Raw genomic sequence first — 70,634 nt, 5'->3', positions numbered from 1 at the left:
TTCAATGTGTAGAACACGCAGTATGAGCAAAGCACAATAAAGCAAAGGGCAATAGGACGAGGCCTACCTGTGCTATCATTACCTCTAGTTTGTGTCTGTGGAAACAGGGTTGGAAAGTCCACAAGCATGATAAGGGGTACAGGTGAGGCTGGAGCCTGAGTCCCCTCACCGCACACTGTGGGGACGGGCCACAGAGACCATCCGCAGGGATAGAAGTCCTCCTCCCAGAATGTCAGCCAATGCTAGTTCTCCCCTTTGCTCCTTCGTTAACTCCTCAAGCACTTCTTGAATGTCTACTATGTGCCAGGTTGACACCGGGGTTCCAGCAAGATCGTGACCTTGTCCCTGACCTTGCAGAGCTTACAGTCAAGTCGGGGAGACTGGCAGTAAGTAAGCACTGCGCATGTCATGTGAGTTGTAACACACACAAAGAAGGAAGAAATCTGGCTCCACAGTGGGGAATAGCGGAGGGGACCTGGTCCAGATTGGGAGACCTCAGCAAGGGAAGGGGAGCTGGGGGTCAGCCGGATGCACAGGGGGCAGTGGGGGGAGGGTCTCAAGAGAGAGACTCGCCTGGAAGAAAGTCCCCAAATGGGCACATACTTGGCTTTTTGGAGGATCTGGATGAATGGTCTGCTTGGACCTGGAAAGTTACAGAATGGGAAAAGCGAGCTGGGGCTGAAGAAGCAGACAGAGGCCAGGTTCTCAGAGTCTGAGGCGCTGAGATGAGGGATGGGGATTCTCTTCATTTCTGCAGAAAGGTCTGGCTTGAGACCTGAGTTGGAAAGATAAGCCTGAAGGAACTTGGAAGATGCCTGGAGGCAGCCCAGAGCACCTGAGTTCATCCTCCTAGAAGGGGCCACCTCCCCTGCTCCACCATGACCCCACGGGGAGGCTCAGGACAGGGCCCAGGAGAGAGAACCTTTATAACAGAGGTCTCCGTGGAAGAATAAGGAAAAGGAAAGGAGAGATGCAGAGGCCAAGACGTCATCATGGCAACTCCCCCTCGTTGGGACAGGAGGTATCACTAATGCGAATGAGGTCCAGAAGGAGGAACAGATTTGGGAGAAGAAATGAGAAGACCTCAGCGTGGGACATCCAGGCTCTGGGACATCAGTGAGACACGTGGTCCCACGGGCCACTGGGAACAGGAGTGAGAAAGATGTCAAGGAGGGCAGGCGAGTGAAGTCAGCAGCCCAGAGTGATGGCGAGGCTGTGGGGATGGAAGTAAGGGGGAAGAGAGAGTTCAGAGAGAGGAGGGAAAAGCTTTAAGATAGCGTTTTGGGGTGCACTGAGGCTTAGGTGCTAAAGGGAGAGAGGGGAGCTAGTTAAGCAAACAGAGGTAGCACATGAAGACAGGTGGGAAGAGGACCAGTCATTGGTGACCCAGCATCCAAAGGCAAAGGAGGTGACGTGCTCTCAGACATCGTCCAGGCATGAGGGGGGATGGGTCCAGAGAAAAGCAGTTAGACTTGCTCTGGGATATTGGAACACAAGCTGCAGAGATTAATTTTAGCACAGTGGTGTGGGTGGAACGGAGATCTCAAAGGGTCGAGGAGGAAATGGGACGAGATGAAGAGAAGGTAATAAGGGTAGAACACTCTGCAGGAGGGGAGTGTGGGTGGTTGACAAAGGATCCCTTTGGGATGGAGGAAATCTGAGTGTGATCGCTGAGAGGAGGCAGCTAGGGTGAGGGCGAGAGGAGGGGTGTGGGCGGGGTGAGGATAAGAAAGGGGAGAAGATGGTAAAGCAGGCACGAGGCCAGGGTACTGAGGAGGTCCCAGGTGTAGGGCTAGACACACCGTGGGCACTGGGGCACCTACTAGGAATGCCACCAGGCTCTGGCTAGGAGATGGACATGTTAGCGGGCGCAGTGAGAGGCCTACTTAGTCAGCAGGCTGGTAGGTTTGAGGACTGTCCCCAGCAATGCTGTGTCAGCCAGCTGTGGTCCAGCAGAGGCCGACAGCGGACTGTGGGGTTGCGAGTCATCAGCTGAAGGAGCCTGGCTTTGGGTATCTCCACTCCCCAGGGAGCAGCAGCAGAAGCAGGTCTTAGACCCTGGGATCCCAGACGCTCAACTCTCTGAAAAGCCAAGGATGGGAAACCCAGGGGGAAAAGAAAATGGGGAGGGTTAGAGGGAAACTGAGGTAGCGTGGCCCTTCATCCTTAAATCACGAGGCAGACTTCCTTGGAACACGCCCAGGCTGGCCATGCTGGCCGGAAGGTGGTCTCCATCTCTCCTGCCGCGAGTGCCTGATGGATCCAAGGAGACGAGGTGAAGCCTGATTTGCAGACGAGTCAGCAGAGGGCCCAGCCCCCTTCCGAGGGGATGTATGGCATTAAACAATGAGTGTCTCATCTTCTAGTCACATTACCTCACCCCAGGGGGTGTTTCCCGCCCATTATTGTCTGGCGTGGTTGGCTGGATCTCCATTTGTCACAGCAAACATCGGGCATATGGTAATGGTCCCGTAAAACATGCCCTGTTGGGTCTTAATGTCTATTTAATGACACCTGCTATGCTGCTATGAAGGCTCCCATAACTGAACTCGTAATGGGAGATGAGGGGATATTAGGTTTTGGAGAAGGAGAGTTCTCCGAGCGACAGGCTGCCTCTCCCCGGGAGGCGGACACCCTGCTAGGTTGCGTGGGGGTGGCTGGTGGGGAATCACGGGGTTTAACGCAGGAGGGATTCTGGGAGCTGAGCTGGCCAAACGTCCTCTTTGTCCTAATGGGAAGGGGCAGGGGGAGACTGAGGTCTTGAGGGAGGAGAGCAACAATGATTCCAATGGGGACACATGGAATATGAAGCTGGATTTATAGTTAAGATTTACCAACCGATGATCTAGGTTCAGAGTGAGTCCCAATCACTCCACGGCCTATTTGGGGAGGACAAGGAAAACGGAAGTTGGTGGGAATAGGAAATATCAAGAGAGGGGAGTTTATTTCTCGCTTACCCCAAGAGCTGGAAATCTCCCACCCCACCTCCTTCCTCCCCTCCACCTCCCCTCCTTCCCCGCCTCTGTTGCTCTTTCTACATCTCTCAGCTTCAATTCACACCCCCAGGGAGGGAGAGGCAGAGTGGGTCTTAGAGAAAAAAGGTTTGGAACAAGGAAGTAGAGAGAGATTTCACTTCCCTTCCATATGGAAATCTTGTCCTGGGAATGGAGGCAGTTCTCAGAACCTTTAGACCCTCATTCAGTTCATTCATTCATTCCCCATAGATCAGGCTCCATTCATTCATTCATTTCCCCATAGATCGGGCTGAGTGCGTGGCTGGACATGACGCTGCATGACTTGTGAGGCCCTGTGCATCTCTCTTCCTGCCCTATGGTCTCTCCTTGTCATCTCTTGGGATGCTTGCTCTGGGGGAAGCCAGCCACCTTAGGAAGTCTGCCTAGGGAGGCTACACACAGGCCCTCCAGTCAACAGCATCCTCTAAGCTCCCTGCTGATGGCTAGCCTGAGCCACCAGACACATGAGGGGGCCATTGTGGACTTTCCAGCCCAGGCAAGCCTTCAGATGACTGTGGCCCCAGCTGCTCTGTGACAGCAAACCGCCTGAGAGAGTCCAAGCAAGAACTGCCCAGCTGAGCCCTTCTGGAATTTTTGACCCATAAAATTGTGAGCAAAAGAAAAATTATTGTTTCAAGCTTCTAGGTTTTGGAATCATTTGTTACACAACAGTCAGTAGAAAACTTTCAATGATGAATAAAATTCAGCCTTTGCATATGGTAGATTCACGATTTAATTAGAGATTGAAGTTTCTTTGATCACTGCCCAAACTAGGACAGGGTGGGTGCTTAACACAGGAGCACACATCGGAGCTGGCCAGTGAGAAGGAACGACATTCATTCAGAGAGGGAGGAGTGGCATGTGGAAGACAAGGAGGTATCACAGGAGGTCAAGTAGGTGCCAGGACAGGCAGTGCCTCTTGGTGCCAGGACAGGTAGCTCCAGCATGACCTCTGAGACGTAGCATACGGGGGTACTCAGAACCACTGGTTAGAGATGGCACATCTTCCTAGAATATGCCTTCAGCCTATTAGGAAGTAAGTTAAAGCATTCTCATATGAACACCAACAAGAATATATTACAAAATAAAAATGGAAAAGCTACATGATTTTCTAGGATTGAATTAGAAAAGTTCAAATAAATTTGATATCTTTTCAGTTCTTGCTGAAGCCTCCAGGGAGTTTCAGGCTGCTTGCTTAGGGATCCTCTGATGGAAACTTGGAGAACCTCTGTACAGGGGAGGGGTTGCTCTCAGAAGGTTTTCACCTGGAGATGCATATAATAATTTTAGAAAGATTTCTCAGCACACAACTCTGGAAGACGGTCAGGGCAAGATTGAAAGCAGAGAGCCTGTTGGAATGTCCAAAGTAGAGGCTTCATGGAACAGGAAGACAGTGGGATGACCACATATTTATTCTTTTACATGTATTGCTCTAGGCCTGTCACTTGACATAGTGCCTTGTCACTGGTGGTTTGATGACTGATTGGATGCTTTATTGACAACCTAATAAAAGTCTGTACTCATTCCATAGCTGGCTTCCCTGGCTTCCATCTCCTGACACTGGAAAGAGAGATCAGAAAGAATCTCCATCCTGGCATGCCTTCCTCTTGCCCAAGGTCAGCTTGGATTTGGTATGAGGACTAAGTTCTGCTGACTGCCAGCCCATGCTTGGCTGAGCACACCAGGGCTTAACAAGGTCTGAATTGTTTCAAAGAGTGTTTTTAACAAGTTGTAAATGTATTTCACCAAGTCCCACTGCTGTATATAATTGATGCAGCTGATGGAAAGCAATCATGATCTTGTGAATCATTTCTGTCTGTTTACAAGTACTTTTCATTCCCTATCTTCCAGAAGGATGCACAAAGCAAACTTTAAAGGAAAACGTATTTGATATTGACATATGGTAAGACTGTCTTGCATTCCACTCCCTCACTGGCTCATATGATATGTGAAAAAAAGGCAAACTCATAATTACTATAGATTTTATTTTTTAAAATACCCACAGATAATTGCTTTTAAGTATAAACAAGGACATTTGCAAGAATGATTATTTTATCTCCACTTGGTTTGCTTTAGGATAAGAAACATGGCTGGAAACTTGGGATGTTATTATTTGCTTCTGCATCTGTCTCTCTAATTTAAAGAAATGAGATGGGTCCAGCTTATAGCCACCCCTTATTTTCCCCCCATTGCCCTTGCTAAGCCTTAGCACAAGTCTTCATTTATAGAGTGTATGAACAAAATGAATAAAGGGATAAACCTTCTGTAAGAAATACTGAAAACCCTGAGGGGAAAGTTTTTCTTGCTTATGGTGATTGAGGTTGTCTAACAATCTATACGGTAGTTGGACTTAAGGAGTGAGAGTTGAGGACTTGAACTAGTGAGTTTATATCAGTCAGCTAATGCTGCAGTCATGCTGCATAACAAACTACCCCCAAACTCAATGGCTTAAAACAGTAAGTCTTTATTTTCCCAATCTTGGATCTGCAGATTGATTATAGTATAGTTGATCTAGGGTGGGTTCAGCTTCAGCTACAGGGTAGACTCAGGTCTTTTTCACATATGTTTCTTCTGAGGCCCAGCATCTACCTGGTAAGAAATCTTCTCAGGCAGATCACTGGATTACAAAAAAGTGAACTTAAAAAAAAAAAAAGCAAACTCAAATGCACAAGAACATTTCAAACCTCTGATTGCATCACATCTACTAACATCTTATTGGCCCAAACAAACCATGTGGTTAACTCAAAAGTCAAAGAGTAGGGAAGAACATGAGGCCATGGAAAGGGTGTGCTAGTAAAATTTATTACAAAGTGATGAAGAGTTAAAACCAAAAATTCAGGCTACCACAAAGGAAGCCACAGGAGTAAAGAGGAGAGAACAGATAAATAAGAAGATAAGCAGGAAGAATAAACAGAAGTTGGGAGCAGATGGGCTGTAAGTGGAGAGAGAAGGGGAGAAATCTATGATCCTTCTAGGTTACCGAGTCCAGATTTTAGTCCCATGAAACAATGAAAACCACTACTAGAGACTGGGCATTCCCAAGCTCAGGACACTTCCTAAGGTATCTCATAGATCTTCCAATGTAAAAATGTCACAGTAGCCCATAACTTACACTGTTAAAAATCAATAATATGTTCTTGTCTAAGAGTTATTCGGTCTTTTGATGAGAGTAGAGACCTCAAAGCAAACTGGAAGTAAGATGGGGGACAGCTAACTGGTACCAGCTCTGTGACTCCTGCCCCACGCCAGGTGGCCCCTCCCCACCCTACTGCCACCTGGCCCCTGCTCCTCGGGCCCCACTTTTCTGATGTGAGTCTCATAGGTTCAGCAGTGATTTTCTCCATGTGACTCTTGCCAGCTCTCCTCTTACTTTAATTCTCAACACCGTGAGACACTGTCAACCACCCCCTTCCTGAAATTTCTATTCCCTGGGATTCTGCTTTGTGATTCTCCTTGGCGTAGCCCTCCTACCTCCCTGAACATTTCTTCTCAGTGTCTTTTCCTGGCTCATTCGTATTTTCAAGGAGGGAAGTGTTGGCGGAGGAGAGAAGAACGAAGTATTTGGCAGTCAATGGTCCAAAACTCTTTTTGCCTTGGAAACAGCTAGAGCCTTGTGCTGACAACACCTGCTGTGATACGGAATTGGATGGACGGTGAGCTCACCTGGGGCCCACTGCCTCATTTGAACAGTGACCCCCCTCCTCCTCCCGACTCCTATAATAAATGCAGGCATGAGCTCAGTCAGTTTTGGCCACCTCAACATTTCTATCTCCCTTCTGAGTTTCTGGGGTTAGGTAGGCCTTGTAGCTAAACCGTCTGAGTCTCCCCACGTAACCTAGCGGGGTCTGGCAAGTAGTAAATGCGCTCTTACTGATCGTATCAAGTTAATATTTACCACAGAGGCAGAGGGGAAGGGGCACAGCCTTGAGTTAAAAATAGGCTTCTGTTGCCAAAAAGCCCGTCCCTGTACCCAGAAGAGTGGATTCAGACTCGGAGACAGAGTTTTGGGATCAGAAAAAAAGAGCAGCTCTATTGGTTTGGCAGGCAGAGGGGAGTCACACAGACTAAGGCCTCGGAGACTGTTCACCCCCCTTGGGATTGGGGTCTTGGGGTTTTACAGAAAAACTAGATGGAACAGAAAGGAGCGGTTTGTGGGCGCGTCAGCTCGATAGGCTCCCTCTGGCGTCAGGGAAAACTCCTGAGGGTCAGCCCATTCTTCTGAGGTTATCAACCTGAGACTTTCTTCCAGGAACACAGTTTCTGGGTTAAAGGATAAGTTATTCTGGGTAAAGTTTGGGAGCTATTTCAGCAAAGCAGTTGAGCAAGTGAAGCAAGGAAAGAGAAAAACAAGATGTGTCAGAAGAATCAGCAAACAGCAGAGAACAGCCTTAGCATCAGGGAAGCCATTTTATTAGCTGGGTTTCTACTCTTGTACCTCTATTTCACAACAGCCTTCTGCCCAACTTTCCACTGCGTCTCTCCTCCCTGCCCCTGTCTGCACTCCCACTAAAACTGCTCCCTTGTTAGCCTGTCTGAGCCTTAGCTCCATGCCTTAGCTCTTCAGGATGGCCGTGCCCCTCCCCACCCTCTCCCACCTATTCATCATGCACACGTCAGCTCAAAGGCCACTTCCTCCAGGAATCCTTCACTGATTTTTCAGCAGGAAGCAACTCTTGCCTCTGAGCTCCAGTAGCCTTCTTTCTGCACCTCTTTTGGAGCTCTTTTTTTTTTCCCCCACTGTCCAAATGGGTGACTGTTAACTTCTGTCTGCTGCTAATGTATTTCCTTCCTTGATCGCCAGCTCCTTGTCATGGGGAATTTGTTTCAAGGTTTACTTTTCCCCTGGTATTTAGCTAACGATATGAAGAGAGTAGGTCCTCAAAACATCGTTCAATAATAAAAACGTGGGGGCGGGAGTGGCCATCGAGTGAGAAATCTGATATATTCTTGAAAACTCCTAGCTCAAGCTTGTGATTTTGGAAGAGAGAAGACTAAAATCAGTTTTTATTGAAGCTGTCGCCTCTTTGCAGAATTATCTTGTGGTCTCTTTCATTGGGCCAATTACGTTTATGAAGATGAATTACGACAGACGAGATCCCACTTGCCCGGATTACCGTGTGCTAACTGTGTAATTAGCGGCCGACGTCTAGGAGGGGAGTTTGTTGGATACTTCCATCAGAAAAAAAAAAAAACAAACACATTATGATCCATAAAAAACAATGAGCAGTGATAATTTCATTTTTATTGGTCATTTAAAACATTCACTGATAATTCACCCCCTGTTTAATAGGCATCTCTTTGGTTCCTTCGAAATATATACATAAAATTGTCACTCCTCTAAAAAAAAAAAAAAACCCTTACATAATCATTTCTCTTCCTTCCATCAGGAAACCTTAATGAAAGACTTTCAAAGACGGAAAGTGTGGAGTGCAGCGAGGGCTTCAAACCGGTGGTACAAGTCGTCCTGAATCAGCGGGTCTGTCCTGAGACTCCGGCCCGGACCAGGCCCCAGACTAACAACAGCATTGTCCTCGACGCAAGGGAGTGTTCATGCTTGGAAGGGTTCATCCACTGTTCTGCATTTGAATTAGAACTGGATGAGCCCTTGTGACTCGTATCTCTTTCTTTCTATAATCAAGAGGGGTTTCTGGGTCCTTTCAGGAGACCGAGACTCCAGGGCTAGGCCCAAGGTAGGCGTGCAACAGGTGTTGTGTTAATATTAACTACATGAATGAATGCCCTTAGGCTGGCTGGCTGCCTGGCTGAAGGCTATTTGGATGGACAGATGGATGGATGGATGGATGGGTGGATTCAGTTGAATCGGGATTCAGTTAAAAGCCCTTCCTTGCAGAGGCTGCGCATCCCACTGCCCCCGGCTCCCGGCTCTTACGGAAAGAGGACCAGATTCTTGAGCTCCTAGGCGGCAAGTTCTAGCCTCTGGACCCACCTCTCGAGTTCAGAAAGGATAATGCTTTCATGGGTTTCCAAAATGACCTTAGGAAATGACTTCCACCTTCCTAAGTGGAAATTCAGTCCTCCACAGGAAATGTGTTTTCTTTTCCTTGTTGTTCCTTTTGGCCGTGCAACTTCGTTTTCTGGCCCCTGTTGGATCACACCCTTGGCCTCTAAGTTCCCTATTCTGTCGTGGGCCAGGCCAGAGAGCCATCCGGGATGAAAATGGAGTGTGAAAAGCCAACTGGAGGCCTCTCAGAAGTAGGAGCCCAGCTTAGCAGCCTTCAGGACATGCTGGTTTCTTTCCAGAAACAAGATCCACCGATTGACTTGTGCTTTGAAGTGCTGGGGGCCTGATAAACCTCCTCAGCGTATGTGTGTGCGCGTGTGTGCGCGCGCACGTGTGACTGAATGCCTGTATGCTCCCGTGTCTCCTGAATTCTCCCTGTGTGGGGCAAGCGGGGAGAAGGGAGGGTGGGGAATGCTCCAAGGCTTGCCCGCCGCCTTCTGAGCATCAGGCAGGGCTGGGTGGCAGCCGGGCCAGGCCACAGTCTGAGTGCTCCTGGCTGAACCCCAGGTGACTGTGGCCCCTCCCTGAGCTAAGCTTGTCTGCCGGGTGCTCACCCAGCACCCACAGCTCTTCAGGGACCAACACACAGGTCATTCTTCCTACCTTCCTGCACCAGGGACCTCCGTCTGCCGGCACCTGTGGCTCCCCACAAGCAAAGCCCCAGCTGCATCCTGGCGTCTGCTCTGCCGTACGGCCCTCCATCTGCCCTTCCTCTCGTTCCCTGCATCCCACTCGGCTCTCTTGGGCTCTGCAAACATTTCCTGCCTGTACTGCTCTCTGACATTATGTAGCAGCCTTGGAACTAGTGCTTGTAGCTGGAGGATCATGAGAGGAGCTGTGAATGAGCCAGAGGCACCCACCCCTGCTGGCCTGGGGACAGCGCTAAGCTCCTGTCCTCCTGGGCTCATCAGAGCACTGTCCTGGAACCCAAATGATGAGACATTCTTCTCTTTTCACTTAGGACTGTATTTGGAATGACATCCATTGGTGTGGCTTCTATAGTAAGTGTGTCAATGGAATTTTCCCAAGTGGCAGGGGGACCACTATTGGGTGATGGAGAAAAATACTTATGATCACTGCTTTGATTCTAGGAAATGCCTTGCTTTCGTCAATGGAGTGGATAATTTTTCTATATTTGTGTGATTTTTTCCCCCTCATTACTCATTGGCTCATTGATGAGTTTGATTATTCGTTCAACAAACATTTCATGAGCACCTAATGAAGCCAACGGATCAGAGTAGTTAGCTTGGGAACTGGGCACCCTAGATTCAAATCCCAGCTCCCTCAATTCCTTATCTGTTAAATGGAGTAAATATAGTATCTGTGTCATGAGACTGTTCTGAGGGATTCAGTAAAATCATGTTTTACATCCTCCATAAATGTTAGCTACTATTACTGTCATCGATGTTGTCATTGTTACTTTTAGCCAAGTGTCAAGTGGGATGCTGGAGAAACAGATAAATAGCATGGCCCCTGCCCTAAAAAAGCTCACAGTCCAGCAGCAAAGGCAGAGATGAAAAGCACCAATGACGCTTAGTGGCAGAAGGATGGATGTGGACCCTGGGCATTCTGGAGGAGAGACCTATTGACTCTGCCTGGGGGAACAGATGGAAGGCTCCTTGGAGGAGGCAGGTCCATTCAAATTGGGCCTTGAAGGGTATTTAAGAGGCTAATAATCAGAGAGGGGAAAGAATGACATTCCAGGGAAATGGAAGACCAGGATCGTGGGCAAAGGACAGCTAACCATCTTGAGTGGCTGAGCATCAGCTGAAGATGACAGCAGTGAAGAGGATGGTTATACGGTCAGATTACAGAGGGCCTTGAATGCCAGGCCAAGGCGGGGCATTTGGGTTTTATTCTACCGGCCGCAGGAAATGATTTCAGGATCTTAAGCAAGGGAACAATGGGTTCTGATCGTTGCCAAGGGTACAACTTGCCATTATAAAAATAAATACGTTCACCCAAGACTCTGAGAAAATTGGCAGGAATAGGCAGCCAGATTTTCAGTGCTTTGCCTGTGTGAGTCTGCTTCCTGCCATAGGCAAAGGGGCCAAGAAGAATGATGTCACGGGGGCTGTGGGAGGCCGCATGTCCAGAGCAGGCAGCCAAATTGCACCTACCAGGGACCATGAAGCGGGGGAGGTAAGAAGAAAGCATTTAGCCCAACACCTAGCTTCCTCCAGTCCCCACGGTCCCCGTGGGCTCCTAGAGATCTGGGGAAATTAGAGATGAGACACGGAGGCATGGAGGGACCAGAACCAAAGCAAATTCGAGTCTGAATCCTTATTCTACCACTTAACTAGCAGTGGGAACATGGAGACCAACTGCTGAAATTTTCTGAGGTTCAGTTTCCTCATCTGTAGAATGGGAATAAAGGTGACTATTTCACAGGATCATGGTGAGGATTCAGGGGGAGAATATATGGGAAGTTTTAACGCCAGGTATGCAGGACGTGCTTTTCAAATGGTAGTTGTTAAAAGGGGCTTTGAGGACTTTGCACAAACTAGCACACCTCCCCCCCCCCCACCTCCCACCACCCCTTCCTCTGCCAGATCTTCCCAGTTAGACTCTGCGAGGCTGCGAAGTGCCCCAAGACTGGCTAGAGAGAAGCAGGAGCAAAAAGCACAGCTCCCCGGCCTTGGAGGGTTTATCATCAGAGAAAACAATAGCATATCATGCATTTTTCACCACTTTTCTCCTAAGAGGGTAAAACACGTATCATATACCTTTCTTTCCCCCCCAGGACCTTTCATGTTTTAGCCATAAATGGTAAAACACATCAATGAGTTTCTCCATGAATATTTATTGAAATTTCACTTTGAATGCAAAGCCATTTGGAAAGTGAAACTCCAAGGAAAATGCATTTTGTGCAGCCATTGATCTTAAAATATTTACTATGAATATGCTCAGCCTGGAAATATTACAGACTGCTTTTTATTATTTGCTCTGGATGAAATCGCAGGGATTTGGCCCAGGTGGTTTTTACAAGCTGCACATTCTTGGCAAGATGATCTTCTGGCCTGCATTCAGCTTGCGCTCTGTCTTTCTAGTCCTTGATTTGTCGGTTTCCAGCAACTGTCCCAGAGATGTCTCTGGGATTTATAAATGGTGAGTGAAAGGGAATGAGAGGCACACCTGGAGCAGGTACACTTTAAAAGCAGATAATTAGAGAATCATAGACACTTGAGCTGGAAAGAGCATAGAGGTCACCTTGTCCAAAGCCCTCACTTATACATGATGGTGCCCTCAAAGATTGGATGCCATTTCTCAGCCCACCGATTGGACGGCGAAAAATGGAAAAGAGTGATCCTTCCCAAGGTCTGTGAAGACGCAGGAAAATAAGCATTTTCTGCATTGCTGGTGGAAATGTGAATTGTTACAGATTTTTTTTTGAGAGCAGGCCACCAATGTCGATTAAAATGATAACCACATTCACCCTGTGAATCAGCAGTTTTACTTTTGGGAACCTGGCCTATAGCTCTAAAAGCGCCCGTAAATAAACGCGTAAGTAGGGGATGCTATTTGCAGCATCGTTTGCAGTGGCCCCGACTAGAAATAGCCTGGATATCCATCCAAAAAGAAATGTGTGCGTCGTGTTCCCTGAGTCTGTAGACTGGTGGTCTCTGAGTATTTCTGATTGCTCGTTTAACGACAGCATGCACCTCCCATAAAAATATGGGTATTTGTTTGCATGTATGAATATCGTAAGTGTAGGATAAACAAATACAAAACGAATTTTGAACAGGTGAGATAAAATTAGCGATTAAAACCTTCAATATGTTTTCCTTGTGCCAGTGAGGCATATGCACCCTGTTTCAGAGATCTTTACTAGAGAATATTATGCAAAAATATGATAAAGGAATTAAATTGAATTTGGGGGAGCCATCACCTGTTTTTGCAAAAGTGTGATCATACAACGCAGATTGCTCTGCATTTTTATCTTCCACTGAATGATGCACTATATTCGTGGATATCGCTTTTTAGACAGAGACACACACACGCGCTTTTATACACTCACAGGAGTACAGAGAACAGTGTGAATGGGTTCCCACTCTTGGGACTATATCAGAGGCAGGACAGAAAAGTTGGAAAAGGAGAGAAATTGGGGGGAAAGATATAAAAAAGGCTAAAGCAAAATGGGAAAATATTCATGATAGAATGCTAAATAAAAAGGTAGGTAAAATCTACGTTTTACATTAGTTCACATCGGTAAAAAGTAAATTAGCAACTGAGAAGGAACTAGGAAACAATATAAACAAATGAAAGTACTGGTTTGTTGAAGTGCACAACAGTTGTCTTGGCGGTCGGTTGTCATTTAACGTTGCTGTTAACAGCTTCCATCTCGGGCTCGCTCTGGAATAGTTACTACTCGGTTCTCCTCTTGGGACAACGCCATCCTCCATTGGTCTCTCTGCAGAGACCTCGTGTGTGCTGGTGTCCATGCTCCCTGGCCCCCATGCTCCTGTGCCTTCATTTCACACACGTAGCAGACAGGCTGGGGTGTCTCAGGACCAAATCCAAGTGACCGAAAGAGAAAATCCAGTCGCCCCAGCTCAGGTCGGGGGTCCTCATGAAACTGTCCAGGAACACAAGGTCATGAACTTAAACTCAGACGTCAGCTCCACCGCTGTGCTTGAGTGGGAGAGAAAGGAACGGAGTCTTCCACAGATGAATGGATGGGTAGGAGCAGAGACAGTTCTGGAGCCCAAGTCCTGCAGATCCTGGGTCTGGTGATCTTTCCCTCCCTCGGACTTGTCTCATTCTCCACATCCCAGCCTGGCGACCCTATGTAAGACTTGCTCAGTGATTTAGGGGGTTAGGACAGGCAAGAGGTGTCAGGGCATTGCCGTGGGAAAAAGGCAGAGTAATTCACAAAACAGAATGTGAGCCTTTAAAAGAATGAGACTAAATGAGGGTGTCTCTGGGTTATTTCCATCTGTTGTTCCTCTGAAATCAAAAATCTGCCTAACACAGTTCACAAGTGGAATCCACTGTCCAGTGCAGCCGTCAGATCTGAGGGTCTGCAGGCATCCTTTGCACCCAACCTTCTCTTCCTGGCCCCATGGCTTGGCCTGACCCTGAGCAGTAAAGCAAAGCTCAGGCCAGTGATGAGAGAGCGCGAGACGGACAGAGGGTCCTTGGATGGGGGAGCTATGGTTGAGATAAGCCGTGCCCAGTGCTCTGAGGGGCAGGAGACCAAGCCACATCCACGTCCTCAGTCAGAACTCAGTGGTGTCAGAGATGGTCCTACTGCCCTTGGCTACTGAGCCATTTGAAGGGAAAATTGAATTATAATCCTAACAACCTTTGTACATCTGGTAATTTGTCATAGCAATTAAATGCTAATAAGGCAAGAGAGATTAAATGGCTAGTTTCCTTAAAGATTACACTCCACCACCCAAGGTCAGGTGGAAATTATAAGTAATGTAGTGATGTAGTCAGATCACTCCGGCTGAATAAATGTCACGATGAAAGCAAGGAGTCGTTTCGTTGAGTTTTCTATATTTGAACATCTCATTAGAGTCTGTGTCATTCAAAGACGTATTGGGTGGCAGAAAGGTGACATTTAAGGTCTCTCATGGAAAGCCAAGCCCTTAATTATTTGGTGGAGGTTAATGTGGCTGTGGAACAGGGGATGCCTGGGCGGAACAGGGAATAATGGATTATGCGAAGAGCTGGTTTCATGGGTGAGCCCATGGATGGGCCATCCCACGAGGATGTCTGGCCAGAGTTTTCCTGCCTTGCTGGTTCCCTGCCAGTCTGAATGTGAGGACCAGGACAGTTCTCCTCAGTATCAAGAAGTGATGCCTGCAACTGTACGGGAGGAGACAGCAGGACACGAGCCCTCACCCTCAATAGTGATACAGGCAGGAACCCAGCCAGCCTGCAGGTCTGAGGAAGCGTGGCTGGGGACGCTGCGGGCTGTGATGTGACTGTGCTGGGGACAGGCCCAGCAGAAGCAGAAGCACGGTGGACTTCAGGGGGCTGACTCAGTGGTAAAATGTCCTCCACTGGAGCTGGTGGGCAGCTATGAAATGGCTCCCAAATGATCTCACCTTTTGGTATCCATGCCCCTATATCGCCCCCTCCCCTGGATGTGGGCTGAACCTACTGACTTGCCTCTAATAGATACAATGCAGTCAAAGTGATGGGATGTGACTTTCAAGATTAGGTGACAAAAAACTGTGACTTCTGTCTTGTTCACGCTCTCTGGAGCTCTTCTCACTTTCTCCCTCTGATGAATCAAGCTGCCGGGTTGTGGGATGCCTGACAGAGAAGCTCACGTGGCATGGAACTAAGCGTGGCCTCTGGCCACCAGCCAGCCAGAAACTGAGGTCCTCAGTCCCAACGCCTGCGGGGAGTGGAATCCTGCCAGTGACGACGTGAGTGAGCTCGGAGGCGAGTACCCTCCCAGCTGAACCCTCAGATGAGACTGCAGTCCAGCCCACTTCCTGGCTGTTTAAAGTTGTGGCTTTAAGCTGTGCCTAAGTTTGGGGGTAATGTGTCACACGGTGATAGGTGATGAATACAGTGCCCTTTAGGCTCCACGAGGCTGCCGGGGTGGGGAGCTCCAGGCTCCTAGGAGGCAGACCCTCACCTAACCTGGAGAATGGGACTGGGAGAGAAACTCACCTTTTCCTGCCTGAGCCAGGGTGTGGGAGCGGGTCCAGGAAGAGTATCCTCTGTCCTTTCCTCTCTCACCACCTGTCCAGACACACCCCCCTCTTCTGTTGCTCTCAGGAGAAAATGGTGGTGTCATGGGTGTGTTCTCCGTGTTATACTTTGGGGCCTCAATAGAAAGAGGTTTTTTATTTAGAAGAGCAATGTCTTGCTGAAGGTTTAATGATTAACTTTAGGGAAATGAGCTGCAGAACTGAAGAGGCGAGAACAGCTGCCGCTCCCCAACTGTCCCAAGGCAGACAAGAAGGGCGCTTGTTGGCAGTGGAGACCCCCATGGGGAGCAAAGATGGAAATGATGCCATTAGACCGTCTTCCTGAACGGCTCAGAAGGGCCTTTTGACACGAATCCTGCCAATTTGTCTCCTGTCCTTCTCCACAGGTCAGGAACAGAGGGCTGACTGAGAATGTGTGTCGTAGTCAGGACAAGTCTCCAGTGGAATTTGGGGGCTACCATATTTCTCCACCTTTTTTTTCTTTAAACCTGTAGCACTGAATAGTTATAGCCCAACCCAGTCCCCAAGCATCTCAGTGAACAGCTGATGGAAAAATTCAACAAGTGTCTTCAGCAACTTCCCCTCAACTCACAAACAGGAGGAGTATGGTTATTTTCCTCCAGGAACATGTTGTTTTCCCGGGCAAATTTTAAAGCCAGGTGATTTGGGATTTTCATGCCTCCTTCTTCCTTCAACTAATCTTTCCTGTGCCTCTTGCCTATCAGGACCTGTGCCAGGGTTGAGGTTACAAAGACAAACACAAAATACAATACTGTTTCCATCTCCACGGGTTGAAAAGCCAGTGGAACAAATATGTAGATACGGTTTTCCAAGGGAATGAGAAATGTTAGTAAATCATCTATCAAGCTAAAAATAAAGAATGGAAGGAATAAGTAAAAGTGATTTCAAGAGGATTTTATTTTTCCTCGGGCGCTATCCATTTTGGAGGAGACCTGACAAAGACTGGCTTCTCAAATGACCTGGCTCTTGTCACTTGTAGTGGTCAGGATGGCCGGCACATGATTTAAAGGGGCAGCTGGAGCCCACAGCTACGTGCACACATACACACACTGCTGGGCTCAGGTCCACCAAAGATGCTTCTCTATTAATATGTTGGAGAAGCAGGGCCTTTCTCTCGCCTAGGGTGTTTGTGACTTAGGATGAAAACTCTGGGCACTTATATTACAGCAATTACGGTCTCTCTCTAACCTCAGCCCCTTGGAACGGCCTGCTCCCTCCGAGTAGGTTTTCAAGTACTGGGGATGCTTGATACATGGCCCTGAAAATTGAACTCAGGTGCCCATCCCAAAGTATTTTGGCAAAGAATCAGCAGTGAAGTGAATGGGGTCGCTTCCAAATGAGCTGAATGTTCACACTTGCCTCATTCCCAGAAAATTCTTGAAGAGTTATAGGGAGGCAGTACAGGGGCAATCAGGTGGTCTCGGAGAACAAGCCCACACTCCCGCCCCAGCTCCCCCACCCGTGCTCATCGGCTGACCTTGTGGGAAACCCGCCCCACCCCACGCCCCCAACTCATTTTCCTCATTGGTAAAATACCTTTATTTTGCACTTTGGGCAAGTCAGTCTCAGAAACTAAATTTTTCTTCCTCCCCCAAATGGATGGAAAACTAAGGCCAGAGAGGAAAAGAGCTTTGTCCAAGATCACAGCAGAGCAGGGCTGGGACCACAACCCAGCCCTTCGATCTGCAGACCCTACACCATTTCCACTCCACTTCGACCTTGTTCAGGTCCACTCGCCCAGTATTGAGTGGTCGTCGGTGTGCGTTCAGATGAATCAATTTCTCCCCAAACCTTTATGAACTCCGTTGGAGGCATCACACTTTAAACACCTCCAATGGATTTCCGGTCAAAAGAAAACAAACCTCAGCGCCAAGAGTCCTTGCAGCCGCAAGGATCAACCCCAGTGCCTCCATCTCCCCTCTTGGGGCCCCCTAAGGACTGAGCAGCTCCTGCTACTTTTAAGGGGGGCGGAATGCATTCTGGTGTGCAAACATTATCACATATTCATGCACCGAAAATCTAATTTTAGCTGCAAGAGGCCTCATTATAAGATGCTCACATAATTAAGCAGCTTCCTTCCCAGGGTTTGGAAGCCTGTCTATTCTTCTCTCTCATTTATACATCACTGGGCCTATCAGAATGAGTTTTCATTTTTAAAAAAATTATATACTTCGGCTTTTCCAAATTGATCCACAATGGGGGTGAAATCCATGAAAATGAGATGTTTTAACACAGGTCTGGGTAACTCCACAAGCCTTGGTATTAAAGTTGGAATCTGTGGATAGTCACGGCTTCCCTGTTCTGATCTGACTGGCTCTGGATGCGTTTGTCACACTTCTGTCCTGAATACAGAGCCTTACTCCTTGGCCAGCTGGGATCCTCTCTGCAGAGAAACTGAGGGCTATAGATGAGACCTAACTTGAAGAGAGACAAATGGACCTTCCCCAAAGGACAGACATAGCCCCTTCCTGTGCTTCTCAGGGGCTGACTCCCAGGGCAGGGGGGTGATGGCTGCTGAGGACCATCAGCATCCAGGGCCTTAGAGCTTCCTCCCTCACTCAGGATCTGGGAGCACCTGCCAAGTGCTGGCCACACGAGTGGACTCCACTCGATCCAGATACACCCGACCCCATCATCCCACTCACCTGCATGCCTGGCTAAGGTGCACAGTAAACTACAAGGCCATTGAGCAGGTGGCACTCCACCTGGAAAGAGAGGAGGTCTGTGGGTACCCGGCAGCAGGGAACATACACACCCATCTACTGGGAGGAGCGGGCTGGTGCTGTTCTCCTGACTCTTGGGGTGGTGGGGGAAGCCCAGGAGGTCATACTCTGGCTGCAGTCTTGGCTGGTCCTCCAGCCACTCTTGTGGCCTCACAGCCCCCTTGGCATCTGAGCCTTCTCCTCGGAGATCGTCTGGGTGGTCAGGAGAGTGGGGGCCAGAGCCAGGGAGCCAGTCTCCAGAGGAGGCCAGCTTCCATCTTCCCCATCACTCAGAGCTGCTGTCTCCTTTGAGACTCTGCATTTGATTTGGGATGCAGATATCCCCTGGCCCCCACTTCCAAGGCAGTGTGGAAACTCCTGGTGGGTCTCCAAATGCTCTTACAACTTGGGAGGACCCGCCTCATGGGAGGGGGTCGTCACAGACTTAACCGTGGAGCTATGCTACATTGATAATCATTTATAAAGACCCCAGTGTTTCCAGCTTGGAGCTGAGTGGAGTGCAGCTCTGGGAAGATGGGAAACAGACTTGGCCTCAGTGTGGGTTTGGGGGAAACTCAGGGAGAACCTGGAGGCCACCAGAAAGAGATGCTCAAGGCCATTCACCAGTGAAATGGAAGGCTGAGGAGGCTTCCCTCTGAGGAAGGGCAGCTCCCCTGGCCCCTCCAGCCCACCTGCCCACTGGGGTGCCTCTCCCTCCCCATCACTGGCCAGGGAGCAGAGGACCAGACATCCCCACACTCAGCTCTCACAGAACCCTCATGCAGTTTTCTCCTCTTGATGCAGCTTGACTCAGGTGGGGGAAGTTCAGCCCAGCCAGCTCAGCCAGGGTGACCCCAGAGCTGGAGAAGTGGCAGGGGGGCTCAGGGGCTGCCCAAGTGCAAGATCACCTGCCGTCCTCCCCTTCACGGGTCAGTGCGCTCCTGGGCTCACCCCCACCCTCCAGGCCTGAGCCCCCTGGTCTTCAGAGCCTCATTTCTGAATCCAAGATGTGCAGTGAAGGGTGACCCAAGAAGGTGATCAGCACAGCACCCCTGCCTCTCCCAGACCGAGCACTAAGTGGCTGTAAGGACAGAGTCCCTTTCTGTGTTCCCTCTGTCCTCACCCACCCACTCCTGTGCTCCTGCTGCACAGACTCAGAGAGACACACACGCCCCACATCCATTCACCTGTTTTGCAAAACACTTGAGGGTCTTCCAAGCCTCTGAGCCTTTGCACATGCTGTTCTCCCTGCCTCAGTTACCCTTCCCCTCTGCTCTGCTGGAATCAGCCCTGCACATTCCTTAAGACCAGTTCAAAGCTGCTGTGATGCCTTCCCCGAAGACCTCAGGCTCACGGGCTGACACCGTCTGAGCCCGCACAGCACACACACGCCTCCGTTACTGGGCTTCTCACTCCCCTGTGTGACAGCCCCTCTCCCGTCCCCCGCTAGACTGCTGAGCGGGGCGGGGCCTTAAGATTCCATCTTCTCAGGAGGCCTGGAGGCCTGTACACAGCAGGCGCAGGGCTTGTGACTGGCCTTCCCCTTTTGTTGAGGGAATGGATGAATGAGTGGGAAAGATGTCAGCCCCACTGGAGCAGAGACAGAGGGTGTGACAAAAAGGCCCAGTGACAGGAAGTGGTGGGTGAGTAACAGAGGGACAGAGAGGGCAGGGCCAGCGAGGGTCAGGCAGAAGCTCAGCTAAGGCCTCTCCCCCAGCGTCCTGTGGATGGGCCTTGCGGCCCCCCTTCCTCACAACCCTGGTGTTGTGGGTGGCCCTGTGGAGAGCAGGTGCCTGTCAAGATGGGTGGGGCAGCCAGTCGCAGTGACCCCGACTCATCCCTCCTGGGTCTCCCCACGCCCCCAACCCGCCTTCTGCTGGCATTGCTGGTCTCCGGCCCCTGGGGTCTCGGGCTCCCCTGGAGGTGCAGCCCCACCCCTGCCCCACTGTCTCCTCACCCTCACACCCTGCTTCCGGGATATGACGCAAATCCCCAGCTTTATGGGGACAGTTGGAGAAAGAAGCCAGGCAACGAGGCACCAGTCCAAGGAGTGCTGATATTGGATGAGGTGGTGGGGGGTGCACAGAGCTTGCGGCCGGTCCTGAGGTTGGCGTGTGCGTGCGTGTGTGGCAGAGGGCTCCACTCTGCCCGTGGTGCAGACAGCCCATCCGCAGAGAAGAGAGAGACAGGGCTGCGGAGCCGGCGGTCAGTGCCTGGGCCTCACACCACACACGGTGGGATGCAGACGCCATCAGGCTGCCTGGCCCGGCAGCCACAGTCTGTAAGCCCACCTCAGAGAACTAGTACCCGCCCAGCCCAGCATCCCGCAGTCAAGGACCCCAGCCAGCAAGCCGGCACCGGGCTGCGAACAGGAAACCCAGGGCCTCCGACAGCCCAGGGTGCACCTGTGTGTCTATGTGTTAGAGAGACAGACAGGCAGCCTCTGGAACACATCACCTGGCGTGTGCATCGACGTCTGACTGCGTCTGCGTGCGGGAGTGTCGGGCACACCCAGCGTGGTGGCTTAGGTGCATCACTACGGCACTGTGAGCAGGGAGTCTAAGAGGGTCTAGCTAGGAATGTGTCCCCCTTTGCATCTGTCCTGTGACATCGGGTCTGCCTGGCCGGAACTCATGTTCGGGTCTCCCTGCGCAAGAGGGAGGCAGCCCCCGGGCGTCTGAGCATCCCAGGGAGGCACCGGGGACTGTCCGCACATGCGCGCAGCCCCGTTGGGGCGGCTGGCTCCCCGCAGGGTGGGCAGAGCGGGCCGGGGCTTATCATCTGGGCACATACTCCTGGGGGAGCCCGGCCCAGTTGTGGTCACGCAGGGCCTGGTCCACCGTCCGGATGTAGCCGTTGATCAGGTCCTTCATCTCCGGGGTGAAGAGCTCGGGGTCGTGGGGGCGCCGGCCGCGCCGCCGGAAGCTGCCCTCCTTGTTGTTCTCCACGCAGAGCAGCCGCTCCTCGCTCACCGACACATTGAGGAAGGCCACCATCTCCCGCAGCGTGGGCACCAGGCTGCGCTGCAGCTCCTCGTAGTGCACCACCAGCAGCCGCTTGCCGTACCTGAGCCAGTCCAGCACGTGCGAGGACCACCAGGACGCGTAGCTGTTGACGAAGTCCGGCCACTCTGGGGCGGGGAGACGGGGGCACCGCATCAGTCCCGTGCCTGCGGGGCGGCTGGCCTCCCGGGGGCTGGTATCCCCCACCGCCCACCGCCCAGGGCCAGCCTGTCCGAGCCCCGACGCAGGGAGACCCTCTTGGAGACCTCGTGCCAGGGAGAGTTGCTAGCAGGCTGGGCTCTGAGGCGTCCTAACCCCCCTGGGAGGTGTGACCTTAGGTCTGCCTTTCCCCAGCAGTTTCCTTGGAAACACACCAAGTTAAGACAAATGTGGACTGCGGGTTCCCAGGGCTGGTTCTCCATCTGGTGGACTGTGGCTTCCTTGAGCCTGGGGTCTCAGGCCTACTGGACGCAGTGGAGTTAAAGACCAATGGCCGGCATCTCTGCCGAGATGACCCTCATCCACCTTTTCTTGTCTGGAGACTCTGCACATCCAACCCTGGTGAGCCAGGCCAAGCTGGGCCTCCTGGGGAGGCGGAGATGCTGTGCGGGCTGGATCTCCCGTCCTGGGTCCTACTACACAGCTATGTGAAGGGGGTGTCTAACTGCTGTTTCTCATGCCCTGTGGGTGGGACTGCCAGTCTAACCTGGGACCCCGCTGGGCGGTGGGGCATACAGTGAAGCCATGAACAGGGGCAGCGGCCGACTTTGCAGATGAATCTACTCCATGAGACTTCTTTTCCAGCAAATTAAGAAGTTATGTAGGTTTGGGAGGGGCATGTGGGGAAGGGTGCAAATGTCATGAATCGCCCCAATAAAAACAGTTGCCACCTCAGATGCTGTGGGAAGCACTTGCTTTCTCTAATCTTCACGATGACCCTATGAGATTCAGACCACCCTTCTTTTTAAGGCGAGAAAACCGAGGCTCGGAAGATAAGGTCTGCAGTTTGCCCTGGGTCACTGGGCTGGGAAGAGGGCCAGGAGGGATCAGAGCTCAGCCTGCCTGCATCCTCAAGGGAAGTCAGCAAGAGAGGGCAAGGATAGCTGGAGTCGGGAGGTCTAGGGGGAGGGCGATGGGGAAAGGGGAGGACAGCAGCCAGCCTCAGCTGACCCGGAGTCACGCAGGGACAGAACAAGGCTGCCTGGCCTCAGGCCCCCCCATCTTATCATGCCATCCACACTGCTGGACACAGTTGTATTTCTGATGGCTTAATTTTACATCACTCACTACCCTGACTTGTGTCTCTTTAATTCATTGCCCAAAGGCTAGACTGAGCATGCCGTGAGGACAGAGATCATGGCCCCCTTTAGCTTGGGCCCCCAGTATCTTGCCCAGGGCCTGGCACCCAGTAGGACTTCAGTAAGTGTCAGCAGACTGACTCCGTGAATAAAGTTGCAGTGGGTCCCCCCGGCCCCTTCTGCTCACCTTTGCTCTTCCAGTTACGATCAGCTGCGTAGCCCAGGTGCCCGGCGCATTTACGATTGAACTCGGCTACCAGGGACCTGTACGGGTTCCGGATCAGCAGGATGGCGGAGTCGAACATCTCAATCTCCCTCCTTCCGCTCTCGTGGGTCTTCACGCAGATGGTGCGCCGGCTCCGCCAGTGGTCCTTCTCGCCCTTGAACCCTGCCCGGGAGAAAGAAGACGGCCCTTGGGAGGAAGGCATTGTGGGGCCCCCACTACCAAAGCAGCGGACAGGTCTGAACGCTAACCTGCACCCCTGAGAGAGAGCTGAGATTGGGGGCACAGCTGAGGGTGCTGGGGGTGCCTGTGAATGGCTGATAGGGCCTGACCCTGCCCAAGAGACAGTGAGAGCAGGAGGCATCCAAGACTGGGGAAGGATGGTGTCTCCAAGAGCAAGGAGATAAGGCACTTCCTGTAGACTGCAGAAGTCAGGAGGCAGAGGCCCAACCGTGCCCCTTCTCTGGATGCTGGAGATGCATATGTCCCGGCAGCGTCATGGCACTCTCACCTGAGCATTGCAGGCAACCCTGTGAACTGACCATGGCTGCAGGCGCAGCCAGATGAAGAGACTGAGGCTCACTGTGGGTATGTGACTTGCTCAGGATCACACAGCACCCCAGCAACAGAGCCAGGGCTCTCTCCACACTGCTTTATGTCCCTTTGAGGTCTGGCTTCTACCCACCTCCCCACAGAAGGGGCAGGCTCCCTTTCAACAGACTCAAGGGCTGTCAGCAGCTGCAGCCCCACCTTCTGGCTTTATGCCATGGTCCTGTAGCAGGGCCTCAGCCTTACATCTCCGGAGACTCTCACTCATCCCTACAGAGTAACCCACTTATCAACAAAGATTATTGTGTTGGACTCTATGTCGGGGGTAAAGGGTTAGGACCCAGACCCTGTCTTTAAGCTTACAGTCTGGCAGGGGACTAGCCCACACGTACTACAGCGCACAGGGGCTTAACGGAACAAAGAATAAGGGGAACTGGTCAGGGGGTGGAGCGAGATGTCGTAGAAGGCTCCTGGAAGGATACCCCTGAACCTAGTCCCCTGGCCACATCCCAACATAGCCCATGCCATCCAGCTCTGGGGACATGCTCCATAAATGTGCATAAGCTTGTCTTGGGCTCTTAGAAACATACATGAGTCCCCCCCACCCCCCAAACACACACCCCTTCATGAATGGCCGGGAAGCATCTGTATCTACAGTGAGCAGCGAGGGAGTCTCTAAAGCCTGGAAAATGCAAGTCTCTTCTGAATCCGGAAATCTGGGGTCACCTATTGAAACTCAGCACCTGTTTCAGACTCATCTCTGCCACGGGCCAAACACGAAAAGTCTTTGCTTTGATTCATTCTGTTAAACAGCTGGGAAGTTCCGGGAAAGAATGAGTCAAACCATGGGCTGAGTAAATAGGAGATCAGGTCTTTGACACCCTATGGCCCAGGGTGCCGTTTTTACTGCCTCAGCCTATTTCGACAGCCACCACTTTTCCTTGTAACTCACACCACGCTCACCCATGACAGGTTTGGCATTTTGGCACTGGAGCTGCCTTGCAAAGTTCACGTGTGTGTGTCATTGCTCTGTCAGTGCTCTGAGGTCAGTGGCTACATCTAACCAGTCCCTTGAGGCTCAGAGATACGCTGGGTATCTCTAAAGCCATTTTGAGGCAGTGTGACCCCAACCCTTCCACCTGGCTATCGAGCCAGCGGGCCATTTAGCCATTTGTAGACGAAGACAGCCAGCTGTCTGAATAAGGAAGGTGGTGGCCTCCTAGGTGGGCATGGTGGGTAGTTGGAGCCTGTCCGCAGTAGGTGGTGCCCAGGGGACTGGCCCAGAGCAGGCAGGACCACATGCTTCATCTGGCTACTTCACCCGTAGGTACCGTAACGCTCAAGACTCCCAAGGATGATGAACTGGGTTATGTGAACACCGCTGGTTTTTTCCCAAGCAGACCAAGACGGCTGTGGGCGATTTCAGAACCCTCTGCCAACCACAGCAAGTCTCTGTTTTCTCTAGGACGTTACTGATAGTATGTCCTCTTTTCCTAAACCAAGCTCTAAGCTGAGAACCCAGGAGAAACTGTTGTAACAATCGTCAGCAGAGAAATATATTTCACCAAATATAGATCCCACTTGGCTTATCTGAGGTTCTGAGTCTTAAACAGTGCAGAGATTTGAGCCATTTTAAAGTTCATTTACTTGACATAATGAGGCGTCTTATTTCTACAAGGGAAAGATTAGAAATCATTAAACTCTTGAAGATCTTTGGACCTATTTTTTAAAAGTAGTATTTTGATCGGCTACCCTTGCCTCAAGAAAAAAAAGGAATGAGCAGATAAAGTCAGTTTCCCATAATTACCGAGGGTTCGGAAAATTAAGGAAAATTTGAGAGATGTTCATAGAGAGGGAACCTGAGCTACTGGGCGTTCCCTTTGACTGCAGCACAGATCTTGTGAGTTTTCCCTCCAGGTGTGTTCCTCGGGCTGGCCTCATCAGCATCCCCTGGGGGCTGGCAGAAATGCCAGCTCCTAGGCCCCGTCTCAGATCAACTGAGTCATACTCCCTGCAGGTGCAAACCAGGAATCTGTTGAATTTAATAAGCCCTCAGGATGATTCTTAAGCCCATTCAAGTTTAGGAAGGGTGATTCAGGTGCTCCAAGGAGGAGCCGGGCGGGAGAGGCCACGGGTCTGGGCGCTGGGAGCTGCCTCCCTCCCTCCCCTGCAGCCTGCGCTCACCTTTGTTGTACAGAGTTCCATCAAAGTAGTAGCTCCCTGTGTAGAAGCCAGTGGCGTGCTCGATGAGGTGCCGCGCCCACGTGTTCCCGGCTCCTGGGAAACTGGACAGAGCCACGAACACTTTGGATTTGGTGGGCAGGAACCTCCGGTCAGTACACCGGGTGTCTGAAAGTCCAGAAGGCATCTCAGGTTGCCCGCCTCCACCATGGCTCGCAGACTCGCTATCAGACTCCCCTAGATGGGAAGTGCTGATGCAAGACTCCCACTTAATTGATGGGAAAACTGAGGTCCGAAGAGGGGAAGGTGTTTGCCACCTTGACCTTGGTGGCACAGGTCTGGGGCTGGCCAGAGAAAGCCCCAGTGATGGCAAGGCCTCTCAGGGTAGGAATTGGGTGGGAACTGGCACCCTGTGGACCCCCAGCCCCCACTGCGTCTCCAAAGGGGTCACAGCCAAACCCTTCTGGCACAGCACGGATGATGCCAGATTCTGCAGGGGAGGTGGGTGGGGATCGTGGCCGGACAGAACAATGCCACACAACAGGCAGAGCAGCAACGAAGCAGGGCTGGACTAATTTCAGGCCAGTAAGCTCTCTGTGCCTCCTCTTCCTCCCCCAGGGCTGCTGCAGGGAGCCCAGGAAATCACCAGGTGAACGCCCCCAAGACCCCAGGGCTTGTCCCACCCCACCTGCTCTCCTTCTTATCTGCTCCTCTGACACTCTCGTGAGGAGGATGCTGGGGTCTGGGCACAGCCAGGGGCACTCACTGGTCTCCAGGTCCCGGGCTGGCCCAGGGAGGTCCCTGTGACCACTGGGCTGCCCTGCCACCCAACCCCACCACCTTGCCATTGCTATCTCTCAGGGCCTTGCCTCCCTGCTCTCCCTCAAACCACCTTCATCCCCAGAGAGACTCAGAAAAAGGTCAGATGCTCTTCAAACTGAGCCCTGCATGCTGGGTCCATCCTCCAGCGATGGCAGAGGTCTCCCCGTTCCCATTAGCCCAAGAAGGGACCACCCACCAAGATCTCCCCCTGCCCCAGGCTATACACTCAGCCATGGCGGGCCTCTCCAAACCCCAAGGCCAAGTGTCACAACCAGTGGGAGACACAGGAGGAGGAGGACCCTGCCAACCTGCCCACCTGCCCACCTCTGAGGCAGAACCCACCTTGCACGGGTGTCTGGTAGACCTCGCAGTACTCGGCCAGCCTCTGTGCCTCAGGCTCCTGGCCACACAGCGAGGCGTCCACAGCATCCCGCAGGTTGAACTGGGGGGTGGGGTAAGCACAGTAACACTCCCAGCCCCTGAGGATGGCCAGGGGGAACTCCTGCCAGGGAAGGAAGAGAGAGGAAAGAGGAGCGTCTTGGGTGAATGCAGGGGCCAAGCTCCCGCAGCTCAGGCACTGGGGGAGCACGTGGGATGTCCTGCCAGCTGCCTGGGATGAACAGAGGTGTCCATCCATCCTTCCAGTATTGGGCTCTGGGCCCTAACCCAGGGGGGACAAAGCTCAGTGAGAAGGGACCTCTGCCCTCCAGTAGCTCATCACTGGCTGGCGACAAATCAACCGTTACCCCACAGTATGAGCGGAGCTCCTATGGAGGGGCCAGTCCAGCGGGTGGACTGGGACTGGACTTTGGAGATGCCTAGGGGGTCAGGAAGGGGCTAGACACTGTAGTTGGGGAATCATCTGAACGAACGTGTGTGGGGGTCAGGATGGGATGCAGAAGCCCCCTAGGGCAGCTCCGCACTCAACATCTTTAACCAACAGACTGTGAGCCCCGAGTGAGGTCTGGAATTCCCTCCCACCAGCCCTCTCTGGGAAGAGACCGGCCTAAACCCTGTTTCTGAGGTCCTGCTGTGGGATGGGGCACAGGGCTGGCGAGGGAACCCCACACAGCATCTCTCCAGGACGGGAGGGGTGGGCACCAGCAGACCTTGATTCCTTGGAGTTGCTCAGCCTGGGGGGGCTTCCCGAAAACAGAGGGGCCCTGCCAGGGTTAGGAAAGGGCCACGCCAGCCCCTGGCAGGCTTTCACACGTTTTCTCCTTCCCTCTGGGGAAGCTGCACCCACCACACAGTGGAGAGAGCGGGGGCGCTGGCCTCCGGAAAGCCTGGATGTGAATTCAGGTCAGGGCAGGGTCACCTTGAACCTCTCTGAATTTCACAGTGAAACAAAGGGGATAAAGCCCACCCTGCACATTCGTTGCGAAGGCTAGCTGAGAAAGATCCAGATGGCCCCCGCTGGGCCCAGCACACAGTAGGCGCTTTCCCCGAGGAACTGGCCGTCCTCAGCCTGCTTATCCCTGTGGGCATCAGCCGCGCTCGCTCAACGATTCCTCCACCTCCGCTCCCACACTTATGACTTGAGGCCCTACTATGTGCCAGGCGCTAGGCAGAACACTTGGCCCCATTTCAACTCTGCCTCTCCGTGCATCTTGCAAACAGGAGATGCGAGGTCCCCCCGGAGCACAGAGAGAGGAGAGGAGTCTCTTGAGTGCGTGTGAAGGAGGAAGGGAGGGAGGCAGTGGGCGGAGAAAACGTCTCATGGCTGAGGGAAACGCTGAACAAACCTTTTTATTTTTTGCCCACAGCAAAATCGCATAAATAAATAAATAAAAGAAAATCAATAGCGTTTTCTGAGCGTGGCTTGGCAGAGCCGAGGATCTCAGCCCTCAGAAAAGACAAGAGGTGGTGTCCTAGCCAAGGGAGGGCAGTGCAGAGCCTGGGGTCCAGGAGGGGTCCTAGGAGGGAAGGGGATGGAAGGCTGTCCCCAGGGGAGGGCTGTTCTCAAGTGCAGGCGGGATGCTCTCCCAGATGCCTCGCAGCTCCTATGAAGGCCTCTCCCTGCCTCCCTTGTCTTGCGCCAAGGCTTCGGGGCAGCTTCACCTCTGCCAGGAATTTCAGCAGGGTCCAGGCCCATGGTCCCCTCTCAGGACCGAGCTGCCACGTGGGGACATTAGAGAGGATGCGTTCACTGTTCCTACACTACATACCCCTACACACACACCCACACCCACACACTCCTACATACACACACACACATATACACATCTCTACACACACATACCCCAAATCTGTTTCCAGAACTCAGCGCTCCCTTTTGGATTAGAAAAACGCTATACAGTCCTTGGTTCCAGGAGCAAATCACTTCCTCTTTTGGAACCTCAGTTCCTCTATCTGTAAAATGGACATAGCCCTTAATTTGGCCTGTCTGCAAGAGTCAGAGGACCTCATTTCTCTCCCTCTGGTCCACTGACAGGGCCAGTGAGACCTGGACATCTCTCCTCATGCCTTTTCTGGATGAGGTTTGAGTTGGGGATTTCTCCCAGGAATGGGGAAAGGGGGGAGGTAGTCATTCTGGGTGTCCATGGGTTTGTGTCCAGAGGTGCCAGGGAGAAGCACCGGGCAGCAGAGAAAGCACCAGGTTTACAATCCAACAGACCTGGACTCAAATCCTAGGACCACAGTTTAATATCTGTGTGACTTTGGGCCAGTAACTGACCACCCCTCCACCCCCTCCTTGCTGAGCCTCGGCCGTCTCATCTGTCGCATGGGCACAATAATATTCGCACTGAAGAGTGCTGGGTGAATGAAGGGAGGATGATGCAGGGAAAGGGCCCAGGCCAGGCCCAGCACGTAGTAGAGTCTCCTACTCTCATCTCTGAAGGTCTCTCATTGTACGGGAGGTGGGCCCCAGACCACCTTCCTGACACTCAGAGGACCTGAGAGCTTGGCTCCTAAAATTCCTCACTTTGGCTCCCCCTCCAAGGCCCCCAAAGCTCAGGATCAAGCAACAGTGGGAAGCCCCTCCCCCAAGGAGCACGTGGGGCCCTTAGTCTTGATCCGACACGTAAAGAAAAGAATTGCTTTGTGTACTCAGTGGCCACCATGAGGCCCTAACGCCGCAACCTGCACAGCCTGGGCCACAGCTGCCGTCATTGTCACTTATTTACCTGGCTTACTGTCTGCCTCGATCCAGGAGAATGTAAGCGGGGATTTTGGTGTGTCTGGTGGGCTTTGCTGCATTCTCAGTACTTAGAACAGTATCTAGAACAGGGTGGATGCTTACTGAACGTTTGATGGATGAACCAGTGAATGAATGAATACCCTTTCCAGATCCCAACTACGCCCCCAGAGTTGTTGGCGATGGGCTTGGACGTAAGCCTTCTGTTGGTCATCTGCTCGCCGGGCTTGAACAAAGAGAAGAAAACCTGTCACATCCGAGCAAACCCCTCCCCGACAACAGGAACCCCAGGGGGCTGTGCTGTCCTGGGATTCCTGTTCAGACAAGAACATTTCATCAACAGAGTGAAAAAAAAGTGTGTTCAGGGCGGGTTGGTTCTGTCTCCCTCTCCGACAGTGAGGGTGCTGCTGACGCTGACACCTCACAATCCTATCTCCTGGGGCTGGGTCCCGGCTGCCCCCGACCGTGACCCGAACCTTTTTGCTTCCTTGAGTGGATTAAACTGTCAAGTTTCCGGGTGTTTGCCGAGCGACGGGAGAGCCACAGACAGTAATGTGGTTTTATTTACAACATAACCTCTTCAGCAACATCACTGGATTCTGAAAACACAGAACAATTTTCAGCCTCTGGGGGATTTCTAAGACATGATTTCCATAAAAATTAAATATTGATGAATCTTATCTCTCTGCCAACCTCCCTGCTCCCCGCACTTCCACCCTAAGCCCAAGTGAGAGGCAGAGAGAAGGGGAGAAAATGAACTGAAAAAGCAAAGCAGCAGAAGAAAGCGGGGACAGAGATGTGCGACTGTTTCAATTAAACAGACGCGGCGTTAGAGAGGGAGCTGGCGCAGCTGAGTCCGCAGGCGGGGTAGGGGCAGGCGCATCCTAACCCCGCACTTCCTCCACAGCCTGAGAGTGGGTGTCCAGGATGCAGCCTCCGGCAGGGGCTGCGGGGTGGGCGGGCACAGTCTGGAGCCAGGTCATGATACGGCCAGGCCTGGGCCCTCTGGGTCCACGTGCAAAGGCCTGGGCATGGCCAAGGGGTCACGGAGTAGATCCTGGTAGTAGAGCCTTGATTTTGTCATCTGTGAAGGGGGTATCGCTTAATGATGAAGCGCTCTTAAGTCAGCAGGTGTGAGTTTAAATTTAGATGGACTGAGTCTTGAATTCTCCAGATGTAAAGGGGATTCAAGGATGGAATGATATACGGTCATCCCTTGTTATCTGCAGGGATCAGTCTCAGGACCTGCTGCGGATACCGGAACCCGCGAATCCGCAAGTCTGCGGTTCTGCATCCGCAGATTCAACCAGCGGCAGAGGACGTAGTACTGCAGCACGATTTATTGAAGAAGATCCGCGTGTAAGTGGACAAGCACAGTTCACACTCCTGTTGTTCAAGGGACAGCTGTACTATTAAGGTGCCTTTCAGAGAGTAGATTCTCAGCAGCGTGGTTAGTTTGAGTCCGGGGAAGGCTAAATGCCCGTGGTGGGGACAGAGGCACTGGCCTTCCCTCTGAATCCATTCTCCACACGAAGAGCTGACCCACCAGCCCCCTTCCATGTGTCCAGCCTCAAAGGTGCTGCCTCAAGATGGTGTGGGGCAAATGTCAGAGTGTCTCCAGGGGCCCCTAGGGGATGTCCCCTTGGGCAATGGTTCTCCGCAGACTGGACCCCAGATAGCAGACAGAGCTGGTAACTCACAAACCCAGACCCTTACAGACCCAACCCTTGGCAGAGATGTGAAATTTCGTGCCACGTGGAGGGAAAGGGGCCACGCGGGATGGACCGCATCTGTTGGGATCCAAGCAGATTTGGCCAGAGCCACCGCCCAGCAGAGAACAAGCGGGCTCCACGTTGGTGACTGCCTTTCCATCCCATAGGCAGTTGGGTTAGCGCTGCCATGAAGGGGACAAAGGAAAACCCTCAGAAGAAATGTCAATGGGAAAACATCCAGGGACGACGATTCTGCACGAAGAACTTAGACACCCAAAATAGGCCAAACAAGGGCAAGCAGAATGGGTAACACCTCTCTCCCTCCGAAGCTTTTCTCAGTAGAACCACTAGACATTGCAGGGAGAACCAACCTCAGATCACAAGGCGTAATAGCTGGTGAGGCTTCACACGTTAGTAACCTATTTGCAGATGGTGTTAGATTTCAGGCATCCGCCCCACCCTGGGAACACGCACTCCTGCAAACGGTCTACCCACCTGCGCACAAAATGGGGCTTGGAAATGAATTACCCTGGACCCAGACTGGTACCAATGCAAATACCTAAGCTCATTCTCACCTTCTGTCCAAATGAGGGAGGTGACAGGATCATGAGCACTGAGAATGAGCAGGTTTTCTTCCCTCTCCAACGCAATTGCCGAAAATTAGACAAGATCATTTTACTGAGTTTAAAAACACATCGCATTGGTCAAGTGCCTCTCGCTGGCAGTGTCAGATCATTAAGGTGCTGATACTGCCCCAAATGTTCTGTCCCTGTCAAACTACACTCTGGGAGCTCCTCAAATCCATTTTAACCAACTAGCAAAAAAAAAAAAAAAAAAAAAAACCAAAACAGTAGAGATTTCTAATCGGAACCACAAATAAACCTCAGATAGTGCTCAAAATTGGGGCACAGCATGAGGAGGGTGCCCCCTTTTCCCACTTCCATGCTCCACCTCTGGCATCTGCTGCTCCCAGCCCCCCTGCCCAGCCAGCCCTAATTAAGCCTGCAGCCCACACCCCCAGATTTAGCTCTGCCCCATTTAACCTTCTGCTGTGAGCCTTTTCCATCATAAAAGTCTTTGAAAACATTTTCAATGGCTGCATTATAGTCCACCGTATGGCTGTGGCATAATGTAACCGCTCCCACATCGCAGGACATTTGAGCTTGTCTTGCAGCCAAATTAGGAGGCAATGAAGCTGCCATGGGACATCTCTGCAGCCTCAGTGCCGCTGGCCTTTCCGGAGAGAAAGTGCTTGGCACTTCGGTCAGAAAAGTACAGCCAGATATCCTCAAATTCACCTCTCTCCACGTCCAGGAGAGGACGGAGAAAACCGTTCCTGCCAACAGGTCCCTGACCTCCACAGGCCGGGGTTGGCTGAAACGCCATCTGATCTCACATCCACCAGATCTCAACACTGGAGGCGGAATTCACTTCTTTTACTCACTAAACAGTTGGAAAAGACGATTGATCACCAGGATGCAGATGTGTGAAGAACGTGGACCAGGCCTGGGCATGGCCGAGCCAATGCCTCCAAGCTGGCCCTCTAGGAGAGTGGTTCTCGATGGAGGGCTCCGCAGGGGACCCCAGCGATGTCTGGAGACAGTCACAGCTAAGTGGGGGGCTCTACTGGCACGCAGCGGGCAGAGCCCAGAGATGCTGCTAAGCATCCTATGATGTACCAACAAATTTCCAAACAACTACCCGACCTGCAATGTCGACAGTGGCAAGGGTGAGAAGTCCTGCCCTAGAGTGAGGTCAGGGTCCCAGGCCAAGCTTCCACTGGGACCACCCAAAAGGCTTGAGTCCAAGTCATACCAATAACCACAGGGCAGGACGAGGGAGAAGGGATGAAAGACATTGTGGGAATCAAAGGCTCACTCTGCTGGGTAGATGGTGGTTTTACTTGGAAGCATCCTTGCCCTTCCTGGAATCCCCCAATTCCAGAACCAGGACACAGGTCGACTTCGGTCGCAGTTTTGCCAAGGCATCTCTGGGGATGGCCCTGAGGACTGCCGCCTCCCAAAGAGATCCACAGAGACCACCCTCCACCCCAGAGCATCCTACCCACAGCCATGAAGCCCCACCCCAGTCGTAGCGTCCCTGTCCCCTGCCACACAGTCAGTAGCTCCCTCTTATCCACCGAAAAACATCTGGACTTTTGAGGCAGGCATCCAAGGCTCATTGCAGTCCCTTCCCTACTTTCACAGGGGACCACAGAGCTCTGCACTCCCGACAAGCTGGCTGCCTCCCCGTCACCTCGCCCCTACTCAACCATTGCCCAGTTTTGGGACGCACTCCTCACATCCCTCATCCTCCAGATCTAACCCTTCCAAAAAGTTGCAGCCCTCCTCCTTCAACCTCCCTCCAAGTCTCCTTCATCCCCACCAGGCACTGACCTTCCTCTGCCATGGGTCACAGTCACCCAGTTCCTGTCCTGGCCCCAGGAGTGAGCTCCACCTCACGAGGAGGGTGACACTCCCCATAAGTGTCAGCATATGTGTTTGGCCCTGTTCCACTGAGTGTGTCCTGCCAAGACCCGCTTTCAACCTGAAAGTTGGAAATAGTGACTCTGCTCCTCACAGCTGCAAAACTCTGTGGATCTAAACAATGAGACTCAAGGAAGCAGCCGCCGTCCCAGCCCCATCCGACAATACAGGGGAGGCCGGGATAGGGGCCAGGCTGACAGCACAGACTCCTATGCCTGTAGGGCAAAGGCCACTCGCTGAGAACCCTGGATGCCCCGGCATCCTTGTTCTGACCTGAACAACTCGCAGCATCACTGGCCAGAGCCGAACAAGTAACGGGTCCTTGAAGTGCATCTCGAGGGGAGACGTACAAAGCTCTAAGATGTACAGGGGCATAAGATACTAAGAGCAAGCAGGCATCTTTGCTCACATGCTCCAATGTGAGACTGCAGGAGCCTGGATTTGTGCCTGTAAATATGAAGAAAGGCTGGAAATAGGAGTTGAAGAGCTTAAAATCTTCAGGTTTTGTATCTATAACCACAAGGCAGAATTCTCTAGGCCCTGATGGGCTGCCCCAGGGGAGGTGCCCCCCTACCCCAGGCCAAAATACTGAGGCATCGACCAGGGATGCTGTTTTGAAGCCAACCTCCCTTAAAGAGGAGTCACAGGAGTCCCTGGTTTCCCTCTTACTTGTAGCCAGCAGGGGCATAAAATTAACTCCACCTTTGCCAAGGGCAGCCTGGCAAAGTTTACTCTCATGACAAGGACATACAGCCTTTGACCCCAGCACCTCCTATAAGTTTTATCTGGCAGATCCGCCAAGACAAAACGACCCACCTACAAGGATAGTCATTGCAGCCTTGTTTGTAAAAGCAAAAGACTGGAAACAACCTAAATGCTTAACAGCAGGGGATTGGTTAAATAAATTATAGGACATCCGTGTAAGGGAATAAAAGAGTGGGAAAGCGCTTTCTGTGCCAGTCTGGAGCAACCTCCGAGATAGACTGTTGCAGGAAAGGCGTGAGGGGCAGGGTAGTGTGTGTGGCTCGTTACCATCTGTGGGGTTTGAAAGGCATCATGACTCTGTAAAGGAATAACCGCTTGAATATTCATAGACTCTCTGAGAGTGGACTCGGGAGGTCTGGCCCATCAGCTGCGTCCAAGGAGGGACACCGAGCGGACGACACACAGGGGAGAAAGGAAGGCTTGCCTTTCGACACCCTTTGGGTATCTCTTTACTGTGTTCCGTGTGAGGCTATTATCCATTGAAAATAACTTAAAGGACCAAAGTCGCACTCCCTTTCCTCTTGTTTCTTCTGTCTCCTGTCTCCCCCTCGGCCACTCAGCCGGCTGTCCCCTTCCCCATCCCCGCTGATGTCACACAGAGAGGCAGCAGCATAAAAAGCACGGGTGTGTGGTGTCAAGAGTGGCATGGAAAGCCAGCGGCTCCGTGCCCGAGCGTGAGAGCTCTCACTCCCGCAAACCTGCACCGGCCCTGCTGCAGGAAGGGGCCCGACCATCCCCCCTCACGGAGCGCTGGGAGGATCAGAGCCCACCACGGGAGGGACGGCAGCCGCTGCCCAGCGTCCAGCACGCAGGCGGACACCTCCACGTCATGGCCCGAGGAGACCAGCCTTCAGCAGGTCCAGACCAGCTGAGTTCCTCTGACTGCAGCGGGAGGCTCTCCAGGGAGCCGCCCTGAACTGCAGGTGTAAAGGAAGCCCAGACAGGGCGGCTTGCTTCCCTGCATGTGTGAGCAGGTGTCCCAGCCGCCTCTACCGGGCTCTGCCCCCACTAGGGGGAGAGGGGAGGAAGGGGTCCTGGGGCCGGATGTCCGTGAATCAACAGTCTTCTCGGCTTCCAGCATTGTGTCTTGTAAGCCCTGACGCCCAAAACATCCTTGGCAGTGGCTTCGGAAGTGCTGGAGATGTAAGAGCCACTTCAAAGGCTGCGCTTGCAAGAGGAAAGCACGTATGAAAAAGGCTTTGTCTGCTCCCTCCTCCAAGGGAAGCATCTCAGGGGGGTCAAGAACACAGAGTAGACGGAGGGCAGGGGCGGTGAGACAGAGGGTGGGCTCCTTCGTGTCCAAACACACCTGCTTTCACTGAAGCCCACGTCCTGCACCCTTCAAACCACCAGCAGGCTACAGAGCGAGGCAGAGTTCAAATCCTGGCTCTCCCCATTCCTGGCTGTGTGATCTCAGGCAGAACTCTCAAGTTCTCTCTGCCTGTTTCCTCACCTGCAAAATGCAGTCAAATCATAACACCCACCCCATACGATTGTCAAGAGGATTAAGTGGGATTAACACCTGTGAAGTTGGACTAGAATCTGGCGTGGAATAAACGATCGGTACCTGTTAGCAGCTGTTGATAACCAAACCACCACCGCCACCATCATCATCATCACCGCCAAAGCCCTTCTCTCTCCTAGCCCCACTCTGTTATGCTGCCAGTATCACAGTCCCATCAAGGCTACTGAACCCCAGCACGTAGCAGCAGCCCCAAACCCCAGCCTACTGCCACCCAGGGCCATTCCTAGGGCCATAGCATCCAGCCCAATCTGGAGATGGCAGGACTCCAGCCCCAGTCCTCGATGCTCTTCAGCAGCCTGCTGGTCCCGCCAGCCTCCCTTCACACCCTGCCTGGGTCCTGCCTGGATCCTGCCTTTGACAAGCCTTGTCTGGCCTTGACCAACTTTTCCCACCCTAAAGCCGACAGGCGATGCAGGGACAATGGCCTTTGGTGCCCAGCCTGGACTCCGCACAGTCACACTCCACTCCTCGGCCCAGGCTGAACCAAAGGTACATGTGTGACTTCAGCCCCCAGAGTCGGATTCACAGCCCAGTGCTGTTGCACAAAGAACAGAAAATCCATCAGCATGCCCCAAGTCCCCAGCCAGCATCTTCTTGCTTCCAAACCAAGTCAATTTAATATCTGACACTTGCGCCCAGAGCTCACATCAGGAAAGGCACAATTCTTTCAGCTTTACCACCTTCGCTGACAATTCCTGACCCAGCCTTGGATCACCGAGTTAGTGGGCTCCGTGCCGGCACCCTCTGAGACTCGGCTGCATCTCCTGCGGCGCTCCCACCCCGCCCTCCTCACCTCCCACCCAGGCTCGGAGAACAGATACCTGCAGCCCCCTCTCTGAGACCGCCACGCACGCTGGAAGGTTAAAGGACATGGCTATGATGCCACAATCGCTCTTACTTTCTGGGAACAGAATCCCGAGCACGTCTCCACCGTCATGTTGGCCTGTACCAGGGAGTCACGGAAGGCGTGCGTGACATTCTCCGGCAGCCGGAAGCAGCCCCGGTATGTGACGGTCCTCCCTGTGGGGAAGGAAACAGGGTTTTGGTTGAGAAACAGTGTCCACCATTCTCTGCGCCTGTCCCGAGGGGAGACGGTGGCTTCAGGTCCTGAAATAGATGGAAATAGACTCAAGAGGGGGCGGATTTCCAATCAGAGAGAGCAAACTGCCTGGAGAGGCTGTGGTCAAGCCAAGCTCCTGAGAGAAATCAGGCACCAGGCCCTTGGTCACCCAGGGGCACTGACAAGGGGCCGCTTGGCTGGGACTGAGCTCATGCCTTGCTTCTCCCGTCAGCCCTCAGGGAACAGTGTCCATCCTCCTTTCCATCCCTTCCTTCCACGAATCCAGATTGTGTATCCATCATGTGCTGCACTAGGGGACCCGAGAGACCATGATATTCTGGAAAGTTCTGCCCAAGCATGCTGGAAAAGAGACGTGGATTCTGAAATCTGAAATCCCGCCACCTTCCCTCTTGCTGTGCCGTCGAGTCACACCGCAACTGCTCTCTCTCTGATCTTGAACTCTCACCAATTTCTAGGAATACTCCTCACCCTTGTGGTACCAAGGAAGCCTCCTGCCAAACTGTTCTTCAGCCTTATGGTGGAAAAGTCCAGCCCTCTAGTTGGCTTCCTTGGTGCTGAACAAACCTTCTGGAATGTTCTGACACCAACTGCTCCTATCTCTTCCAGACTCATCCAAGTTTCTCTAGCTGGCATCCTGATTCACATCCCATTCTCCTTCTAACACATGTCCCGGGATTCTTGGCCTGCCACACGTCTGGGCCAGCAGCAGAAACCCGCTCGCCAGTCAGCACCATGGCAGGAGGGCTCTCTGCCTGCAAAACTGCCAAGCAGGAGCAACCTCCGGGTCTGGAAACCCATCCAATCGACCATGGCACCAGTGGTCTGGGTGTCAGGGAATGGACCTATTAGGACAGATAAAGGAAAGCAGCCTGGTGCTGGGAAAACAGTCCAGGCCGGGTATCCTAATGGCCCAGCACAGAGTATCTGTTCTGTTAAAGGTCTCATTAGTGAATCCATAAAGAGTGTGTTGTCAGAGTCTCTACCCCTGTCCCCATTCCCCCATGTGGAGCCCTTGTTCCCAAACACATCTTGTCTGAATACAGGAAGCACTTAGGCAGCCTAGCTGCTCGGGTCTGAGCACCAAGACACCTTACTCATCACCCTGACCCTATAGACAGTGGCCAGGGTTGGCTTTGAAACTCACCCCTGCTTCTCACAGCTGGGCTTCCGTTCTGCTTGGCAAACTCATTCATCCCTAGGAAAGCTCTCCCAGAAACCCCTCTGCAGTCTTAGCTTCTGACCTGACACCTCTTTCTCTGAGCTCTGCCCAGTTCTCAAACTAAGCCATCAGCTCTCCTGAAGCCCTGGTCCATGGCCAGAGGCAGCTGAGTTCATGAGCTGATGGACCTGGGTGCTGGGCTGTCCCTCCATCATCTGCCATCCTACCCTTGCCAGTGGTGGGGAGCGGTCTCCCACATCCTGACTTCTTCCCAGCCTGGCCCCTCTCAGTCAGGAAGAGGGTGGTCCCCAATGTGTGCAAATGTACACAGCCATATTATTCTATAAAGGGAGAATTTCATAATTACATAAAGTGGATCTGGGTCTTGTTATCTTGCAAGAGGACAAATCTGAGTTTCCCATGCATTGAGCTGGGCCCCCTCAGTTGTCATCTCAATTTGATAGCATGCTCAGCTGAAATTCTGGGAGGTTCCATCTTGCTGTCTGACACATCAGCTGACTCTCCCTCATGGTTGATTATTTCCTTCTGAGTTCTGTAATTGTGAATTACAAACTCATCTTCAGTGAAAATTTATCTGTGGGAACTCTTTATACCTGGGTTGGCGGCTGAGAGAGATTTTGTATTTGCCTCTATTAGTACTCCAGACGGCCCAGAGCCTATTTTCTCTTCCTTTCTTCCTTTCTTCCTTCCTTCCTTCCTTCCTTTGTTTTCTTTCTTTCTTTCTTTTTCTTTCTTTCTTTCTTTCCTCCTTTCTTTCTTTCTCTTTCTTTCCTTCCTTCCTTCCTCTCTTTCTCTCTCTCTCTCTTTCTTTCTTTTTTTAAATGGAGATCCTGGGGCTAGAACCCAGGATTGAACCTAGTGCTCTATCACTGAGCTATTACCCTCCTCCCCAGAGCAGATTTTCATCTTGGCACTTTCAGGATTGGGCACGTAGCATAAATCTGAACCTCAACACTCATATAAATGCAGGCCTGCAATGATAAATTCTCAGGTTATAAATTCTTAGGAAATCTTTTTTTCACCTGAAGTTCAGGTCAGAACAGACAAGTTTTTCTATCTCCCTGAACTGGTAGGTGGTATTTTTTTTTAATTCTAAAATTTCACTGATTTATACTTCAGTGAAACTGGATTCATCTTTGCGTAGAGGTTGCCATCCAACTTCCCAGCCTGACAGGCTCAAAGCCTCCTTTTCTGTCCTGCTTGGACACTGAAACCTAAGCCATGTGGCCAGCAAGAGCAGCAGCTTCCCCCTGAGGAGACCCTGAGCTGTAGAGCATCTTCTCTGACCCTCATCTCTTCATTTATTGCTTCCTTCCTGGAGCCAGAGATTTCCTTACTTTCTTGTTAGTTCAGCTCTGCATTTAAAACAACATTTGTTCAACTTGACCCAGCATTTCTGGCTGCTTTATGGCTAGGAAACTTTCAGACTAGCTGGTCTGTCCCATTGCCAGAAATTATAGTCTGCCTCTGTACTTTACAAAATAGACTGGAACCCAGAGAGGGGAAGCAAGCTGCCAGAGGCCACACAGCATGTCTGACACACACTGAGACCTAGACCCTGGGCCCCCGATTAGTTTCTCTCTCCTGCAGAGGACAAAGAAAGATGTGCCTCAGCTGTGAACTCAAGCAACCTTTAGTGGATCCTAACCCTCCTCCTGCCTTGCCACGAGCCTGCCCGGTGAATGTGATGAGAAAGGGAGGGCACAAGGTCTGTCCTGCGTAGGCTGGATGAGGGGATGCAGATGTGGGGACAGACAGAGCTCAGGGAGAGGCTGGCACACTCACGCTTCCTGGAGCCGGGCTGCAGCTCCTCCACACGGTACACAGAGAGCCGGCCGGCACCCCCGCACACCGAGCGCTTCTCTCCTTTGCACTCATGGTTACACTCCTCTGGCCCGACACTCACTGCTGGGAGCCGGTTCCCGCAGTAGCACTCGGCCCCTGCCTCCAAGCCCGCGTAGATGTAGGACCTGCAGGAAGAGCGGGGCCTGGGGTGAGTCCCGACCTTGGCCCAGAGTGCTGAGGTCTGGATCAATGAATGGCAGCTGGGCCCAGGGCCAGGATAAGTCTGAATCCCTAGGAGAAGTAGAACCCCAGGTCTTCTAACACTGAGCCCAGGGCTCTTCCCATAAGCCCCTGCTGGATCATCAATAAACTTTATTCTTTCCAGACAACTGGGATCTGACCCACTGAGCTCTAATGAAACTACGACAGCAATCTGTCAGCCCAAGAATCACCCCGGGGGGTATCACTCCCACTTCCTGGGGCTGTATCTTCACCTTATTTCCAGTGGAGTCGCTGTTCAGGGCCCCAGACTTACCGCTCAGCGCATGCATCCTGGCAGTGGGAGATGGTCATCTTTCTCAAGTCAAAAAATACAGCCCCTTTCAGAGTTCTCTCCTGGCCATCGTCACTGAAGCATCCCATGTATGTGCCTGCCGGCAGGGAAACACAGCAGACACTTAGAGGTCCTGGAGAGAGGGAGGGCCCAAATCGTGGGTCCACTCTCAGCACTGCCCCTCCTGGCTAAGGCACTTGTCGGAGGAGCCCTGGGGATGAGGCTGTGGTCTAACCGTCCCTGTGGTGCTTCTGGACACTTCCACCTTGTTCTCTTCCTGCCCCTTTTCTTAATGGCCCACTGTCCCCCTAGACACACAGCTGGGAGCCTGGCCTGAGCCAAAATCCCACTTTCTTCCACCAACCTCAATGCATCAAGTCTGCCTGGTTTAATTGCTTCCCTTGGACACCCTCCTCTCCATCCCCTCTCTTTCTCGGCTCTGCCTCCACAAATGTCCCGATAGGCAGGTTCTGTTACCTCCTTGTGATCCAGAGGGAATAAATTCGTTATGGGAAGTCTGATCTTACCCAATCCAAAGATCTGGCAAACAGAGAGATTATTTTTTTCCAGAAAAAAATCTACCATCCCAGGAGGGAGGAAGCCCCCCCTCGCTGGCGGTGTATAAGCGGCATCTGTTAACATGTAGGAGAGCTGTCCCACGTGGGAATCATTAGGACCAAGGGACCGCTGAGTGCTTGCCTGTTCGGGTATCTCTGGCTCATCCCTGGAAGGGGGCCCTGGGGGACAAGATTCCACAAAGCAGTGGTGGTGCTGATGCAACTGTGCGCACGCCAGTGGGATTCGGCAATGTCCCTGCCCTATCACCCCAAGAGAGGGAGGTGCCTCCCTGAGATGCCGGAGAAGCCTGGAGAACTCACATACTAAGCAAGGGCGGTAGGTGTGTAAATGTCACACGCACCATGGCGTGTTAGAGGAACCGCGCATCGGGAGTTTGCAAACACGCCGTCACGTGGTCCTGAGCTGTGAATGCACGCCCACGCTAGCTGTGCCGAGATCCGGATCTGGCACCCGTGATGAAGATGCTGCCCGTCTCCAGGGGAGCGTCTGTGCCCAGCCCCAGGGATCTCCAGCGGCCCCTGGGCAGCACACCGCCGCCTCCGGAGGTTAGGCTGTCTCTGGGAAGCAGCACACCCAAGGCGTCCCAGCAGCCTGCCAGCTCTCAAACAGCTTTGCGGTGAGGAGTAATGATCTTGCCTGCAGGTCCAGGAGCTCACTGATCTGGTGAGACTGGCTTTTTATTCCTGCCAAGAACCTGGCCCAAAGCAGCAGCTCAGGGCCACCCGCTGGGCGGTTTGGAGGGGAGGGTCCTCCAGCTTTCATTACTGGGCCCCAACCAGGAAGCGATGTTCCTGAGTGTGAACACCATGCTTAAATCTGTCTCTGACCTTGACTAAATCGGCTCGACATTCTGTGCCTCGGTTGCCCCTACTGTCAAATGGATAAATGCACCCCTCCCCCTCCACTTGTCCCAGGTCACTTCTCCTGCCCATGTTCGAACATGTCCCTGCTCCCTCCCTCACGTCCATGCTTTGCTTCCTACCTGATCTTGAAGGCTTAGAGCCCTGGCCACTCCAGCCCATTATGGCCTCTCCTGTCTCTGGATTCTTAGATTGAATGTCTGAAAAACTTGCTGACACCCAAATCCTTATCACTAACTATTGTTGTTGAAAATCTTTTATACCCGCGTGTCCTGTCTCTGCAACAGGATTTAAGGCTCGTTAAGAGCCAGGACCACAACTTCAACTTAGCTGGTGACTCCCCAGGTCAGGCAAGATGTCAACAATCAGCATCTACTTGCCAGCAGGGGGTCAGAGCTCCTAAAATGCTGGCATCCTTTGAAAATGCAAAAGCAGGAGCAGAGAGCCCAAGTGCAAGGAGGGGCTGGTCCTTGGCTACACCAATGTGCAATTCCCAGGGCCCCGGGTTGAGAAAGGCAAGGCAGAGGAAGATGGCTAAGATGGCGGGAGACTGGACTCTCCGTCATGCCAAGAATGGCTGAAGACCCGGAGACCTCAGGTTAGACAACACCAGGGCGGCAGAGAGAGCAACAGTCACCTTCTCAGCATCTGCCAGGGGGTCTCACCCCCTTCTAGGCAATGAACCTCTTGAGGTCACCTTCACTGGCGATGCCCATCAGCACACACGTGGTCCACACCCAGTGTCCCAGTGTCCCCCCACAGACACAGGCTCCATCCCTCATTGTGGGACCCCAGACACCCGTGTCCCACAAGCTTCTCTCTCTTTATCTAAGTCTCAGGACTATCGGCACCAGAAAGCTTTCACTCAGGTTGGTGAGAATCAGTTGCTCCCCTCAGCTTGCCCACTTAGTGAAAGAAGACAAATATTTGAGAAATTTCTGATGTGTGTTGCTCAGCAAAGAGGAAGTTCTGTTACAGCTTTCAGGTAAACATCAGGAGCACAAATTCAGGGGTTGTTAAACATGTATCACTGGTGACGGGAAATTAACCAGAAGGGTCTAAAGGTGCCTGGGCTCGAGACCCCTGAAGGCTGAGACTGGCACATAGCGTTCTGGGGGCTCCACTTCGAGCTGGCTGTGTGACCTGGCATGTGCAGCCTCGCTTTCCCAAGCCTCCACTTCCCCATCTGTAAAATGGGGTTAGGGTCCCACGGAATTCATGGAGTGGTCGTGAGAATTCCATGAGGTCCCACGCCGGCAGTGTGTCTAATGCAGTCGTGGCATGGAGGACGGGGCTCAGTGGTAACTGTTTTTATTGTTACTATATCCTCATTAATAATCAACATTTCTAGATTACTTCCCTGAAATGCAAGCCTTTCATCATGAAAATGGTGATGGCACGGCTGACATCATAAGGCTGTCTGAACCTCTGTCTGAAGATTAAATTACGTGCGATAACAGATGTACATCTAGGCAGAACAGTGCCTGGCACAAAACAGATGCTCAGATAAGTAACAGCTATTATTATTCTGATCTGACACACTAACCCGGGGCCGAGGGTGACTATGGCTCTGTAAATATTAGCTGAATAATGAACGCATGAGTAAGAGAGAAAGAAATGGTTCCGAGCAGGCAGGCTCGCAAAACGAGCAGCAGCTCGCTGGCTACCAGCTGGCCATCGGATGGAACTGACCGGTCTGGAGGGGACGCCCACGCCTGGCTGGCCCCGTCTCAGTTTGTAGCGAGGGCCTGAGCCGCAGATGCCTCCCTCTCTGTGAGGAGGCGGTGAGCCCTTTTTTTCCTGGAAAAATAATGAATGGCTTTTCTAACTCCCTGACAGAGGCGAGAATGTGCAGAAAAGAAAGGACTTCCCAGGGATGTGCTGGGACACATTCCGAGGCGGATTTATTACTTTCGGCTGAAACGGAGGCGATGCATTATTGTCTGTGACTCCACATCTGTTCATTTGCACATCAAAATGGACATGCCGTGAGGCTATTAACGATGGCTTTGGAGATATTGGAATGTCTTTGGAAATTACTATCAATAAAAAACAAACTGGCTATGGAGAAGTTACTATTTTTCCCCCAGTAAACTTACTGACATTTTATTCCATTATGGATGTTGTCCAAGGTATAATGAAATGCTCTGTGATTGATGGGGCCTCCTGCAGCTTCCGAGGCTCACAGGATCCCCTTGCAGGAGGATGGCGGGCTGCCCGGGCCGCAAAGAGACGCTGTCTTTGTCTGCGGCCCCAGCAGCTGTCCCGAGGGCCAGCCTGCGGTCTCCTCTCCACCAGGGAGGCCCACCTGGCTGTGCAGGGCCCACGGAAAGAGGGGAAGGGGGCTCCCAGAGGGTTTTCAGGTCACTGCCACTTCTCCCTGCTTTCTCTGAAGATCCCCAGCCACGTGACACCACGGCCTCTCCCAGAGTGCAAGTTCTACCTCCAGTCCTGGGAGATGTTCAATATATCCAGTGACCTATGGGGTAGGGGACAGTGACCCATCAGAACTGTCACCATTTTATACCAGAACTTGGTTTTCCTGCGGGACCAGGCATTAACCCTTCACTGACTAGGTCTGGGGATCACCGGAGAGGGTCAGCCAGAGTGAAGAATTCAGCTCGGGGGCTCAGGGCAGGAGCTGTTTCATTATTTTAATGAGAAAGAACACACTGGTGTTGAATGGGTGACTTATCTGTCCTGTTCACATCTCACTGTCATCTCTTCAGTTTTCATCATAGCTCCTTCCATAGATTCTGTAAGTGATGACTCAAGTAAAGGGGTGCCCACTGGTTTCTCTGGATGTACAGACTCTACATCTACAGCTAAAACCAGGTCACCCTGAATCCTCACATCTGCTGGCCAGTCACCCCAAAGCCAGATTACAAAGAACCTGTCACCTCTAATGGTCCCAAAGCTCCCTGCACATGTCTCTAATACGCCTCAGTCACACTGTGCGGGAATCATCTGGGTGCACATCTGATTCTGCCACCAGACTGAACTCCTCTAGTGCACAGTGAAGAGCACACATGGAGACTCATCCGTGGGGCCTCAATAGGTGTGGATTGAGAGCAATAAAGAGAAAATCGCAGCTAATTTGCCCATGGTCACAGAACCAATAATTGGCAATAGCAAGAGAGAAACCTAGGTCAGTTTTCAAAACTTGTGCTCTTTCCATGCCTTCTTTTCAAGAAATCCATGACAACTTTGGTCAGTCATTTACACTTTAGTCTAAATGAGTTCCACTGGCATTGCCTGCATAGAGACCCAACTTCTTGGTGTGCAGTCTACAGCGATCATACCTATGTGAAATGAGCTGTAGAACCAGTTCCTGAATTCTCTCTCATTCTTATATGGAAGCCTTGCTGAGGAATCCCATATAGGGCTCTGACCTAGAGGATTTCAGATGAAACTTCCTTCCATGGAAGTTTCTTTCTTGTTGAAGGCACAGTCCTCCAGTCTTCATTGTACTGGGCTTCCAGAGTTATTCTCCTAAGGCTCTTGCCTCTTCTGCTCCTATATCCTGCCACTGAGGACTCTCAGCTCCAACCACACTTCTTACAGTCAAGAGAGCAGTTTCCCTGTTATTGGTGATACAGAACCAAATGGGGTGGTGACAGGGATGTTGAGACACTGACTGAGATCAGTCAGCACCCCACAGTGGCCATGACACTCCCTGGATGCTCAGCAGATCCAGGCTAGGTTACTGGGCCCTGCACAGTCTGGATAACTCTGTGTAAGGAGCCAGGTTCTCCCCATGATGGAGCCCCAGCAGCGTGACTCTGGCAATCCTGGTTAGTGCCCTGCCCACATCTCCCAGGCCTTGCTGCCTCTAGGCTGCGCCCTGAGATGCATGCTCCACACTTGCTCCATGTCCCCACCAGCTCCGTCATGTACCCTCTCCTGACCACCTTCTCTTCCTTGTCTCACCTCCCACTTCCTACCTGTGTTCCTGGGATCACATCCTAAACAAACCACGTCCATCTGAATCCTGGTTTCAGGGTTTGCTTCCAGGGAACCCCAACTAAGAGAATGACCTTGGGAGAATTTACTTAACACCTCCACGCCTCGGCTTCTTCACCTGTAAAACTGAGCTACAGTAATAACAGCACGTGTAAATACTGCACTGACATGCACGAGGTCACTGCTGTACCAGTTAGCTGTTGCTATTACACAGTAACAGCTGCCGGTTCCTGAGTGCCAACGAACACACGAGGCCTTCCAGCCCAGTGGTCCTCAGCTTGGGCACGCATCAGAGCCACCTGGAGACCTCTGGCCCCTGCTCCAGAGCTGGGGACTTGGTAACTGTGAGAGGACCCGAGAATGTGCACTTGTAACGAGCTCCCAGGTGGTGCTAGGTGGCTGGTCTGGGTCCCCACTTTTTGAAACACCACTCTATATTATCGCACTGAATCTTCACCCCAACCTTGGGGAAGGAATCTCTATCTCCGTTTCCAAGGGACCCAGAGAAGTTCAGCAACATGTCCAAGGTCACCCAAGAAGCTTGGGAATGAGCCAGGATCCAGCCGAGGTCCATCTCAGCTCTAAGATGCTCGCACATCTCAGCCTCAAGCCATGCGCATGTCCAGCTGGCAAGTGAGCAAAACTCCAAAGGGCGACCCCTCCCAGGCCCTTCCTGTCTGCAGCAGAGCAGCGGGATGAAACAGTGAATGAAGGCGACGGGCCTGCAGTGCCTACTTCTCAGGCTGCTGCCAGGGCTAGGGAGAGGGGACACCAGTCCTGTGTCTCCAAACGGGGCTCCTAGGAGTAGCTCCCATACATGCAAGGAGACCCAGGGCTGAGCACCTACCTCGGCTGCTGGCGGCTGGCCTGGGGGCCTCAGGGCCCAGGGCGGGCGGCCCCTGGGGGTCCCCCATGAAGTGATGGAACCAGTGGCGCCGCAGCTGGCGCAGCTCCGAGTTGCGGCTGCGGAGCCAGCGGGGGCCGGGCCGGGGCCGGTCCAGGGGGCCCTGCAGCACGTCCACGCTGAGCAGCAGCTCCGGGCTGACCCGGGGGTCATGCAGGGCTCGGCTGTCCAGCAGGCCCACGCCCAGCGCCACGGCGGCCACAGGCAAGGCCTGCAGGGGGCCAGGCGCCCGGGGGCCTGGCGGCGGGAGGCCCACGCGGGCCCGCTGCAGAAGCAACAGGCTGCCAGTCATCAGGTAGGCGGCCGTGAGGAAGAAGAGCAGGAACTGCGTTCGGCGGAGAAACTTCTGGAGCCGAAAGAAAGGTTTGGCCATGCCCCTGGGCAGCGGGGCTCCCGGCTGGAGCCCGGGACGGCTCCTAGTACCCAGGCGGGAGGGAGGCCGGGGCCTCCAGAGGCGTCATCCCCGCATCCTGGCACCGGCTGGCACTCCCCTGGGGCTACTGTTCCTCCTGCCCTGTTTCCAGCAGGTGCTCAAATGGCATCACCACTCATCTCCGCCCCTGGACCTGGCAGCTGCAGCTTTTGCCCAGGGGTCAAGAACCTCGCCATCCCTGAGCTCTAGCGGCCCTCATCTCCTGGCTCAGAAATCTGGAAAAGAAGAGAAAAAGCACTTAGATGCAATAGGAGGGTCCACCACTCCCACTGCTCCAGGGTCAGGAGCCCTGCACTCCTGTGCTCTGTTTAACAAAAGGGCCAGCTGTGTTGCCGGAGCACTGGACAGAGAGCTGCGTTCAAATCCCAGCTCTGCCACTGGACAGCTGTGTGACATCAGGTGGGTTACTTAACCTTTCTGGGCCTCAGTTTCCTCACCTATAAAATGAGATTAACACTATCCTGGAGCAGGAGTGAAGATCCAATAATGACAGCAGTAAGGGGGAGGAACAACAGTGGCTTTGTACTGAATCCTAGCTACGTGTCAGGCGCTGAGCTAAACACTTTCTGTATCGTCCAGTTCAATCCTCACACCAATCCAGCAAGGTAGATACTCTGTTCTCCCCCTTTTACAGATGAGGAAACTGTGGCAAAAGGAGCCAAAGTCACATTTCCAAAGTCACACAGCTGGCGAGCAGAGGAGCCAAAGGTTGGCACAGTCTGCCTCCAGAGCCTGTACTCTGGACCCCTACACGGCCTAGCCTATAATAAGACCCCTACCACCTACGAGGGCGCCCAGCCCAGGGCCTGAGTCTACCGCAGGTGCTTGATACATGCGTGCCAACTGCTGACTCCCGGGGTGCATCAGGACTGCTAGCTGTCTTTTGGAAATGGTTCTGCAGGGATGGGTGGGTTTTGACACAGGAGAGGGCACAGGGGAGGGGGTGGGCTTGCACAGCCACCCAGGCTTCCTGAAGGTGGCAGGTCAGAGCCAAAGGAACAGGAGACCACCTGGCCGTGCACATGCCAAAGGAGGCGGGGCCCCCGCTGTGGCCAAGGTGGGGGCAGGGGAAGCTCTCGGAGCAGCTTTGCAGGGGCGCCTCGGCTCCCCAGGACTCAGCTCTCACACTGGGCTTTGGTTTCCACTGGCGGCGCCTCTGAAGCGCACTGTTGGGGGTTGGCAGAGGGGTCTGCAGCTGCCCTGAGCCGGGCAGCTGGGCGAGGACAGCCTTTAACACAAGGACAGGCTTGTCCCAGGAAGAAAGGCTCCGAGGAGCGTGACTAAGCCCCTGCCTGTGACTACCGTGGCCCGGGACCCCCGCCAGGCCCGCACAGTTCCTCAATGGCTGCTCTGTGCCCTGGGGACAGCGGCCGGGTGTGAGAGGAAAGACAACGTTTGGGCTCTTGTGGCCTGGCATTCCAGGCTCAGTGTCGGGGGGCCAGATCAGCCTGACCCTCTCAGACGGAACACCGAGAGCGGCCAGGTCCTGGGGCTTCCGGGCAGGATCTGGGAACGTGGGGTCAGCGGGTCCTTGAGGCTGGGGGTGGGGTGGCAGGCTTGGGCATTAGCAAAGGAAGGTGGAGTTAAACTCAGAGTCCGGGAGCCATTTCAGACGGGTCTCCAGAGCTTTTATTTTCTAAGCTGCTGCGTGCCAGGCCCACCCCCGCCAGCCTCGTCAGATTTGTAAAACTGCAGAGAAAATCCTAAGAAATCCTGACTGATCTCCCTGCCTCTTGCTTTGACCCCTCCAATCCATCCTCCACGGGGCTGCCAGGGTGATCCTCCTAACATGCAAATCTGATCACGGCGCTCCCCTGCTTAAAACCCCTTTCAATAGCTCCCTGTGGCTTTGGGGATAAAACGCCAAGCTCCTTAGCGTGACATACGAGGCCCCCTTCCTGATCCAGCCTGTCCAACTCATCTCTTGCCAGGCCCTTTCCTTCCGCTGTCCCATCCCATGTGCGCATGTGCGTACACGTACGTACCCCCCCCCAACACACACACACGCACGCACCCCACGGTCCAGCGGAGCTATTACAGCACATCTGCCCTGGTGCTTTTGGACACACTGCATTCGATGTATGTTCCTCCCTCTCCACCTGGTGAATCGCCTGTGTATCCTCCAAGGCTCAGCCCAGGTGTCACTTCCTCCGAGAAGCTTTCCCTGACCATCATCCACCCCGCCATCCCGGCATTCACTATCCTGGGGCAATTTTAATTGTTCCTGTACTTGTCAGTCATCCTCACAGGACTGTGACTGACTCAAGGCTAGAGGCCATAATACCCTATTCATTTTGCTAACCCCAGCCCCCTGCGTGAGCCCCAGCAGCTTAGATGCTCAGCCACTCTGTTTCTGAATAAATTTTTTTTAATGAATGGGAAGATAAATTGACAGGCGAATCCTGATATCAGAAACCTGCTTCTGTAGGGGTCTTAGGGCCATGAAATCTCAAATTGCACTTATCCAGAACCGCAGGGGCCTCTCCAGAACCATGGGAGACTCGGAGGCTACGTGAGCACAAAGGACCCAGCATCACCAGTTCGGGTCTCACAGACGCATGGAAGTTAACACGGGCGCCCGAGCTTCATGTGTAATCCTTCCTGTGTTGTAATTCTAGGAAGAGAGGTTTCCAGATCTGTTTGAAAAGGCCTCTGGTTACAAGACTGGGATTCTATCAGTGAAAAATCCTGTAAAACTAAAATAAGAGGGGAGCGAGGACTCCTGCTGTGGAAAGAAAGGTTCTGATGAGATGGAGCCAAAAGGCGGGCAATAGATCAACCGTTCAGAATTTTGAAGGCAAGACGTGGCCCAAATTCCGCACACATTTTGTACACTGGGTCTGGGAACATGCTACAGGAGGGGAGGGTGCAGTGGGGTGCAGCATTATCAGGGCTGATCATTATGGATTTGAGTGATCACACCCAGGTTCCCCACGACCCCCCAAGGTCCTCTTTAGAATCTCCCCTTCCCAGAGGGGCCTCCCCTGGTCTGGGGAGGTGGGCACTGGGCATGGAGACAGGGGACAGGGGACAGCTACTTTCAGGCCAGAGCTCAGTGACCCTGACCTCCTATTAGGCAGGCTGCCACTCCGAACCTTTAAAATCACAGAGCTGACTCCCAGCCTAGAGCATCTGCTGTGGCCTGGGCAGGGTACCTGCACACTCAAAGCATTAGGGACCTGTCCCTCGGCGCACACTTCCGCCACACTTCCCACCCATATTACACTTGCCACCTGTCCCCCATTCCTGCCATGCTGACCTCTTCCCGGGGTACAGATCACACCCGATTCACCTCCACATCCCCAGATCCTAGCACACAGCCAGCACGGCAAGGCCCGTAAATGTTTGTTGAGTGGCTGAACCCGAAAGCAGCCTCGGGGTGGGCTGAGCCACGTGCAGCATCTGCACAAGGGCTCACAGTCAAGCCACGAGGCAGCTGGACAGCAGAACCGGACAACACCTGGGGGGATACCTAACCACTGTCCATCAGCTGAGCCCGCTGCACCCCCAAGCCGGGAGGCCCTCAGTTATAGCAAATCCACCTTGAGCAAGTCACTCCACAGGGCAGAGCCTCGGGCCCCTCATCTGTTAAATGGGGGCAGATCAGCATTGTTGTGGGATTGGATCAGAGCAAACCTGCTGTTACCTACAGACCGTGGCTCATGAAAGCAAAAGAGGCAAACACAGAAACGCTGGAGGAGAGGCTCGCGGCAGCTGTGCCGTGGGGGACACCTGCCACCCTCACCTCCTCTTAGTCCCCAACCCCCTGGGGTGGGCCCAGTGTCCCATTCTTCCTTGAGGCTGCTCCCATGCTAAGAGAGCTGTTAGCAACTGTTTGATTTTGCAGTGCCACCACTTCCGAAGCACTTGCAGCGTCAATCAATAGGCTACACTGGGCTGTGTGTTTTACCTGCACCATCTCGTTTACTCCATATCTCCCAGCGACGCAGATCCCCTGATTACCCCCACCGGAGAACCCAAGTCTCTAATGCTCAGCTGGGCGGAACATCTTGGCCAAGGCCACCAGTGGCCACTGGGGTTCAGTCAGGTGACTCTATGGCCCCATCATCCCTGGCCAGACAGGACAGGCAGTGGCAGGTGAGGGGAGAAAAATTCCAGCCACCCTAGAAGCGTCTCAGCCACTGTGACCACTGCAGTGAGGGCTGCAATCCTCTGGGGATCCAGAGTGGTGTGCTCTTAGCAGGGTGAGAGCCCTGAAGACGAGGAACAGGGACCAATGTGTTGATCCCCCGACCGGGAGATGCTAGACTCGTGGTCCAGCAGCCCGGAGCCCCAGCCTCCATGACCAGCAGCCAGGGTAGGAGGGATGTCTCAGCCTTGGGACCTCAGCAAAGCCACACCAGGGAGCCTCCAGCTGGGCTCAGGGCTCTCAATCACCCTTCCCCTATCTCTTCTCACCCTCCACCCCTGCCTCTGCCTGGCTCAGCCTCAGCACCTGACATCTGGACCCTGCCTCCTCTCAGAGACCCAGAGGCTGCCTGCTCCCAGCAGCCTAACAAAGAGATCTTTCTAACACCAAGAACTAGCAATGCTACAGCCTGCGATGGCTCCCCAGGACTCAGATGACCAAGTTCAAGTGCCTCAGCCTGGCATTTGGTGGCCCTTCCTAGTTCAGGCTCCCAGCAACTTCCTTTCAATATTCCTTCCAGAACTTTGTGCCCCAAACAGAGCACTGTCCCCTGGCCAGCAGTTGATGTTTCATGCCCAGCCCCCCAAGCACACACATACTCTTCCACTGGCCAGGGATGCTTGGGCCCCATCCTGATGTTCTGAAATGCTTTGTGACCACCAAGGCTCAACTCCAATACCATGCCTTTCACAAAGCCTTCCTGATTCCCAGAGCAGAGCTACTTTACCATGCTCAACGGTGAGGCTAGATGCTCTGGGTAACTTGTCCTGCCTTGGGTCAGGGCTCCTAGCTACTCTGCCCACCTCTCCTCCCAGCCTGTGAGCCCCTCACAGACATAGTCAGTCCTCTGTCCACCTCTGGGTGGGGCACAGGGCAGACCCCAGAAATCTGTGCCCATTGGCCACCCTCCAGTGCTCAGGGCCATGCCGCCCTCACCCCAGGGTCCCACGCCTCCGGATCTTGGAAGCTCAGAAAGAGAGCAAAGGACCCACTAAACATACGTCTTCTGGGCCCTGGAGTGGGAAAAGGTCCAGGAAATGGGAAGAGGGTGGAGTCCCTGCCTTGGAGGAGGCAAATCTTTGGATCTGGACTTAAGAACTTAAGAGAAAAGGTCCAAAATAAGAAGTGTTGCAAAAAGGTATAAAGGTTGAAACTCCAATGCAAACGGTGGGGGGCTGGGGGGAAGAATCCTCCAGCAAACCCAATGCTGCAGTTCATATAAGTAAAATAAATCTTTAGGTACCTACATTAGAGACTACAAGGTACTTTCACACCCTCTCAAGTGCGCAGAATGAATCAACAGATCACCAAGTGAATGAGTGATCTTCCCATAAACTTGTGAAGTCAAACTCATTACCATCTCCATCATGGAGATGCAGAATTTGAGACAGACAGAAGGCAAGTTAACCTGATCAAAGACAAGCAGCTCTGGTTAGACTGAACTCAAGTTTTCGGACAGGTTGGTGGCATCATCTACTGTATCACATGGCCCTCATTTGTTCAACTCCAGGGATGGCAGTTCTTCCAGGAACCACGCTAGGGGCCGAGGATGCAAAGAGAGACAGAACACTACCACGGGGGCTGGCATGTCCCCTTTTAAGTTGGTTGATCTGGAGCCCAACCCACTCTTGCAACAGCAAGACACAGACTCTCCTAGGCGATCTCTGAGCCACCTCTTTAATAGAACCCAATTTTGTTCATGTGTTCATATGTTTCTCCCACTGAGTGGCAAACTCTTGAGGGCTGTCCAAGCCCTGCTGAATGATTTGGATAAATCTGGGCAAGTGGGTGGAGCACCCAGCTGAAGCCAGCCTTGCCCCACTCTGGCTCTAGGCCCACTGTGCCTGCATCACTGGGATGCGGGACTTATGCTGTGGGAGGGGGCCCAAGACACCTTGGGGCTTCTTGTCCTCAGAACCCTCCTGGCCCCCTCAGGAGTTTCTAGCAGCAAGAAAAGAGAATCAAAGTGGAGGAGAGAGGCCTGAACAGCTACTGAGAGGCACACGGTATTTTATGGCTTCCAAAATGAATCCAGTCCACCCTTCCAACTACTCTCATGTCCACACTGGGAGACAGAGTTCCTCCCTAATTATGTTCTCCAAAAGCGCCACCCTGCTGACAGCCTTCCAGGTGATATGCCAAATGCTGATTCTTAAAGCCACAATGAAGAGAGATCAGAAGCAGCAGCGTGAAAACAAGACCACGAGGCCCAGGGAGATGGGAGCCAAGGCCACGTTGAAGCACTCACTCCCCAGGTGAGCAAGGCCTACCTCCAGCCCCACTCTGCCCCTGCTAGGGGGACGATCATCACTCACATCTTATGGAGAAAGACCCTGAAGGTCTAAACACAGATCTGCCCCAGAGTCCTTTGCCCGGACCTCAGCATAGCTCGAGGGAGAGTCTAGGGGACTGGTCTCACCCTGGCTGACCAGGGTCTGAGCCGGATGGGAGCACAAGCCAGGAGGGTCTGTAGAGAGAAACATGTCTCCTCGAGAGGCGCTGCTCAGACACGGCTCGATTCTGGCCTGGAGGCTCAGGCTGTAGCAGCTGACCAACTGGTGGTCCACAGCGTTCACTTCCGCCTGGTTAGGCAAACAGGAGGGAAGGGGAGGGGGTCTGGCCTTTTGCCTAATCCAGGCGTCTCTTTGCTTCCAGCCAGACAGGCTGTAGGCCACAGGACAGCACCCCATAGGGCTCCAATGCCCACTGAAATAAGAGATCTGTTCCCCCACAAAATAGACATCCCTCCGAGGAGCTGGGGAAGTGTCCTGCTGAAGACAGGAGGATGCAGCTGTAGGAGAGGGCCAGGGGCTTCTCCCAGGGAAGATAAGGGCTGCCATGGTCAGCCCACCAGCCTGGCTGCCTGCCAAGCTTCCTCTAGCCAGCATGCAGGGGAGACCAACACTGCTGTTCCTCCCCCTAGAACCACTGGACTCTGGTGGCCCACTGGAGCATCTTCTCCAAGGGACTTCCAAGGCCAGAGCTAAGTATGTGGGGCGGGTGTGGGGATGCGAGGGGAATCCTTGTGAGAAACCTTCCCTATGCCCTCTCTCCACCTTTTGCCACCGTCAGGTAGGGGCTGCTGCAGACAGAGCAGAGCCAGCCAGCTTTCTGCCTCCTGTATTCCATTCGCCACCAGCCCTCACTTCCTGTGCCTGACAACCTAGGCAACTCAGAGGAGAAAAAGAAAAGGCCCCCAGCTCCCGACCGCAACCACGGTGTCCCAACATGGGATCGCCCAGGTACTCCAGAAACTGAATGACGCTGTTCCAGCGACAAGAGGGATAACAGCCTCTAATGTTTGTTGGAAAAGTACAGTGGAGTTCTGAGTCTGTACATCTTGGGAGCAGTTGGGGACCAGGTGAGTGCTGGGAGGCGCTGGATCCCAGGGCAGGCTTCGGGGGCTGGAACCCTTTACATCCAGACTTCCCGCTGCTCAGAGAAGGGACAGGAGTCTTCCTCTCCGCCCCTGCCTCCCCACGGGCCAGCCAGCCCTGAGCAGGCACCATCCGCGGGCACAGATGCTCAGGAAAACAGACATCCGAGAGAGGTTATCCTGAGGCAGAGGACCCCCCAAAAGGCTTCGCAGGAGAAAGGAAAAACGCAATTAGCAGCCTCCAGTCGCGAGTCTCAGTCTACACCTAGGAAGATGCAAAGCTCTACTTGGCGTAATTTTCCGGACAAAATACGTACGTTTCGCCTTTGCCCGTGCCTCCGTTCAAGTTCACCAAGAAACGGAGAAAACCCTGCGCTGACCGGAAGCCTGGCGGTGGCGGAACGAGAGAGAGCTGCTGCTGGGTAAACGTCTCCTCTTAAGAGAGGCAGTGCGCACCCCAAATCCTGTCCTCGCCCCCTCCCCGGGCCCGGACCCGCGGCTCCCTCCGGGGAAACGGACGGTCTTTGCGGATTCCGGGAGGGGGACGCGGCTTGGAAAACTGCCTGGAGCACCCCCGCCCCATCCCGCTCGTGCCGGAGCGCTCACCCCCACCCCCGCCCCGCGCGCACACACCCCTGGGCCAAGCCGCCCCGGCCCCGCGAGAGGCGCCCCGCGCCAGCGCGCCCCGGAGCCGGAACAGGTGCAGCCCCGCCGCGCTCCCGGCTGCGTCTACACAAACTTGTTGGCCCGCGGCTGGGGGAACCCTGCCCGCAGCCCGCGCGGGGGTCCCGCCTAGGGTGCCCGGAGACGAGACTCACCCCGGGATCGCGGCCGGCTGGGGCGCCTGCTCCGGCGGCCACGCGCCCGCTTCCCCGGGGCGCCGAGCCCGCAGCCCCGCAGTGCCCGGAGCCCAGGCGCCCCTGGCGCCCGCACGCCCCCGGGCGGCCCCCGGCCAGCGGCCCGACGCGCCCCGGGCACTGGGCGCCGCTGGCGCCTGGCTCCCTGGGCTGCGGACGTCCCGGCTGAGCCGAGGCGGCGGAGCAAGCAGGCGCCGAGCGGGCGGCGGGCGGCGGGCGGCGGGCAAGCGGGCGCCCGGCTCTGCACATGCTCACTCGCGCGGCCCGGGGACAGCGGCCGGCCGCCGCCGGGTCCTAGAGGCACCCGTCTGCCCGCCGCCCCCGGGAGGGGTCGCGGTTGGTGGGGCGGGGGCCCACCTCAGCCCTGGTCCGCGGGACGAGCCCACCCGGCGCGGTCACACGCGCCACTGCCCAGCAAAGACGCTGACAACCATCCCCATATACGTGCAGGCGCACACACACACACTCACACGCACACACACACTCACACACACTCACACGCACACACAGCCTCGCTGGCCGTAACACACACCAGGCGAATGCGTTCGCGCTTTCAGCAATACACGTCTACACAAACACATTGGGCACCGCCACACTGAGCAGCACGCGGCCACACTGGCTCAGACACAAACACGGAGACAGGCGCACATTGATACAAACACGCTGAATGGACTCTGACACCCACATCACACACACACACACACACACACACACACACACACACACACACACACACACGGCTCTTTCCCACTTACTCAGGAACAACCTGGGACAGGCACACATATATACACTCAGTAGCATCCGATAGCAATGCACAGAGGGGAACGCACACTGGATCCCTGTCCCGTGCAGAGGTAGACGCTTATGCGCGCGCGCACACACGCATACACTGAGGCGGACCGGCGCGATACAGACACACAGGTATACAACCACAATGCTATACACAACCCCCTTCTTTAAATAAGGGCTGGATCCAAGCTTGAGAATTTCCCCTCTACTCCCCATCCCTGCTCCTCAGAAGTTCCCAAGCCGCGGTGCCACCCTGCCCTGCCAGGCGCATCTGTGGGCCCTATCCTCGCCCAGGGCTGGCTGCTGAGATGCTCTGGAGGCTGAGGACCAGCAGAGGCTGCGGGAGCAGCTGGTGGTGGCATGGCTCTAACCTGGTCTTCCTGAAAGCGAGTTTCATGCCTCCAACCGCCGCTAGGGGCAGAGCTGCTTGGCAAGGCTCAGAGAAGCCCGTTTTCAACAGGTGGAGGGCAGGCAGGGAGAGGATTAGCTTGGGGATCAGACGGAGCCCTGCTTTATGTAGATCAGTCAAGTGGTACCCAGAGGGGAAAGGGACTTGTTTAAGTTCTCACAGTGAGTCAGCCAGAGTTAGAACAGTCAGCCCCCTCAGGATGAAGGTGGAGGCTTCCTTGGGGGGAACTGGGAGGTGGCACAGCCAATACTGGCTTCCAGAAAAGCCCCATACATGTCCCTTTTGGATTGTGAATCTGTGTGTTGCTCTTATTACAAACAATAACCCACTGTACGTGGTTGCAGTGCATTTTGATTTGCAAAGCCCTCTCCAGGAGAAATGATCCCTGATGTACAGGCTTGTGGTGCCTTCTTGTCCTCCAAATGCTGCTTGCCTGGACGTCCCAGCTGAAGTATCCACCTCGCTGTCCAGTTCCCGGGCTGCATCACTGCCTTGTGTGTTTATTTCTTTATTGTCTGTCTTCACTCCCCAGATCCCAGAGCTAGAATTTCCACCCCCACCAAGCCAGGAAAATGTCTGTCTCAGAACTGTTTCCTTAGTGTCTAGCTGAATTCTTGACACATAGGCATACCCACTAAATATTTAGTAAATACACAATTAATTTCTTTTAAACACAATGTGCCTAGCATGACTTTTTAAATGGAGGTACTGGGGATTGAACCCTGAGGGTGCTTTATCTCTGAGCTATACCCACCCCCATGATGTATTTTTATGAACCCAAGCAATTTCCCAAAGGTTGCCACGTTTCTTCCTAAGAACTCAGAGATGGCTTCCTCCTGCTCAGGTCACAGACAGATCTCTGTTTGCAGCCAGTCATCTTACAAGTGTCCATCGGTTTCTACTGGCCACCAGGGAGAGTGTGGATGACCCACTGCATGGCATCCACCTACCAGGAGCCTCTCCAATACTTCTGGGCACCTGCGTCCAAGCATCCTCCTTCTTTGACCATGTAGATCTTGGCTGATGCTCCATCCATACCCTGGCAGGGGGCCATGGGCTTGACCATCCCAGAGTAGCCTGTGGAGGTCGCCTTTGCTTCCTGGTGGAGCCCTGCATCATTGGAGAGAGCATCATTCAGAGACGGAGAAAATCTTTGGCAACGTATCAAAAGGGGGGAATGTAGTTTCTTCCTTCTTCCTTTGCTTTTTTCCCACGGTGCAGTGACTTACTGGTACCCAATCGTGCACTCAGACCTGAAGCTGGCTTCAGCACTTTGCTGGGCTGCCTACTTACTTGCTCTCTCCTGTGAGTACCACAGAGACTTTAATATGCCTTTGTGAAGGTGTCAGCAACACAGATGGTAATGTGCCCCCTGCTGAGCTGTGCCTGCAGATACCAGAGTAGGGCGGGCGAGGGCAAGAATCCGTACCTGCCTGGGAAGGAAAGCCAGACTGGTCTGGTCTGGGAACAGCTGGACCTTCCAGGCACGGACCAGAGGTGCCCTGAAAGTTTCAGGAATTCAGAGGCAGCAGAGAGAGCCCTGGGCTTCGAATAGGCAGGAAGCCTGTGTTCCTTTTCTGGCTAGACCTGAAGAGGCTGTGTGGCCTCATGCAAAACAACTTCCTGCGTCCTGGTTTGCCTTTCTGTAAAATGGGCAGGTTGTCTAATTGATATTGAAGGGTTTTTCTTTAAGAGAGGCAGGGGAATGAAATGAGAGTGCTCTGGAGTCAAGTCTGCTTCTTTTGTTGGGCAAATTAAATCATTTCTCCCAGATACAGTTTTTCAACCTGCAAAATGGGGCAAGTGTCTCCTTTCTAGCGCAGATTTCCTGGCACAGGGTATACATACATCCAATAATTGACAGCAAGGATGAGTCTTCCAACTGGTGGTAGTTCTGATGATAACCCTAGCTGGCTCTGGTGTGGGATCTGATGTGACAGGTGCTGGAAAAGGGGTTGTTGGGTTCAGTTTAGAATTGCCTGACCCCACCATCCGTCCTATCTGCAGAGAGGCAGCACCTGGGTGGGGCAAAAGAACAGAAAGCACTGAGGGTCTGCCAGCCAAGGGCAGGAGTACATCGGGTTAGACACAGAGCTTAGGGGACCAGTCATCAGCTAGAAGGTGTAGGGATGCTCAGGTAGCAAGTAGGTGCTGGTGGAGGAAGGTAGCAGAGTGCAGCCCTGCTCTGTTCCTCCTGCCTGCCCGCTGTGCACGTGTGTGCTTGGCAGAGGAAGCACCTCATCTTTGTTCACTTTTTATGAACTTCCCTGTAAGGCATTTATCAAATGCCTTGAACTTGCAAGTCGTCATTTCAGTTAAGCTGCTGGGGCACCTCAAGCATACAGCAGTAATTAAAGGGGAGATGGGTTCACTTCAATGAACTTCTTATTTTGGAATAATTTTCAATTTCCAGGAAAGTTGCAAAGGTAACAGACCATGCTCGTGGACCCCTCATACTGTTTTCCCTGTGGTTAACATCCTCTATTACTAGGGTACCTTTGTCAAAGCTGAGAAACTCATATGGGCACACTGCTTTTTGACAGAATTCCAAATTTTATTTGTAATTCACCAGTTTTTCCATTAATGTCCTCTTTCTGTTCCAAGATGCACTCCAGGGTTCCACCTTGCATTTAGTTATCCCATCTCTCCAGTCTCTTCTGCCCTGTGACGGTTCTTTCTTTCCTTGCCTTTCGTGACCTTGACCATCTTCAGAAGTACTGGCCAGGTATCCTGTAGAGTGTCCAGGGGTCTCATTTCAAACTTGACGTCTCAGACTGGAGGAGTTTTTGGAGGTAGTGTCATCATGTGCCTATTGATGCCGTCTCTGTGAGTGAGTCTGTTGGCCAGGATCCAGTAAGAGACACCTGGTCAGCATCCGAAGGAAAGGAGAAGAGATGGAGAGGCCACCATGGAAGAAATTCCAATAGCGTAGGGGCTGGCAGATGGCTAGTGGCTGAAATGACATTCTGGAGGGAACACGATGTCAAGTCCCGAATGTAACACCGGCCCTGAGACTCAGGGTCTGCTCATTACCTGTGCCCCTCCTCATCCCAGGTGTCCCAGCAGCACAAAAAGGGTCACTGGGGAAGGAGAGCAGCTTTCCCAGAATCCCCACCTCCAGCCCCATCCTTCTCTCACCCTGTGTGGAACCCCAGATTCAGCACTTACACATGTGGCCACCTCCTCTCACCTCAACCCAAGAGAAAACAGCTTACCAATGGCTATGGCACAAAGTCATCCCTTGTTTGGAAACATTTTAAGAAAGAGAAACACAGTTAGTTCTTTCCAGTTCCTTTCCTCTCCCTCCCCCTTGTCGGGATTTCTGTTGCAGCGCCTGAAACACAGCTGGGCTGCTCTGTGCCCGAAAGTGAAGTGGCCACCTTGAGACCATGAAGCGGCCCGCCAACGCTCTAAGCTGGGCATAGCACAAAGACAGAAGCAGCCAGCTCTGAACCAATGGAAGTCACCCTTCCCTCTGGACACATGTGAGCACCTGATGTCCAGCATAGACTCAGCCCAGTCTTAACAACCAAGTCTGCTAGCCAAGGGAGTGGAACTCCAAAAATCCTGCATGCTTTGAAGTTTCTGGGAGGTTGGGTGTGTGGATGGGTGGAAAACGGGTGAAAGGGCTGGGTGACTGCAGATGACGTAAGGAGTTGCGGGCAGGCAGGTGGCGGGTGGTGAGTGGATTGCATGTCTGAATTTAATCCCCCCACCCAATCACTGTTCCCACAGCTTGGTTGTCAAGATAAAAGCCAGGATGGGGAAACACAGGCGCCAAGTAGGAGGAAAAGGCATGTGTCTGCATGTGTGGATGTGTGCGGGGGGTGTGGGACTATTCAGAGCTTTACTGCCCCAGAAAGTATTTATGTCGCCGCTCATCTGCCCCGGTTGAGCAGGCAGGAGACAGTGCTATTGCTTAGGGAGAATCCATGGCTTTCTGGGTTCTAAGCTCAGCATTTTATGTTATGTTGCCTTATTTAATTCTCCTTATGCCCCAATGGAATATGAACTGTTTTAATCCCATTGTATAGATGAGAAAACTGAGGCTCAGAGGGGTTAAGTGACTGAACCCAAGTCACACAATTAGAAAATGGAAAAGCTGGATTGGAGCTCAGGACTAGTTGACCTCAAAGGGCCCATCCCCTTGGGCTTTCACCTGGTCACCCACGTCCACCCCCCGTCCATACTCCCATCCCACCCCTGGGGCACACAGGGACAGCCTCTGGCCTCCTTCCCCTGCACAGTCATCCCAAAGCCACCACACACGTCCTTGTCCTCCATCTCAGATTATAAAGGAATTCCATAGAAAGGACACTGCTGAGTCGTAACTAACAGAGGACATGGCCAATGTCATTACCAGAGCCCAGGGGATCATGGGAGGTGGGGAGGGAGAGCCACCAGTCCCTTAGAGATCCTTGAGCTGGATCAAGGGATCCTCTGGGGAGAAGAAGAGAAAAGAGCTGCAGAGAGGAATTCCTAGCCCTGCCCTGCATGCACCTCAGTGCCAGAGGCCCCAGGCATGTGGGCTCACCCTCAGGAGAAAACTACTCTGTAACCAGACACACATGGGAGTGGAGGACAAAGTCACTAGGATAAATAAAGTGCTCCCCCATGCTTTTGTCTAGTTCCTTCTTGCTTTTATGTGTGTTCCCCAAGGAGAGCCAAGGGATGGAGGTGCTAAGAAGGAACGGAAATGCAGTGGATCAAAAACCCCACCAGTCTCTGGAAGCGCATCAGAGCAGACTGACGCTGCCATTGTAATCACGTGACTGTGCGTACTGGAGCAATGCCCTTCACCTCTCGGACCCTCAGTTTGTTCATCCGAAAAATGGAGACAATTAGAATGAGAGGAGATAAGGTGTGGGGGTGGCCCTTAGTCCTGTGTTTCCCACCTTACATGCATGATACTTCTTACTTCTTTTCCTTTGGATGTGTTCTCACAATCTGCAGGTATAATTTCCTTGGGGGTACCAACTGGGTTAGTATCTGCTTCTGAGACTAGACTTTGAAACCCAAAGGCAGGGGTCGTGCTGAAGTTCATGAAGGATGCTTCCTCAGGACCTAGGACAGCGCCGGCCAGGGGGCAGGGCTCTGGAGAGCTGACTGCTTTGTCCACCCTGCAAGAATTGTGCATGAGGCAGGGGCATGCACTTGGTGTCTGGGCAGATGCAGTGCTGGAGGATGGTGGGTGAGGCCTGGATGCTGGTGGACACCTGGGGACACAGAAAGTATCTGCCTAATTCTAGTGGGCCCTGCTGACCCTGCTTTTACCAGTTTGTGCAGCTTAGGAGAGCAAGGAGTTTGTTTTGGAGGAACAGGAGTAGAGATGGAGAAAAACAGTTCAAAGAAGAAATGTTGGATGGATGGAGGAGAAAGATACTCTAGGATGAGGAGGGAATGGTGCAAGTCAGCCAAGACTAGGGCTGCAAATATACCTGGAGCGCTCAAGGGAAAGTGAGAAATTGTCAGTGGTTGGCAAGCAAGTGAGGGCAGGAGGCTAGAAGCATATTAGGAAAACCTGAGGGATTTGGCCCTTATCCTGGAAGGGGCTGGAGAGCCATGGAAGGTTTTCTACCCATGAATGGGAACAGTGATATGGGGAAGGGAGAGGGATGGTGGGTCCTGACCATCCTGACCATCATCCCCAGGGCTGCCTGTTACCATGGCAACCAATGGCAGGGTTGGGGGAGTATGGAGAGGGATCCTTCTGTTTCTATGAGGTTGACCCTCAGTGTCTCCGGCTGAGTCTGAGACAAATAGCTGTGGCCACCTCCTCTCCTCAGGGTCCCCAGGTGAGGAAGCCATTTCTGCACCATCCCAGCAGCAAAGGCCTGGCCTGGGGCCCGGTGCCCCTCCTAGTCCCTCATTCCCATCCACCCGAGGGATGACAAGGCTCAGGTGTGTGTCGGGCTCTCTGACCACCTCCAACCAGTTCCAAACAAGCTCGGAGGAGCAGGGAAATGGGAAGTGACAGGGAGTGCCAGGAGTCACTGAGTCTCTGTCACCTCGATTTCCAGGCAGATGGAGCTGGTGCTGAGCGAACGCGGCACTTTAGAGACACCCCTGTCCCTGCAGGAGCCACCTCAGCCAAGCTGAGGTCTGGCCCCTCCCTCAGCCCGGCTTCCATCGCTCAGACCCTGGCCCCTTGTGTCCAGCCACAGCCCCGCCCTTGTCCCCAGAACCATCTTTTATAAAGACAGATCTGACTCTTCCACACCCAGCCCCAAGCTGGTGTGTTTATCTTCACCCATCAGTAGAACTGTCTCCTCAAAAGAAACGACCTTCCTCGGTGTCTTATAAAGATAACCTTTGAAAGATTTGCTTACAATAACATCCAATAATTTAACAATTCTGGGGCCAGACTCCCAGGAATAATTAATTACTCCATCTGTGTTCAATGCCTTTGTCTTTTTAAAATTTTTACCAACAGATTGAGGGGTTTTGGGCTACCACGTCTTTCCCCAAACAGTTCTGCTTTTTGAAACAATCTGGACAGCATCCTGTTTGTTACATGCAGATTTTGGAAGGAATCTTCTCCGTGCAAGAAGCTGGGGGAAAATAATCTCACCTTATATGCAGGCATTTACAGTCAGTCTATCAAATGCAAATCTGGCCAAGTCCCTCTCCTTCTTAGGACCCTTCAAGGCTCTGCAAGGTAGGAACTCCTTCACTAGTCGAGCCCTGATACAGCCAAACGTGCCACCCATACACTGCCAGCCTTTATGCCACGCCTGACCCTCAGCCCCTGTATGAAATCATCTGACTCCCCCAGGCTGGGTTAGGCACCCCCAATCCCAACACAGACACAAAAATGCACAAACAAGAATCGCGCACATAAACATGCACACGTGTGTGAACACATACACGCATGTACAAACAATGCACACCTGCACACACGAACACATGTGTGCACTGCAACACGTCTGCGCACACGAGTGCATGCATACACAGAGATGCACGTGTATACCAAACACACAAATGTTTTTTGGTGTGTGTTGGTTTTAATCATAACATGGATACTTCATTCTTTCCTTGGTGTCTTTGGGTCCTCCTGTACCGGACCATCCCTCCTCACTGTCAGCTCCTGGTCCTTTGGCAGTCGACAGTGCAGTGCCCAGTAAGAGATGAATGAACATGCTAAGTGGTTGGGATTCTAGGCCCTGGGACTGGCCCTGTCACTGCCCTTCTGTGGGGCCATGGATGGGTCTCTTCCCTTCCCTGGGGCTCAGTTCCCCACAAGGGCGATGGGAGTGGACAGCCTGGGGCAGGACCCATGTGGACCAGGTAGGGGAGCAAGCCCCATGCCTCAGGCTGGAGGGAGCTGGAAGACCGGTCTAGAATTCCCGCTGCTGCCAGCACAGCCGGCACTGCCACCCAATCCAGCTTATTTACGATGCTTTTAGCTCCAAGCGGACCCATTTCCGAAGTCCTCCCCGAGATATAAATTATCTTAAAGGGCTGATTTGTATCACTGTGGCTGGACAACGCTTAACCAGAAAGCACTCCGGCCTTTCAGCAATTTCAATCCAGGGAGAGCTATGGATTTTTTTTTCACCCTAATTGAGCACTTCAGAAAGGGGGGGGGGTTGAAAACCTTCAATAGGTTTCATTTTTAGGGAAAGCAATTTTGACTTATTAGGCTCTGTTGGCTTCAGAAATATGCTCACTAATGACTTCTATTTAAATATTTTCCTCCAGCTGAGACTTTTTTTTTAAATACTGTGTTAATGGATTTGACATCCCCTAAATGCGTATTTTCCCACCTCGGCCTCTGAACTTCCTTGGCTAGATCCTCTCAAACAGTTGAGAGGTCCCGAGCAGGCTGTGGAAAACCCTTTGTCAGAATTACCTTTGGAAATGATGATTTCCCCTTTCTCTGTTCGCACCCACAGTGACCTGCTAGGCAGAAGCATAAACTTAGATGGAGTCACTGGTTCTTCATATCTTTTGCTGGCACCTCAACCTTCACAGGATTCAATCCAGACCCTCTAGTCTTGCATAAAAGGCCCAAGCTGCCCCCACCTGACACCAGAATACCCATCCTGCTCCCTCTCTAACCCCAGGCAGGGAAGTCCAGGCTGCCTTGGTGAACATGTGTCCGGGGGAGGTACACAGGGTCCGGCATCCAGAAAGGCTGCGTCTGCTTTAAGGCTTTTCTGTCACCATCCTGAAAATCGTAATAATTTTTGAACAGGGAGCCCCCATATTCTCATTTTGCGCTGGGCCTTGTAAACGATGTAGCTATTCATGCCCAGACTCATCATTCTCTCCCCCTCCTCTCTACCTATCTTTGTATGAACTGTTTCCTCCACAGGAGGCTGATCTCAGCCTTCAGCTCAGCCCTTCCCATTCCTTGTCCGTGTGATAAACCCTGTGGAGGGGTGCACTGGGTAGGTGAGGCAGCACAGCCCGGTGGCTGAATGAAGACAGAGGCCAGGGAGCACATGTCAGCTCCACTACTTCTGGGTTACATGACCTCGGGCAAACAACTTAGCCTCTCTGAGCCTTAGTTTTCCCATCTGAAAAATGGGATCACCATTGTCCCTACTTCCTAGGCTGCTGCAAGATCTAATTTAATCACGGAGCACTTAAAAGAGTGTATGGCACAGTGTTCATCACTGTTATCCGTCCCTTAGCAACTATGATTAAATCACAAGCCTCCAACGAAGTCTTCCATGGCTGGCCTGACTCCTTCACCTAGTCCACATGACTACCACCAGTTGACTGCAATCTGTCATACCAGTTTACAAACACTTGTGTTTGCAAGCATCAGTAACTCATTCAAGCTAGCTCAGGCAAACAGACAGGCTGGTTGTAAGTATATGGGGATGTCTCACAGAATCCCAAGGGCAAGAATGTAGGTGAGCCTTAGGAAGGCTTGGAACATAAACTTGAAAACACAGGAAGTATCCACTTTCCCCATTTTACTTCTGCTTTTATCTTAGTGTTGGCCTCATCTCTCTCTCTCTCTCTCTCCCTCTCTATCTCTCTGCAGACCAGCATCTTCCTCAACTCAGCCATAAGGTAGGAAAGTATTATTACTGACAGCCTGTAACTCGCCCAGATGGCTCTAGCCACCAGAAAGCTGGACAGTTCTCAATTCACAGTTCTGCAGACAGAGCCCCAGTTGGCCCCTTTAGGGTCAGCTCATCAAAGGAGCCCAAACTATTGGATGACTTTACACTCCAGAGTGTCTTCATCCCTCACACCTGTCTGTGTTTCCCTAAATGGCCATAAAGGACCCCTAAAGATCATGCATTTCTCCGCTTTGCCTCCTCCAGTACCCCATCCAGTGCTGAAGCATAAATTGTTGTTGAATAAAGGAAGGCGAGAATGGTGGGGGACGGACTTGCATTTCCAACCCAGAATACCATGAACTCTCACAGCTATTCTGTCCCCTGCAGGGACTTAGCAAAGGAGCCTGTCCTAGAACCAAAAGCTTCCCAGGCAGGCAATTCTTCCAAGGGGAGCTGGAGGGCCCGCCTCCCAGCCTCGCCCATTCAGGCGGAGCTTTGCCTGGTTCCCCAGCCAGGACCCGGAGCAACTCCTGTGGATGGCTCCCGCTCACACGTGAAACAAATCAGGGCCCGGTCTTCCTGAATATGCAGTGTGCAGCTTCAGGATTTAAGTTGATTTCTGCAGGAGGGGACCTGCTCACTCAACAGAATCCATACTCCCAGAAATTATTAAAGGAGCAAAATTAAATTCACGGGGGTCACAGGTCAAGGGAACACTGGAAACAAGGCAATCCCAGCAGAGCTTCAGCTAATTGCCGCAGTCGAAGATGCTGGAAGAGCAGAAATGCTGCTCAATTATTCACTTGGGTCCTAATATCAAAGCAGATAACAGATAATCTGCTCCACGGCGGGTGAGCCTGTGAGTTCTGGGCACAGTGGTCAGCAAATCTCAGCACCTAAGGTGTCTCCAGACCAGGCACCCCCTGACCTTTTCTGACCCCTGCCTGGCGACGATGCAAAGGAAAGAAAAAGAATGCATCCAGGCAGGAGTCCCCAGACTGAGCAAACCCAACACGCTGACTGTGAATTCACAGTTTTCACGGTGAAATGTACGTTCCTTCTACGAATCCAGCTTAATGCGCCCCTTCCTGGGTCCCTGTCTTAAAGAATGGTATCCGAAGGGAGAGCCTTCTCCCCTCGCCTGGTTTCCACATGGAAGCCCTTTCTTGAAGTCCCTCCTGGTCTCTGTCTCTATGTCCTCTTGGGAGTGAGCTGGCCCCAGGGGGTGGCACTGTGCTGCTGCGCCCCCTGCAGGGGACGACCTGCCTTGGTCCAGCCAGCGGAGCGGAAGCCATGCCCTTCCCCCTGACCGCTGCAGTAGTGAGAGCTCTGGGGGCCTCCAGGCTTATTCTTTGTTGGCGCCCCTTGTTCAAAACCCAGGTGGGGAATAGTGACGCCAGTTCTTAGAGGGGGCTCAGAGGCCCTAGTGTTTGCTACATGTATCAAATCAATATACCACTCAGCCTGGGACACCACCTTCCCACACACCCCAGAACTGCTAAAACACATCACTCAACTGTAAAAACAAACAAACAACAAACCAACCAACCAACCCACTGGGCCTAATCCAAGCTTCCAGAAACCACCAAAGTCAAAATGCCCTGCCCACGTACAGAAGCCCCAGGCCACAGCAGGCTCTGGAGGCCCATATCCTTCCTCTGTATGTATTTGGCTTTCTGAATTCTATTTTTTTTTTAATTCCCCATTGAGAGTTGCTGTTGCTCCCTCACCAGCATTTGTATTTGGTGTCGTATGTGTTCTGGATATTGGCTGCTATAATCAGAGGAGAACTTCTGCCCTTTGTAGTCAAAAGACTTGACCCCAAGAGTAAGTTTAAAGCCAAGCAGATCACCAGTCAGATGAGTCCGTGTGTGAAAAGACAGAGAAAGCCACACGTGCTCAGGGAAAACCCTTATCTTCATGGCACTCATCCCAGCAGCCCTTCCCTATTTTATCTGTCTCCATGCCTGGCTTGCACGCATTAGACACTCAATAAATTAATAAATAATCACTAAATGAGTGAATGAATGAAAGGTAGGAACCATGTCAGTCTTATTTTCTGTTGCATCTGTAACTTCTGGCAGAGTGATTGACACAAAGACTTGTTGAATCAATGAATTAACAAAGCGATGCATAAACGAATCAATGAAGGGCAGGGTCGTGTCTGTTGTTGGGTTCATCACTGTATCCTTTGTTCCTAGCAAAGTGCCTGACACCTGGCAGGGACTCAGTGAAGTATCTGTTAAGTAAACAATGGATGTGAATGGATGCATGACTAGGAGTCTATGGTGCAGAGTGAGGGAGGTGAGAGTCCCTCCTGCCCAGGGGTGGGCTAACTCTAAAAGCAAGTCCAGAGGAGGTGAGCATTAATAGACGTCTGAAAATGCTGATGGAACTGGAGGTATGATAATCTGTCTTTAAATGTCTTTAAACATCTGCCAGGCTGTCATGGAAGGAGGAAGCAGGCAAACTCTGGGATCCCCAAGGAACCAACCGAGGAAGCTTTAAAAAAGGCAGATTTCGGCACAATTTAAAAATGAAAAGCACCTATGTACTCTGTGCACCGATCACGTACAGGGTGCTCTGCAAGTTGTTGTTTAGCATGTGTTCGGTTACATTTCACACCTTCTGAAAGCAGGCATGGTTTCCCCACACTTAGACACAAGAGACAACGCGGCTTGCTCAAAGTCACACAGTTATAACAGGAAAAACCAGGATGCAAACTCAGGACCAGCTGATTCCATGGCCTGCACTGCTTAGCGCTAAGCAAAAAAAAAGTGTAGGCTGCCTTGTAAGGTAGTGAGTTCCCCATCACTGGAGATGGTCAAGTAGAGGCTTGGTCACTCACTTGGTTAAGCCAAGAGAGACTACACAAAAGAGCTGGAAGGACAGACTGAACTGGAGTCTCTCTGGTTCTCTGGCTGTGGGCTCGCCCACTCTTGCATTGGGCTCACCCTAGGATCATAATGGGTTTGGAAACAGTGCTTGCAGTCTGGTAAGCTTACTTTAAAGGAGATCTGCCTGTCCTCTAAGCCATATCTACGAGGCTTATAAAGCACGCCTGACATTAAGTGTAAGGATGGCAAATAGATTTTATTTTATGTTTTAATTTGATTCAATTGGTAGTGGCTGCCTGGAGTGCCACTGAAATCTAAAGCTTTGTTTAGCCTCCGTGGGCACAGTGTTTTGATTGATCAGTGAAGTCTGTCATGGGTAAGGGATGGTAGCCAGCAGACATTTGCCACCTATCTGCCATCCTCGCTCCAGGATGCGCATTTTAACTCTGGAGAGCCCACGTGGATAACATGGCGAAGCCACATTCATCTGGGAAGATACCAAAGTGCAGTGTCTTAGAGCCAGAAAAGGGATGAATTTCCCACATGAAGATTTGCAGTCGTCCAGATTTCAATTCTCGTGGGGTTGTCCTTTAATTAGGAGGTTCTGCAAACACCTCAGAGCCAAGCGGTTCCCTGGCCATCCCAGCCCAGTGGCTGTCCCCGCCAGCTCCCCAGTTCCCTGCCAGCCACAGTTTCCCCTGAGCACCGTCTGGGTTTTGATCATGCAAATGGAAATGGATGTTTCCCACTGTGCAGTAAATAGCCTGTCTCCGTGCTTAGCCACATCTTTATCCCTGAAGCCAATTAGAGGAATGGCTACCTCCCCGTGCAGACCTGGGAGAGCATCTCTGTTCCTTCCCTTTCTGGACGCTGGGGGGGGGGGGTGCTGTGCTCCCCCATCCCAGTCTGTCTGGGCCTCCAGAACATCTGAGCTCCTTCCTTGGACGAGTGACTTGGGGAGGTCTGTGCCCTCCCTGCCTGTCCAGTGTGCGCACACCTTCCTGCAGGTGCTTCAGTGGTTAAAAAGGTGGGGTTGGAGCCTGACGGGTTGGGGGTTGGGTTCAAATCTTGATTCTCTTATGTACTTGCTATGTTACTTTGGGCAAGTCACTTAACCTCTCTGAGCTTTACGGTCCTCTTTCTAAAATGGGGATAATGTTATAAACTGCATGATGTTTTATCAGGTTTTCTCTCCCTTATTCATTCCACTGTCACTTATGGATGCCCACCACCATGGTTTACATTCAGATCTCATCAGCTCTGTCCTGTCTGGTTGTGCTTGGTGAGGTAGGAATTACTATTTTTAAAAACCAGAGAAGCTACTGTTCAAATTTATCAACTTCCCCATGAAGGGACATTAAGTCATCTTGGAGCAGACTTTTCCCTTCCTGGGACGAATCCCTGAAGGAGGTCCCTTAATAATGGAATAAGGACCAACATGGCACTTTCTATCCTCGAGAAGAATGAAGGAGTCTTTTTTGGAGTTTGACCAAGGCTGCACCTGCCAGGAGTCCAGAGCTGGTGATTAAGAGGAAAGTGGGCCCATCATGGGCCTCTTGGGAAAATTATCTCCAAAGGCCAACTTTTTCCTGACATCTGAAGCTCCATGAGACAATTTGAGATGGTCCTGATTCAGTCTGTGAGCAGAACAGGACACCAAAGCTCCAGAGAAGTCACCTAGAAGGAAGGTCATGACCTGGGCTCAACCTCAGAGCACGGGCCG

General features: G+C 52.7%; 1 protein-coding gene across 2 annotated transcripts; it reads right to left on the bottom strand.

The window, feature by feature from the left end:
- Positions 1–20,141: 20,141 nt before the first annotated feature.
- WSCD1 (WSC domain containing 1) lies at positions 20,142–56,435 on the bottom strand. Of its 2 annotated transcripts, none has more exons than XM_072940600.1 (9): positions 55,818–56,435; positions 46,984–47,688; positions 40,717–40,831; positions 40,182–40,366; positions 37,034–37,155; positions 26,851–27,010; positions 25,690–25,854; positions 22,921–23,121; positions 20,142–21,563 (listed from the first exon to the last, which is right to left on the bottom strand). In XM_072940600.1, the coding sequence occupies exons 2-9, from the start codon at positions 47,411–47,413 to the stop codon at positions 21,211–21,213; spliced, it is 1,731 nt and encodes a 576-aa protein (XP_072796701.1). In that variant the 5' UTR covers positions 47,414–47,688; positions 55,818–56,435; the 3' UTR covers positions 20,142–21,210. The 2 variants fall into 2 exon arrangements, with proteins under 2 accessions (XP_072796701.1, XP_006217652.1); XM_006217590.4 differs by lacking the exon at positions 55,818–56,435 and adding an exon at positions 55,317–55,520.
- Between the last annotated feature and the right edge of the window lie 14,199 nt (positions 56,436–70,634).

Source organism: Vicugna pacos, chromosome 16 (genome assembly GCF_048564905.1).
Source record: "Vicugna pacos chromosome 16, VicPac4, whole genome shotgun sequence".
Classification (NCBI taxonomy): Eukaryota; Metazoa; Chordata; class Mammalia; order Artiodactyla; family Camelidae; genus Vicugna; species Vicugna pacos.
This window is presented reverse-complemented; position numbering and strand designations above follow the sequence as displayed.

Bases quoted from the DNA above. Each gene is read 5' to 3' on its own strand.
- WSCD1 (XM_072940600.1), bottom strand. From the start codon at position 47,413: ATGGCCAAACCTTTCTTTCGGCTCCAGAAGTTTCTCCGCCGAACGCAG. The intron at 25,855-26,850 runs GTGGGTTCTGCC...CTGGACTTTCAG, and splicing joins CTACCAGACACCCGTGCAAG to ACACCCGGTGTACTGACCGG. The intron at 23,122-25,689 runs GTGAGCGCAGGC...TCTCCCGGGCAG, and splicing joins TGGAACTCTGTACAACAAAG to GGTTCAAGGGCGAGAAGGAC.